Here is a 72,089-nt window from a genome sequence, read left to right as displayed (position 1 = left end):
TCTAGTAGAAGCTTGGGTGGGGTTAGCTGCTATGCCAGCAAATAAGGAAGAAAAAGAATTAAAGAAGGAAGAAGAGAAGGAAGGAGGGAGGGAGGGAGGGAGGGAGGGAGGAAGATAGGGAGGGAGGAGGGAGGGAGGGAGGGAGGGAGGAGGAGGAAGATAGGGAGGGAGGGAGGCATCAAATCAAGGTCTCTCCCTGGCCTATAGAACCTGCAGAACCAGGGCAGAGGTTTGTGCCTCCTGCCCAAGGATGGCAGTCCTCTCAGGAGAACAAAGGTGATCGGGTTGTCATTCCGCAATAACAGGGCCTCCCAGATCCCTTGATTATTAGCAAAGCAGATGGCAGCCGGGCCAGTGGCTCCTATTTCACGGGCACCTGACAAAGTGCCTTCCGTCGCCCCAGGGACAGAGCATTGCCTCCAGTTGCATCATCTCCCTTCCACTGGGGGAACGGCCACCTGATGACCTTGGGGGCAGAGGCTGAAGCCAAATACAGGCCCTGGCCCCGGCCCTGGCCCTCCCTCTCTGTTCCCTGTAGGCACTGAGCTGGAAGCAGACACATGTCGTGTCCGTGTGGCACAGACCTACGGGAGGGAGAGTGGGTCCCAGGGGCTGCAGCAGGCCTTCCCAGTGGGTACCTTCACGGCCAGGAAACTAACCAGAAGGAGGAGGTAAGCCTCATGGACCCTTCTCTGAGGTCCTTGTCCTCCTTGCCAAACCAAGCCCGTATTGATGCTACTGGTAACCTCCTAGCTTTCCTGACTCAGAGCCAGTGGTAGCATCAATACCCCTATCCCAGGTGCTAGTGACCCCATGACATCCCATGCTGTGTGCCTGACCCTACAAGGTCAGCCACAGGCCCTCTGCTGCTCTTCCCACAGCAGCCACCCACAGACAGACCCCCTCAGTCCCCTGCCCAGCCACCATGATGGTCCCTAAACTATCTGTCCTCAAAGCCTTCCTGGATCACACATCCTCCACATGAGATGTTGGAATTGTTTCTTGGATGCACCGGGGCTCCAAAGCCCTAACAACAACAGCAGCCGGTCTCCTCCCATGCCCCACTAAGGCTCTTCCACAACTCCGGTCCACCCTTACTCCTCACGGGTGGTCTCTGGAATCCGTGAGCATGGCTGGCACTGTGCGATCAATGGCTACACTAACACTAACACCGATGAACATTACACAACCACCCGGTACAATGGGAGCATGTGATGTTCCTAGGGACCAGAACCCACACCACACCCTGTCACAGGGAGACCCTGCCCGACTTATAACCCTGGGACCTTGATTGTGTTCCAGCACAGCGGCCTGTCGGCAGGCATCTTTTGGGGGTCCACAGTCCTCAGTGAGGATTATCTATCTCCCCTCTTGGCCACATCTCCCCACTTCCTCCCTCTCCCTCTACTCTGGCTCTGCCTTTCTCCTGTGCTTCCCAAGCTCGGCAGCATCCCATTCTGTCCAGAGTCCAGAGCCTCGAGGCAAACATTTGTCGTAGAATTTTCAGGAAGTCACTTGGGTCCTTCTGGCAGGGTGATGGCGCAAGCTCTCCAGCAACCCACCCCACCCCCATGCCTGTCCACACCAGGCAGGTGGCCATGCTGCAGGCAGTGGCATCTCTTGGTGACCAGGGAGCTGCTTCAGACATATCTCAGTGCCTCCTGGAAAGCTTCAGCCATGAGTCTCTGGCCTCCACAGCCCCCAGGCCAAACTCGCAGACAGCCTGGGTCCCCACTTGGGTTATTTCCTCTACCCATTGGCCACTGCTCCTCTGCAACAGTCCCTCGGGGTTGGGGGAAAGGAAGCTTCTTCTACATGTAGTCACGGAAAGGACGACCATTGCAAGCCCGGAACAACTGAGAACCCAGCCGTGACTGAGACACTCGCCGTTATCCAGCCTTCCTTCCACTTACTTCTTTCTCTGCAGTCTCACTAACCCTGTCAATCACGTACTCTCTCTGAGAAGCATGGGTTCATCCACGCACAGATACAAATCTGCGTCCTCTCATTTGAATACTCACATTAACCCATCCATCATCTGTTTATCCAGTCATCATCCCTTTCATTGGTGCATTGGCTCACATTACAGACCAGGCCCCACCCACCATCCACTGGAGACTCCTCCCTCACAGGCTTCTCGATGCCAGAAACCACAGACAGTACCAAACCCTATTGTGTGTTATGTTTTCTTATACACAATACCTATGATAAAGTTTAGTTCATAAATTAGACGTAGTAAGAGATTAACAATAATCATGAATCACAAGATAGTAATTATAAGTAACTTAATTAGAACAATTACAATATTCTCTAGTAAAAGCTATGACCACACACTCTAATAGAAGTAAGTTAAAATTGTGAATTTTTTTTTCATTTCTGTGGTTTCCCGTTTGATATTTTTGGAACAACGCTTTCCACGGGCAATTGGATCCGTAGGAAGAAAGACCATGGAGAAAGGGTGATCACACGAATAGGTTTGGTAACGCCTTCGTCATTGTCTGCTACTCAGTGACTTTCTTCACTCCCTCACCCACACAGGCATTCATGAGAAAATAGCCCACTCCCTGTTGTGTGTACATGTATGCTATGAGAGAGAGGGCGAAGCTGCTGGGGTGGGCCCCACCGCGGGGAAGAGCCTGCCAGCGGGAAGAAGGCGTGAAGTGTGAGGGGAGTCCGAGACTCTTTGATGCTCCCAGTACAGAAGGGCTTCCACCCAGAGAGCTCTCCTGGGGATGCAGGACTCTCCCAGGGGTGAAGAGGGTGAGAATGACAGCTTCCCACGTGACAGCAGGGGGGTGAGGTGACGCTGGGCTCATGACAGCTACAGAGTCTGGGCTCTGTTCTAGAGATGCTTTGAGGAAGTGTGGGACCCCGTAGGGCTTTCCATACCTGAGTGTACCCCACATGTGAGTGACTCATGATGTCCATCCCGGGGCTATACTGAGGCCTCCACACAGTACGTGAAGGCTCAAGAGTGGACAGGCCATTGTCCATGTCCCACAAGATGATAAGGTCCCATGAGGTTCTAGGCCAAGGATCGGGCCAGCCTTGTCCCTTACTGTCTGTCCAGAACCAGCTCAGATCTGACAGCCGTGGATGCAAGGAAAATATTGGTCAAGCGGATGAGTTGCAAGGGGACATAGAACTGACTTGGTCCACATGTAATGGTCACCATTTTAAAATGGCATGTGGGGTGTGTGCGTGCCTATGCACTACACTTGGAGGTCAAAGGACAACTTGAGGCAGTTAGCTCTCTCCTTGCAGTATGCGTGTCCTAGGGAGGGAACTCGGGTTATGAAGCCTGGTGGCAAGTGCCTGTACCCACTGAGCAATCTCCCTGGAGCTCCAATTGCCCCAGGGAGGATTAGACCCTGCCCTACTCAGTCCATGCTCCTGTCTTTAAGTCCGTCCATTGAGCTTGCCTTTCAAGATGTCACTTGAAAAGGAGGACAGCGTCAAGTTCGAAAGCATCGGCACAGGGGGAAACCATCCACAGAGAGAGGAGACAGACTGTGGGATGGGGAACAGACTTACAAAACGGTCACCTGGCAAGAAGCTGGCATCCGGAACATGTAATGTAAGGAGTCCTGAAATCTTAAAAGACGGGCAGTCGGGCTAGAGGTACCCTGGACAGTAAGCGTCTTGCCTTGCAAGCATGAGGACCCTTAAATACAGTGTACACTTCAAAAATCCAGACAACGCCCAATGGGCTTATCATAAAGAAATAGTCGGTTTTTCAGGACAGGGTTTCTCTGTGTAGTCCTGGCTGTAGATCAGACTGGCCTGGAGCTCAGCGAGATCCGCCTGCCTCTACCTCCCAAGTGCTGGGACTAAAGGTGTGCGCCGCCACTGCCCAGGCAAAGTGTGTGTTTTTAACCCAACTTAGACATCACACGGTGTATGCATGTCCTGAGATGTCATGTGTGACCCATAAACATAAACAACCTTTGTTCTATGGGTCAGTCCAATAAAAAATAAAAATGGGATCCCTTCCAAAACACTTTTTAGGAAATTCTAATTTTCTGATTTTAAAAGTAAGCAACTGGGGGTGGGAGCAGATATGGGAAGAGGTTCAGCAGATGTATAAACTGCACATTACAAAAGCACGAGGGACAGGGCTCCCTCCAGAGCCCCATGTAATCACAGCGCTCAAGAAGGTGGCAGACACAGGAGACCTTTGGGGCAAGCTGGCTAGATAGACTAGCAGGAATTGGCGAGCTCCGGGTTCGACGACAGACCTTGCCTTGGTGGACATAGTGGATAGCAAGGGAAGACAAGGCTCCAATTTTGATCTCCTGCATGCACACACACACACACACACACACACACACACACACACACACGTATTACACACATGCATGCCAAAAAGTAAAGAAACCCACATGAGAGGAGTAGAGAGGAAATCACCCTGCCCTCCAGGCTGTCCCTGCCTCGGGCCCCTCCTACAGGCAAGTTCACAGCTGCCTGGGGGATTTTGAGAGTCCAGGCAGAAGTGGAGAGAATGACTGTCTGGGCCAAGGTGTGTAGGGGAGGGGTGGGAGGGCTCCACAGGTATGCCACGTCCCCTCAGGTGGAGACTGCAGCTGGAAATCCCAAGGGGAGGAGAGCTAACTCCACAAGCCATGGTGCTGGATTTTGAAACTCTATACATTTTTTTTAAATCTGTAATTATGTGGTACACACCTCATTAAAACAGACTATAATTGTTGAAATATTTTATTGAAGTCATTTTTGTTTCCAAACGACAGGTTTAACAGATGATAAAACTTGTCTTGTGGTTGGCTTGGGCTGCCAAGTACCCCAGGCAGGGAACAGTGGGTGGGGCGGACGGACAGTCACCCTGTCTGCCAGCCAGCATTCTTTGCTGCTTCTGGAGGCTTCTCAGCCCTGGGCCAAGCACTCCCCTGCCTGCTCCTGACGGACACAAACAGCCTGGTGGGTGTTCTGTGCCCAGGATGGCTGAGCTTTATTCTAGCACTATGTAGAAACCCTTTGAAAGTGTGCTTCCTGGACCAGGGCCTCGACACACAGGAGTGCAGCACGCAGAAGCGCCTTGCACAAACACCACACTCAGATGACCACAGCCGTTGGTGGGGGGAGGGGGCTCACCGAGTATACCCACCACATTCATTAGTAGAGGGACGTTTTGTCCAGCAGTGCCCTGAGGGGACCTGCCCTTCCTAACTGGCCTCTGCTGACTGGCTGCTTCCTATGTCTCTCTTGAACGCTACCCAGCTTACAAGATGGGAAACTGAGTCACGGAGGAAGCAAAAAGTCCTAAGTTCTCACACGACAAACACAACCTGGGTCCAAACATCAACACGAGCACCCAGCAAAGCTCTCGTTTTCTGGTTTTTAAAACAGTGTCCTGACTCAGGGGTAGCACAAATGGGCATCATTACAGGAAACCCTGCCTCGGGCTGGAGCAGGGAAGGCAGGAATACCATGGAGGAGCCATCCATTTGATACCTTCCCTGCCCTGCCCGGCAGACAGCGGAAACCTCCCCAGCCTGAACTGAAGGAGGATCCAGGACAGATGGGCGGACCCCGCCGTGGGGCCAGTGGGGTACTCCAGACCATTCCATTCCCTTAGCTCAAAGTGTTGTCCAGGCCCTGAGTGAAGCAGTCGCGGCTATTCCCAGTAACGGAGGATGAAAGGGGCCATGGACTGCAACTTGTCCAGTAGAACAACTAAAAGAAATTAAGTTTTTCCATCTTGAGGGGGGTCGCCGTCATAGGGTATTTTCCCTGTTATTATTCACATTTTTTGTCTTTCGTGTTTGCTCCCCTCAACTTCTATCTCCATATTCCAAACTCTCTGTCTCCCTCTTCTCCCCCCCCTCTCTCTGTCTCTCTCTAACTCTGTGTGTGTGTGTGTGTGTGTGGTGTGTGTGTGTGTGTGTGTGTGCGTGCGTGCATGCGTGTGTGTATGTGTGTGTGTGTGTGTGTGTGTGTGTGTGTGTGTGTGTGTGTGTGTGCTCATGGGTTCATGGTACAAGGTGTACTCACACATGTGAAGACTGGACAACCTCAAATACCCACACACTCCCCCGGCACCTTCCATTTTTAGTTTGTGAGAGGGTCTCTCACTGTCCTGGAAGCTCACCAAGCAGACTACGCCGCTGACCACTGGGCTCCAGGACCACCTGTCTGTTTGGCCATTGCTGGTGTTGAAAGCACACATCACTATCCCTAGACATTTACACGGATTGTGGCAATTTCACTCAGGCTCTCATACTTGCAAGGCAAACATTTTGCCACCTGAGTCATCTACCAGAGATGCAGTCATTTTACTTGAAAACCTACTGTGTGCGAATGTGTGTCCCTTCACTCAGTCAAGGCCACCATGGACAGAGGGAACGAGAGACAGGCTGCAAACCTGGCCCAGCCCTAGGCTGGGGTGTTCTGTGTCGTATCTTCTGTCTTGGTTTGCTTCTGTCTCTACAGGAACCTCTACAAGCTGGTCTTAATGGTGGCTACAGGGAAGGAGGGCCCCCGTGTGCACCACCTGGCATGATGCCCAGCCCTCACCCTGCCTCCTCAGCAGGGGAGAGATCCAAGAGGCTTCTCCAGGACTCTCCCTGACAGCTGTCCAGGAAGGCAAGTTATTTGTACAAAGAAAGCTGACAAATTCCCCCTGAGGCATTGGTTCCAAATTAAAGTGTGGCAGGTCTGATCCCCACTACCCCACCCAGCAGGCAGGAGGCCCTGTGCTGTGGGCTGAGCATGGAGGTAAGTGCATTTGTCTGCCCCACCCCCAACCTCCTAATCCACCCAGCTCTCCTCTGACCCCCCCTGGATCTGTCCGCATGCATGCACGGGAAAACAGATAAGGGAGAGGTGCCAGGCCTCCAGCCTCAACCCAGGGCAGTGGCAAGCAGACAATCATACCAGGAACTAATTAATTAATTAACAGAATTCCCCCATGCCACTCATCTCCTGTCACTGACTTGAACCCTGGAGCAAGCCATCTCATACAGCAATTTATGATTTGAAGAAACTGTCGGATGAGCAGGTCACAGCCCAGGGTGACATGGGCCTGTATAGGGCCTCTCACCCTATGTATATATATAGCCAGAGCTTCTGAAGTCTACAGCAGTCTTCCCAGTCTGGGGATTCCTGTTCCTGGTGTCAGGAACAAGGGTGGATAGGAAAGACTGTCTGGGATCACTCAAGGGGAACAGAGAAATTGGAGGCTGGGAAGTCAGCTGGAGGCAATGGGGTCTTCAGTGGTGAAAGAGCACCTTGAAGGCCCGCCCTTTGGAGACTCAATCAGGGAAGGAAACCGAGCAGCCTGAAGTAGCTCTGAGACTCAACACTGTGACCCTTTAGAGGAGCAACATTGTAGTCACAGCCCTGATCTCTTGTTCATTGGATGATGGTACCAATTCCCCTCCCCCAACCATCAGTGCCAAGCAAAATGACTTTGACCACTGTGAACTGTCCCTAGATGTGAAGTCTCCTAGGTGTTAGTACTCTCAAGGGCATTAAGATCTGGCACTGTACAAGGAGAAGTCCCACTGGGCTCCGAATGATCATGGGATGAACTTGGTGGTATTGGCACCCATCACCTCGACTGTCTCTAGGAGCACAGAATCAAAAGAATCCAGGACATTGCCAGTGGGATACTGGACACACCTCCTTGCCTCAAAGAATGTATTCTCACTCTCTACTGGGCACGCTTGAGGTCATGACCATGGAACCACCCTGAACCAGTGTCCACAGGTCTCCTAGGGTCCACCATCCTGGGATCACACAGCAGAGAAAACCTGTGCCCTGGTCTATAGGTGTAACAGAACCCCTTGGCAGTGTTTAAGACCATGTGACCCTCTGTATCCACTTGAACCCTGTCCCCAATGGTAGGGACTATATGTGTATCTTCTAAAATTCCCCCAGATGTTTCTGAAGTAATGAGCCCTTGGCTTGGAATTGAGAAGTCACCATATGTTAGGTGTTAGGAATATTTTGAAATTCTTCAGGACTTTTCATACGGTATCTGAGTGGTGCAAAGTAACACTCTTGTCCATGGGTCTGGGGCAACATCTAACTGGAAAGAACTAGTATAGAGTGAATGTGCAGTCCAAGCAGGCATCTTTGATGAAGGCCACAAAGAAGTTGGGGCATGTGCCTAGAGATAACAGGAGAGGGAGGGACATGAAAGATTATCAAGTAGTGTTGTATACGTTGTTTCCCAGGAAGATGTGACTTTTTATAATATACACAAAAGCATCACAAAGCCAATGTCAAGCCTGTGGACCATTACTTACCCAGACTGCCCTGCAAGAATTTCCACATCCAGCAGTGTCAACTCAGCTGCCTCTTATCTGGAGAGCCTTTCCTAAGACCCCAATCATGGGGTTAGCTGCTCTCTCCTCTGTGCCACGCCTTGTTAGAGCCCACCTTACTCAGATTCTAAATTTTTTTTGGATTAATGTTTCTGCAATCAGGCCATGACCCATTTGAAGATGAACATTATGATGTTCTTAGCACCATACAGAAGTCACAGAACAGAATATGCGCTGAACAATGCCTATTGGATGGATGGGTGGCTAGGTGGGTGAGTGGATGGGTGGGTGGATGGAGGGAGGGAGGGAGGGAGGGAGGGAGGGAAGGAGTATTGGATGGATGGATGGATGGATGGATGGGTAGAGAGTAGATAGACAGATTAATAGCTTGGTAAGTGTGATGGTTTGAGTGAGAACAACCCCCCATAGACTCATAGATTTGAATACTTGGTCACCAGGGAGGGGTATTGTTTGAAAGGATTGGGAGATGTGGCCTTGTTGGAGGAAGTGTGTCACCAGGAGTGGGCTTTGAAGTTTCAAAAAGTCATCCCAAGCTGAGAGAATCTCTCTTCTTGTGGTCTGTGGATCCAGGTGTAGGACTCTCAGCTCTTTCTCCAGCACCATGTCTACCTGTGTGCCGCCATTCTCCCCACCATGATGATAGGGGACTAAACCTCCGAAACTGTAAACGCCAAATAAAGTCTTTATAAGAGGTGCCGTGCTTATGGTTTCTCTTCACAGCAATAGAACATTGACTAAGACAATGAGTAAATGGATGGATGGATACATAGATAGATAGTGGTGACTGGATGGACAGTCAGTATATGGAAATATAGATAAATGCATGGATAAGTGGGCAGGTGGATGGGGCCTGCATAGGCTCATGTATGTATGGGTAGATGTATCCTTAAGTAAATAAACAAATGAATCTTGACTATCTAAAGGGCTTTACTGAAGATAAGGAGAAAGGACACTACAAATCGATCAAGGGACTAGGTTCCAGATAGGGTGGCATATTGAAGAAGGGGACATGGGCCTTGAAAGGCTGTTGCTTTTGCATGCAGAGATGGGGTGAAGAAGGGAGGGAGAGGACATTCTCTAGCAGTTCTCACATGCAGAAATTAGATCAAAAGTCATTAATGAGGTGTTGGTGGTTGGTGGTTACCATGGCAATGTACACTTCATTTGGTAAAGGATTACAAAGTAAATATTTTCATAGAATCAACAGGACATTATGAAGATGCGAGCTGGGTGTCTGGGGAAGTCATTCCTCTGCACTCCACCAAGCGTGTCTTTGGTGAGCCGTTATTCTGCCTACAGATTCCCCAGGCAGAACACCCACGATTTCCAGTCTTCACACCCCAAAGGCTCTTGCCCATCTTTGAGTCAGGTATAATCCCAACTCAGGGCCTGACAGATATAAATGCTGACTCCAATCACGCTGTGTGACCCTGAACAAGTTGGAGTCACGTCTGAGCCTGTTTCTGAAACCCTATCAGGGAAGGCCACTCCAACTCTCCAGGCATAAACACAGTGCAGCTTTGGTGCATGGGGATATAAGCCACGCCATGTTCCTCTCCTTGCGGTTGCCTGTGGGCCTCCACCTGCTGGGCTCCACCTCAAATCTAGGTGCTGACAGTGATATTTACAAAAGGGATGCCCGTGAAGTATTACCAAAGGGATCTGCTTTCCCATTATCCCAAGTCCAACAATCTATAGCTGGGACTGGCAAGATGCTTCCCTGGGGGAAGGCACTTGCTACCAAGCCTGACAACCTGGGTTCAAAACCCAGGACCCACATAGTGGGAGGAGAAAGCCAACTCTTGCAAGTTTTCCTCTGGCTTCCACGTGCTGATTACAAATAAATGTTAAGAAATTACCTGCACCCAGTAGGTCCCCTTTAGCACAATGGTCAAACATGAGCTCCAGCAGCGATAGCTGTGTTCTCCAGCACTGGAAGGGCATTGAGAGGGCATGGTATGTGCAGAATGAATGGGGGTAAATCCAAGAGCTTTAAACATGTAAATCTATTTTAAATAATTCACAAAACCATAAAATTCTATGTACTTATGGGGTGCCATATTATACTCTGACAGATTACATAATGATTAAGTCAAACCAAACATGCCTGTCTCCTCACCTTAATTGTTTCTTTCTGGGGAAAATTGTCAAGACCCTTGGCTCTGGTTTTTGGAAAAATGATGTGTGATGGTAACTCTAGTCACCCTACTGTGTGACCACAGGCCAGCGTCTCACTCCCGTATGACCATGGTATCATTGACCTTTCTCTCCCTGGCCTCTGGTAGTCATCACTGCCTCCTAACTTCTGGGCAGCAAAATCTTTGAGTCCGCACATGAAACCAGGTGGTGTGCAGCACTTGTCCCTCTGTGCCTGCCTCAGGTCAGGTAACGTGATGACCTGTTTCCATTCACGTTGTGGCCAAAGGTTTCTTTGTTTGTTTGCTGACCTATTCGATTGCTTTTGAGCCAGGGTGTCACATAGCCCAAGCATGCTTCTGACTTTGTGTAGATCTGAGAATGACCTTGAATTTGTGACTCTCCTGCCTCCAAGAGAATCCTTCCACCATTCGGGAATTACTGGCTTGCACCATCACGCCTGGTATATACAGTGTTGAAGATCAAACAGGGCCCTCACAAATGCTGGGCAAATGCTCTACCAACCCCACTTCCCAAAGGAAGTGAGATATATATATATACATATATATATGTATATTGTAGCTGGAAAGCTACAAAATTCATAATCAAATCTAGCCTTTCGTTTAGATAACACCAAAACAAGATAGTTTGAACTTTCCTCCAGCTCTATTCAGCAACCTAGTATCACCTGACCAGGTCAAATGAGTATCCGAGGGTACAGACTCCTGAATCAACCTTCCCATGATGCCCTGCACTTCCCCTAATGTCAAGAGGCTGGTGGTGGTGGCTCACAGAGCACAGGAGAGTATCACCCCCGGAGTACATCCCAATAACCTCCACTTACCTTCAACATCTGTGACCAAAAGCAACTCCCACGATGTCAGGGACTGGAAGGAAGTAGGGAGGACACGTGCCACAGTCTAGAAGGGACAGCAGTGACAGAAAGGGATGATATGTCACAGCCACCTGTTCTCAGTTGGGCTTTCTCCTCGTCCCACACCTGGATGGCTTTAGTTCTAACAAGCTAGAGGTGCTATCCAGGATAGGAACACAGAGTCTGCCTCGGGAGTCCCTGAGAACACAGGCAACTCTGCTTGGAGCGGCTATGTGAGCTCTCAGTGGCTTAGTCTCCCCTTCTGGAAGAGACTGGCAACAGCACCCTCATTGGTGGGGTAGGGATCCATGGTCCACAAGTTCCCGGAACAGAGCACACACTCAGTGTGTGCTGCACAAAGGATTTCTGTCAAGAAAGATCAGACACAGCCGAGCTAAGGCAAGCTGCAAATCATACCCTCGCCCTGCCTGACACCACACCAGGTGTCCCCAAATAGTCCCCAAATAGTAAGGGCTGACACAGAGGTCTCTTACATATCACAGAGGTCCCAGAAGAGGGTGAGGATAGGATCATTGGGGTTGTTGGACTTTGACTACCTCAAGTTTGTTCAAACTGATCGAGGATACTGAAGCTCTCTGCTAATGCCTTTGCATCTGAGGCTCCTGGCCTTAGGATCGGTCTCATTTCCACCCACTCAGGGACAGCTTCCAAGCAGAAGGCATGCTTCATAAAGAGCCGTGGGAAAGCCATGTCACAGATTATACATGAACTTCCTGTACACACCCAGCTGGGTCCATCCCGTGGACAACCACAAGCAACTCGGAGGAAGAAGCTTAGATTGCCTCTGGAAAAGTCAAAGTTGGGAAGACCACAAGGGTAAGCAGGATCCTGGAAGTCAGAGGCAACTCAATCAAGGACCCCAGTGTCTCTGAGCCCCTCAAGTGACCGCATCTCCAACAAGATGCACAGCGTGTTTCTGCAACAAATGACAGGTGATGTGAAGGGAGGGAGAGGAGGTAGGGAGAGGAAAGACATGGAAAATAGCATCCAGACTCGCACCAAAGATCCCACAGTGACCAGTATGACACTGTCACCACTTCCCCATTGCCTGACCCACACAGCAGGTTCCTGACCCCAGTCAGCTTCCTGTGATCTCAGGGGAACATGGGCACCAGCCCTAAAGTTCCCAACTCATCTCTCAGAGGAGCCTGCTCCCACCAAGCACCTGCATTCTTTCCCCTAGCAACAGGACACAAAGCGAGGCCTTCTCTACTCCAGAAGGGAGAACTGAGGCCTGGGGTTTCAATTCTACTCTCATGACCTTCACAATATTTCCATTCCTTTCCAGTGCTATGTGGCCCATTTCTAACCATGGGGTACACTTGTGTTATATAGAGAAAGGGAAGGCTACTAGGGACGTTCCAGAGACCAGCTGCATCCAGTCTAAGGACAGAGAAAGCACGCATAAAGGAAGGAGGAGCTACCTGGGCCAGAGTGAGCTATAACTGGTCTTTACCAGCCTTCCAGAGTGCTGCGTGGTTCTGGGTAGGAAACTCACCTCTCTGGGCATCTTTATCCAAGAAAAGGCTCTCCGTACTCACCAACAGCATCTGTGTTTGCCGTTGCCATACTCCTATGAGTCAGGAGTCATTGTGGCCATAATTAATAAGGGAAGCTTCTTTCAGGCCCAGGCCCCTCTTGGGGCTCCAGCTGGTAAAAGAGCAAGCCCCATGCCCACATCATCTCCAGATTCAGTTACCAGAGACTCTGGCAGGCAAAAATACAAGCAAAGAAACTCAGCAAGGCTGAGCAGGCCAAGGCTCCAGTTCCATATAGCCCCTATCTAAAGCTGTAGGACACAGCTGCCCCAGGCTAAGCGCTGTCGCTTGTTGGCACAATGTCCTAGCCACCCAGCACCCAGGTTTTGTGGAACAGGAAGAGAATGCATCCCTAGCCCTCATCAGCCTTGGTTTCCCCAACAGTGAAATATAGATGATCATCTCCCCTCGTGTCACATGGAGATGGAGAAGAGACAGGGCAAGAAAGACAAGGTGGTCCAGGGCAAGGCCTGGGGAGACTGCATCCTTGGCCAGTCTCCTCAGAAGTCCAGGCCATGCCCATCCCCAGCCTCCACCCTAGGTTCTGACCTGTGACCTGCACTGCCACTCCAAACCCCAGGCCTGAGCAACGTGCGTTGCTCCGTTTCCTCCTCCCCAAACACGAAGTGGAAGCTCTGGTTTTGTAGGCTGGCTGTGCCAGCTTCAAGCTGGGTGCTGGCAGCTGGATTAGTGTTGGGGAGTGACCATGTGAGTAGGGCAGGATCCCCTGCCCTGCCACAGATAGATTTCAGCTTTTTATATATTCCAACACGCCCAGATGTCCGAGCGGGGTATGCAGAAAAGTCCACGGACAAGTGCAGCAAGTCTGTGCGCGTTCATGAGCCGAGCTCTGCAGACCAAGAGTGTACAGACAGCACTTAGGCCTTCTTCTCACTGTGAAGAGAGCTGCCCACTCCTGAGAACCCCCAGCTTTCTCCTCCAAGGGCCCCTTCTAGGGAATGCCCAGTGCCTTCTGATTCCCATACTGGAGGTGGAGGGCAAACAGAAAACTTCCTAGTTCTGGAGGAGAGCAGACACTGTGCACCATGGTCCCAGTGTCCAACCAGGTTTCTGAGAGTCCTGACTGCCTTCCTCCATGTGGAGCTTCCTCCACAAGCTCAACTGCGCTGGGGGTCCTGACCCTCTCCCAGCACCCCCATAGTTCAGGCTGAGTCAGAGTCTCCTAACCTGTCTCACTGCAGCAGCTAGAACCCCATCCTACAACCCAGACCCCATGCAGGGATGCAACACCCAGGTTCCCACTGCTAACCCTTTCAGTGGCCTGGGTTTGCTGCTCCCCAGTCTTTCCTCAAGCCCATCAGAGAAGAGGGCAGGAGCAGGCTCTGGGTTCATGCGCAGCTGGCTCCCATCAGAAATCGTACTAACACTGTACAAGGATCCAAAAAAAGACTGCATGGGCCTACCTCGGTGGCTGGCTACAGGAGGCATTTTCTATGTCCTTCATAATCTAAAGAGTATAATGAGACCCTGCCAGGGGGAACCATTTGTCTGATATTACACAGCCACAAAGTGGAGGACAAGGTCCTCTCAAGCCCCCTGCCTGTATCACCCTGATTTACATGCCCATCAGGGAGTCTCCCCGCCCCCCCAACAGCAATGTCTAACTCCCGAAGCTCCCTGTGCTCCAGGCAGCTTCCCTCCGCTCACACAGGGGTCTGTGCAGTCACCCCTACAGCCCAAGCCAGTGGAAAGAGACCCAAACGGAACCATGGACAGCCTAGAGGCAGAAAATGAGACATAAGATCATATCGGCCCTTCTGACAGTTGAAGTAAAATTTTATGTGAGCAATATACTCTCGCTCTGATTACCATGCAGTATAATTTTATTCTGGTTTTGCTGGGTCTGCTGCACCCCTGCTCTTTCAAGTGTTCAGATACTCTGCTTGCCAAGATAAATGATTATAATTGACAGGGCATTGTCAACCTATAGCCAAGCTGATTTCATTAGGCATGCCAAGGGCCAGCTCTGGGGGCAGGTAGCGGAGTGGAGAGGGCGTTTGATCTCACCCTCTCCCTGTGGTACCGTCCACACTGGCACCAAAGGCTGGAGGGCAAGAGAACAAAGCGTGTGCAATGTCTCTGAATTCAAATCTTTCTCTTTGAAATGAGACGTCCGAGATGGCCAATGGAGTTGAGGAAATGGATTTCTCCCTGCATTTGATGTTAAGCCTTCAGTGTCGAGCGCCGGGGCTGCTGGCTACAGATCTGCTTCCTGCCTTTCTTCCACTCGCTCCCCTGTACTTCGTGGGAAGGCCTGTTGGAAAAGTTGCCCCGGAGTAACTTGTTTCTCAGAGTTGGGATGAAGGTGTCATGCCCTCCTTTCTGATTTGACACAAAAAGGGAAAGTTGAGCTCGCGAGGAGGGAGCCCACTTTTGTGTCCGTCGTGGGGTGAGCCCCATCTCGTCCAGTCATTCTAAGCGCTGCATCCCATGCCTTTTACTTAAAAAAGACAAGGAAGGAAAGTCAAGGTGTGGAATCCTGACTTAGTCATGCATCCGCACATCCTAAACGAGAATCAGGATCATCAATGCCCACATGAGCACTGTGCCCGGAAGCCGAGCTGTGCGGTCTATCCCAGAGCGCTGTTCCCAGAAGCTGAGCTGTGTGGTCTATCCCAGAGCTCTGTTCCCAGAAGCCGAGCTGTGTGGTCTATCCCAGAGTGCTGTTCCTGGAAGCTGAGCTGTGTGGTCTATCCCAGAGCACTGTTCCCCAAAGCTGAGCTGTGTGGTCTATCCCAGAGTGCTGTTCCCAGAAGCCGACCTGTGTGGTCTATCCCAGAGTGCTGTTCCTGGAAGTTGAGCTGTGGAGTCGATCCCAGAGCACTGTTCCCAGAAGCCGAGCTGTGTGTTCTATCCCAGAGCGCTGTTCCCCAAAGCTGAGCTGTGTGGTCTATCCCAGAGTGCTGTTACTGGAAGCTGAGCTGTGTGGTCTATCCCAGAGCACTGTTCCCGGAAGCTGAGCTGTGGAGTCTATCCCAGAGCGCTGTTCCTGGAAGCTGAGCTGTGTCCCAAGTGGCCAAGGACAGAGGGATGCATGAAAAACAAGTAATACAGATACACAGAGAAATTACTTCAGCCACAAAGAAGGATGCAGTTATTTCGTCTGCAGGAAAATGGATGTGACTGGAGATAATCATATTAAGTGAATTAACTCAGGCTCAGAAAGATAAACAGATAATGTTTTCTCTCATGTGTGGTTCCTAGACTTTGTATAGACACATAAAGTCATGCATGTATGTATAGTGTGAAGCAAAGTTGCCAAAGGAGACAAAGGGGCCTCTCGGGAAAGAGGGCGGTTCAGGAGGAAATGTGTTCAGCATACATACGCCTGTGATAACACCCCTACGCAGCACAGTGCCATGCATAATGAACATACACAATGAAAAATCTGAAGAAAAAAAAATAAAAAGAAGTTAGGACTCCTGATGGAGCTACCTGAGCTTGAGAACGAAGACCTGTGGGCGGGGCCAAGCATCATGGCATCACCATCAGCCCCCTAGCCTTCTCACAGCAGGGAGACTTGCTGACAAGTATCTCACTTTTCAGGTGTGTGATTGCCAGGGGCGTCAGACGTTTGGGGAAGGTTTGTACTTAAGAGAGCAACCAAAATACACTGACAAAGGTGAATTTTGGAGGAAACAAACATAACCAGCTTGAATTCTGGGAGATAGGAGAAGATAATGTTTCATTTTACAATGCAAAGGGGACAATTAGGTGACTTGGAAAGCCCTTGAGAGTTCAGTGAAAAAGAAAAAAAAGTCAATAAAATATTTGGAAGATACTATTAGTGAGCTCTCCCAGAAAGAAGGGGCTCTGAGGCCATGAAATGGAAATGCGAGAAGCTGGGAAGATCCTATAGCCAGCTAGCTAATAGAGTCTGGGGACATTGGTCACTCCTTAAAGAGCTTACCACCCAAGCATGAGGATCAGAGTTCAGATTCCCAGAATCCACGTAAATGCCAGGAGGGCTTGGAGGCAAACCTACAGTTCCAAACCACAGAAGGCAGAGAAAAGACTCATGTAGGGCAAGATGAATAGCTAGACTAGCCATATCAGCAAGCTCTGGGTTTGATTGATTCTGCCTCAACGAATAAAGCATAGTACAATAAAATAAGATTCCTGATGTCAACCTTGGGCCTCCAAATTCATGTACAAATATACATCTGTAACAAAACACACAAGAACATGCCTGGTATCCAGGCATGCACACCACTCATACGTAGACATTGTATAAAAAAGATTTAAAATTTTCTACAAAGAAAACTGATGGTATAGAATAAAGAAAGAATATTGCCTCCCAGATTTTTTTCTTGATTGTTTATTTTGTTTTGTTTTGGTTTAACTTATTGCAGGGGGTGCTGGGAGATGTCTCTGCAGTTAAGAGCATTTGCTTTTCTTCCAAAAAGAACCCTCAGGTTTAGTTCCCAGTACCCATACCAGGTGACTCACCTGTAGCTCCAGCCATCTATAGCTCCAACTCTAAGGGATCCCACACCCTCTTCTGGCCTCTTAGGGTACCTTCATGTATGTGCACACAACTACACATGAACACACATAGACAAAAAAAACTTTTTAAAAATCCATAGCTAAGTATACGATAATAAAACTTTTGAGCACAAAGCTAAAAAGTAAAAGTTTTAGTCACTCATTAGCCATTGCCAAGAAAGGAAACAAAGGAAATAAATCCAACCTCATGCCTGTTGTTAGCACAAGTGGATCTAAGAACACTATGGTGACATCCCTCCACGTTCTAAAGGTGTCAACACAGACTTCTATACCTTGCTAAGCTATCCACAAAGGGTGGGAGCATAATGAAGTCTGAGGGAAAAGTAAATCATTACCAGAAATATCAGCATTTACATGGAAGTGTATGGTTGCAAAACACGGGAGCAAATACACACATTCCAGAATGCCAGCCCAGTAGAACCCAGAGTCATTGGTCTAGGGAAGAACAGAAAAGAGGATTAAGATGGAGGAAGTGTAGAATGAGTTCAAATTCTAGGCATTTGAATCTATTCTTGAAGCAGCCTGAAGCCTCTGCTAGCAGTCACTAAGTACTCACTTGGCTATGAACTGCAACACTTACAGAGTCAGAGTAAAATACCAAGACGATTTGTTTTCTGACCACGACTTCTAGACTCTATGGACCAGTCATGTTATATTCAAGGTTACAATGGAAGGAGTAAGTGCTATCACCCTCAGCAATAGGCAGTCAGCCGCATAGTTGCTAGAAATGGGGAGTAGAATTTAGAGGGGACAAGACAAGATGGGAGCTAGAAGGGTCGTTTCAGAACTGTGGGGTCCAACGCATCATAAAGAGATGAGGGGGTAAAAACTGTATTTTCAGACACTGTTAATAAAGGAGTGTGTGTGTGTGTGTGTGTGTGTGTGTGTGTGTGTGTGTGTGTGTGTGTGTGATGAGTTGTGGGCAGGGAAGGAAGAGATGAGGGTGTCCATACAAATAGATAAACTCAATGACATCGTTAACATGCCATGTAGATGCATGGACTAAAACAACTCATGGAATTAAAAGTAATTTCCACAGGAGAGAGAATGGGGCCAGAGTGCCAGGGCGCTGTGACAAGAGCCTACTGCTTTTCACTGTAAAGGTACCTAGAGTCTGGCAGGAAGGCTTAGCTAGTGAAATGCTTGCTGTCAAGGTTGACCACCTGAGTTCCCTCCCTGGGACCCACATCCCTGGGTCAAAGTAGTGAAGAACTCATGCAAGTTGTTCTCTGATCTCCACACATGCATGTACACACACACACACACACACACACACACACACATGCACATGCACGCACACACGCACGTGTGTGCATGCATGCTAAATAAAATCCAAAGGCTGTATCTACCACATAACACTGTAAACACATGTCAGTCTTTGATAGCAAATATTTCTGGGCATTGTTTGAGCTAAATTTGACTTAAAGTAATCAATACTGGGGCACACCAGGGCAGGAAAGGTGGCTCAGAAGTTACAAGGTCTGGTCATTCTTCCTGAAGACCCAGGTTTGGGTCTCAGCACCCCATGGCAGCTCACAACCATCTGTAACTCCAGTTCCAAGAGATCCAACATTCCCGTGTGATCTCCACAGGCAGCGCACGAATGTGGTGCACATACATACACACAGTCATACACATAACATTAAAATAAATTTTGAAAAAGTTTGGGACATGCCAATCACGGTTGGGCTCCCTAGAGTGACAAGCCTGTGCCTGCTGGTGACATAGCAGTTGCTTATCATCTAGAAGTTATTTTAAAATAAAATCTAGACTGTTCTATTCCATTCCCTTCACAGATCAAACCCAGGAGGCAAATTATTCAGAGAAAAGTGAGTCACCAGCCATGGAGAGTACCTTCTGGGCCATGACTCCCCACCCACAGGCAGCCCTTAAGGAATCATCCATTCTCCCAGCCATTGTTTATCACAGGCCTGCTAAGAGCAAGGACACTCTCAGTATCACACAGGCTTTCTGGACTCCACTTCCATCCTGGGGGCAACGTGTGGACTCTTCCCAGCATCCGGGGCTCTGTGCAAAGGTTGCATCCCCGCACATCCTCTCCCACACCAAGCCTTCCCTCCACTAGTACCGGAACCTCGGCCACCTTTCCTGCCAGCTCCTTCATTCTCTTTAGATGTGTCAACCTAGGCAAGCCGCCTCCCCTCTGCCCGTAGCCGAGCCTCACTTTTTCCAAATATGAAAAAGCGGGTTTTGACTGTTCGGGGTGACAAGTTCCAGCCCTGAATGCCTAGGGGTAACTGATCAACCCCAACAGCAGGTGAGAGGGAGGGGGCGCCTGGAGCTGGAGGCAGAAGAGATAAGTGAGTGACATTGGAGCGGACTGTTCAGGCAGGGTGCTGCTGGCAGCCCACACCTGAGAAGTTTGTGGCAGGCTGTGAGGTAATCCTGTGCAGCAGCGGAAAGATCTAGAGCCCTGGGGTCTGAGACCCAGGGTGTAGTTCTCCTTCTACCCAAGCTGCGTTGGGTGATTCCAAACAAGTTGCTGCAGCTCCCCGGCCCTCAGTGTCCTCACCTGGAAGATTAAAGGGTTCAACCAGACAATGCCCACAGTCCCTTCCAGCTCTGACTTGCTCTCATTCCATGATTGCGTGACCACCAAATTAAAGTAAAATCAGAGCTTTTACACCACCCTGGGCGCTGGCGAAGACACAGCACACACCCAAGTGTACATGAATAAACCTCCAATGGTGGGTCGCTTGGCTTTTTCTTGTTGTTATTGGGTGGTTTTTTTTCTCCTTCCCTGAGCTTATCAGCCCTCGATCAAGGGCTCCCTCTCCAATGCAGGTGCTTATCTCCCTGCTGAGGCCAAGGGCGCATCTTAGAAGCTCAACTCACAGCCTGTGAGGCAATGAAGGCGTTCCTGCTGTTCTTAAGCCACCACCTCTGGCTACAGCAAGGCGTTGTCTATAAACAGTCTTGCTCCACACAAGTCTCCCTGGGAAGCAGAAGTGGAAGGCCCACTCCTGCCTGCCCTGCGAGATCTGTACCTGGCCACCTGCGGGTAGGATCAGTGCATGGGGAGATGATGGGACCTGCCAACATGCTGCCAGGCTGGTTTATACTTGGATCCCAGATAACACTTCCATGGCTAGAATTCCTGAGGGCCTGGCCGGGGACCATGAAGGGTCCTGCTGGCTGGGTGGATTTGGGGTCCACTGAAAAAGCAATGCATCTGACATATTAGGGGGACATGGCCCACAGCTTTGTTGATTTCTAAAATCGAGGTGACTCGTTCTCTCAAGGAAATAGTCCTGAGAATGGCCATTCCCTGGGCAAGTGGGAATCAGATGACAGAATGAATGAACAACGTAGGACATGCAGGAAATTTCCATCCAAGAGGCCTTTGGCTTGTACTAGCAGAGAAAGGGTATACAGGACAGTAACTTGGAGTTATCTGATGAACATAAAACAATACTATCTCGCCAGGCAGATCTCTGAGTTCGAGGCCAGGCTGGACCGACAGCCTCCAAAACAATACAGAGAAACCCTGTCTCATAAAAAAAGCAAACAAACAAAAAAACCAATACTATCTCTCCAAGGCACTGATTTTTGAAAATCGAGTGTGTTGCTTCTTACTGATGTGACAAACTCAAGAAAAGCAACTAAAAGGAAGTTGACGGTTTGATACATCTCAGTCCATAGGCATAAGGAAGTGCCGCAGCAAAGCTGTTTACATCTTGGTGGCCAGGAAGCAAAGAGAATCAAGACCCCTGGCTGGAGGGCAAGACACACCCTTCAAAGGCAAACCAAGGGAGACACAACCTCCAACTTAGTCCCACTTCTTCATAGCTCATTCATGCAGGAATTCATCAAGGGACTAGCCCATTGATCAGCTAGTGTCCTCATGATCCAATCGCCTTTCAACAGCAGGTGAGAGACATAGAAGCCGTATCCATGACCTCAAAGCCTAAACCACCATCTCTCTCTCTCTCTCTCTCTCTCTCTCTCTCTCTCTCTCTCTCTCTCTCTCTCTCTCTCTCTCTCTCTCCAACATCTTGCAAGAGAAACGTCCATCACCCACAGATTGGACCAAATAGCTCAGGGAATTCCCATTTTTGAGTCATGCGCTGTCCATCAGCTCAATACATCCTAATGGACCAATGGGGTAGTGATCACAACTCTCCCCATTTCTCATGGGAGAGAACCAAGGTGACCTTCTCATCATGACTCCCTTTCATCGTGGCACCCTAGTCTTCCCACACCTAGAGAGTGTTTTCTGCCTCCCACCCACCTCCTCCTCCTCCCTCATGCTCCCACTCATGGAATGCCATCAACCACATCAGCCAGCGTGTGGTGTTTTGTTGGAGGTGCAAGCAAGTCCAGACGGCCGCAGCCTAACACAGAGCTGCTCACTGCCACACAGCCGGGCAGGTACCTTAGGATCCCAAAGTCACTGAAGTGCCTGAGCTGGTGGAGTCTCAACACACACTTGCCTGGTCTCCAAATCATGAGAAGCAGGCCTCCCACCAATGATAAATACTCCAGCCCATCACTGGCCTAGGTCGGCTTACCTCATAACCCATTGAACAAAGCGAGTCACGTGACCACTCTCAAGCACAAGCGGGGAGAATGGATCTCTGCAGCAGGAAGTGTGTCTGCTGTATGACTCTCTACCCAGGTCCCTGAAGGCAAAACCTTCACCCTCAGAGTTACAGAAAAGGTTGCCTTTTTTCTTCAAGAATTAGAGGAAACTGGCAGATTCTGGATCCCCACAGGTGTGGAGCTTTTTACCCCTCGTTTTATCTATAAAATAGATGTGATATTGTAGCAATTACTCAATCGCAGAGTTACAGGGAAAGAAAGTGTGTTATGTGTTGCAGGGAGCGCATGCTCAGCTGATAGTTCTGCATCTTTGCCTTCCCCCTCCCTCCTCCCTCCAGGTCTTCCAGTCTCCCCCCATCTCCACCAATCAGCTCCAACTGTCATCTCTATGGGTTCTACTACTCCACCTCTGCCTCAAGCTGTGCTCCTTCCAGTTTATCCTGTCCATCTTCCTGGAACACTAATCTTTTTTGGTCAATAGATACCCAAAAGCATCTATCTTCCCACCCTCCCCTCCTCCACATGGTGAAACAATTCCCCATTCCACGGTTCTACCATGACTGGCTATGTGGCCACACGCGTTTGACCTGTCCTTTTGCTTAGAACGACCCTTCTCCTACCTTACCTGAGGAACTCTTATCCATACTTTAAAACTTCGTGCATGCCGCAGGAGGACTTAGGAAGGCTTCCACAGGCTTCCACAACTATCCCCCCATACTTCGCTTTCTCTCCCCTGTTACTGTGTTCCTCTTGCTGCCCAGAGCTCTGCCGTCTGTTGAAACCAGTTCCACAGACAGCTGACCAGCCTCAGCTTTGACTCTGGGGTTATTCTCAAGCTCACTTTTTGATCTAACAGGAGTTCTCTTTCCATATTCAGCTACCCTGGGTGGTGGGGGACCCACCCTCTGGCAAGCTGCCAGGGAAATGGCCCTACTTCTTCACAGTCACTTCTTCTCAGGCCTTTCCTGTCCCTTTAGATAGAGCCTTATCCATCTGTCCCCAAGGTTGGTGGTGTACAAACGACCTCCTCTTTCTCCTCTCTTTGGAGTGATTCTCCGTGCACACCCTTCACATCTTGATAGGTTATGGCACACGCGGGCAAGTTGCACACATGAATAGAGAAGTTATCCTATGCCCAGTACATCCCAACAGGGGAACAGAGTTTTGATTCTTATACTGCAAGTGAGATGTGGGAACATGCAGGGCTCTGGGGGAACTCACGCTATCCCACACAGTTCTTCACAAGGTGTGACTAGTCAACCGGTAAGGAAACTGAGATGCAGAACGGAGATGACCCGGCCCCAGGTCCCACTGTAGTTTGAGGTCTTCTGATTTCCAGACTCCTTGTTGTGAAGTTTGTGGGAAAGAAAATGCCATGGTCTGGTGGTGATCTACAGGCGTGAGTGTATGAGAGAGATGGGTTAGGACCACGCTATCACCCAAACCTCAAAGGCACCAAAGGGGAGAAAGCAGGGTGCTGAATTCTGTTCCACACAGTGCCTGGTTCTTACTCATGCAAACATTCCAACAAAAACAATACGCATTCGATGTGCAGAAATGCATCTATAATTCAAGATTCCTATAAAGGAAGACATTAAATGCATATATATCACTACTGTAGCTATGAAGAAGAAGAGAATGGCGGCCTGGGGACACAGCTGGAGGCCATGGGCTTATCTCTAAATCCAGCAGGTTTAAACAATCTAGTACTTTCAGGGCAGTTCTGACTACTATTTAAACATCCAAGTAAGCATGGGAGTTGAGGTAAGAGGCCAATCTAAAGGGGCAGGATGTCTTTGTTTCCAAAATTCCACAAAACACTACTAAAATAAGTTTATATCCCATAGTAGCTGCCAGAATGGTGATGCTCTTGCCAACAACCCCCTTGCTTCTTATATTCGTCAGCTTCTTTCTAAGTGACCAGAGGATTTGGGGCAGATGATCACCCAGGTGGACTCACAGTTCTCAGCCCTGTGAGGTCTCACTCAGGAGAGCAGGTCCCTGTCTAACTAGGTAGCTTCCCTCTCCTTCGGGACAGAAGTAGGTAAGACAGTCGACATGGGGAAGGTATGTCTCTCTAAAGGGAAACAATGAGGGAAGCAGGGAGAGGGGGGAAGGAAGGAGAACAGGCAGGGAGGAAGAGGCTAGGAAGGAAGGGACAGGGAAGAAGGAAATGAGGGAAGAAGGGACAGAGAAAGTAAAGAGGGATGAAGGAAGGGAAAGGAGGGAGGAGAGAAAGAGGAAGAAAAGGGGAGTGACAGAGAAAGAAGGAGGGAAAGACAAGAGGACGGAGGAAAGATGGAAGAAAAGAAGGAAGGGAGGAGAGAGGGGGAGAGGAACCATCGACCTGGAGTCTATACTGAGAAGTAACCCCAGGGTCTTGCCAACCCAAACAATGTTTTCTCTGTGAAGCTCCTGGCCCTCATCTGTGCATACATGTACAGGTGCACATGAGGACACACACAAACATACACACACAGCACATACCGTAGTCCTACCGGTGACTTAACTCAAACTCCAAGCCTGTCTCTACTGAGCAGCCCTTGGGGAATTCTGTATTAGTATCTCAGTCAGGAAAGTCAGACCAGTCCAGCCCAAGGCAAGTACATTTCCTTAGGTGGGCACATCCCACATCTTCACCCTCCTTCCCAGGGAGCAAAGGCAGAGAGCGCAGCACTCTCCACACACCTCCAAGAGGGCCCAGGCTTGTTCTCCTGCAGACCCTCCATGCAGCTGGACTGAATGTCTCTGGTCAGACAGATCCAGAGATAACAGTAGACCTCAAGGGCCCCTAACCAGGCATCTGTCTCCACAGCAATGGATGCCAGCACCCCATACTACATTGCAGGGGCAGACTAAACACTCCGCCGGCCGGTTTTGTGGTCTCACAACAACCATACTTTGTGAGCTCAAAGTGATCTTCCCAAGCTTAAGTTCAAGGCCTGTTTTCCTTGAACCAAGTCACTTTGTGTCTGTAGCACAGCGAAATTGGAAGCTATATGAACACAGGGAACCCTAGGTTATATTATCATTTTCGACACAGTTTAATATTCTCAAGCAAGGCGATGTTGTCTGATCATTTAGATGTTTGCAGGAGGAAGGAGAGGGCCTTAGAGTCTCAGGACATGCTTGCGCATCTAGCCTCCTCTGTCTGTTAAAAGGCACATTGGATGCTCACAGCCCAGTGCTCCCAGGAGCACTAAAGGAGTGCTTAGTAAAGTCCTCCCCTAAAGCTGCTCCCGACCTGGCCTCCTGTGGCCTCTGAGATAGATCAACCAATGCATCCGTCCCATGGAGAAATGAACTCGGTCCTCACCTGCCTTGGGTTGAACAGTGAGTGAAGCCTGTCCGTCGCAGGATGTGGTTGGCCAGAATAGCGAGGCACCTAGAAAAGGGTTTCCCAGAGGCCTTTGCAGCAAAGCCACAGGCTGAGGAGACGATTAGTGGCCTCTGCTTTCTTTTCATTATGCAGATACTTAGAGTAACAAGAAATAAGGATGTTTGTTCTTCCACCCTAGACATTCCCCCGTCTCGTGAAAGGTTAAGCATGGAAATTATTAGACTGGTAAAGGATCCCCTGAGCCAACTCTGAGCTCTCAACCAGCCTGACCTCCTATAAGGTCACACAAGGCAGCCCTGTCACTATTAGCTGGGCCTAAGTCCTCTGGTCCAGGAAGAGGCTCCACGCAGTTGAGACAGTCAGTCCATCAATAGCACTTGAACGAGATGCATAGCAGTCTAAAACATACTGAATAAAGACCCTTAGGAACATGGAGGCCTGGAAATGAGCAGAGGAGGAGCTAAGAGAACACACACACACACACACACACACACACACACACTGGGGTCTTTGCCAAATACAAGCACTTGAAAGGCTGTTTAGCTATGCCCTGGCCTTCCTGCAGTTCAAAGTGGACTCTAGGTGTTACCAGGGTCAGCTGTCGGTGTACTAAGTGACCCACCCACCTACTCCCATGTCTCTAGAAAGGAAAGAGAGATATCAGCTTTCTTAGTGGGACCCCATTTCCAGCGTGGCTTTGGAAGGCCAGTCATTCATAAACAGCAGGGAAGACAGGCTTTATGCATTTGGACTTAACAACCTATGCACATTCTCCATCAGTAAATGACCACCTCCACTTCTGTCCAGCCTGCAAGACCAGGATTCACTCTGTAGTTGGATGGGGCAGGGTAAGGAGCCTGGAGGAGGCTTTTACAAATTAGCAGAGGTGGCAGATCCAGGGGGCAGAGTACCAGGCCTAAGATCACAGTGGCATCCTTGGACCTCGTATTTGAACATTAATCCAGAAGAGAGGTAGAGAGTACAAGAGCCCCAGACCTTACTGTGTGCAAATGCAGGTTCCCTGGGAAATAAACACTGAGCCTCTGAGAGTTCAGTGGAACTTTTGAGGAGTGTTTTTGCAAAAAACAAAACCACTACAGGAGAGGTGCAGAGGAAACAGTGAAAAGAGAGCTTTGACAAAGAGACAAGAGGAGAGATAAGCCAACTGTCAGGGGATCTTGTGGGAAGCCCTGCTGTGGACAACAACCTTCAGCGACGCCCCACATCAAGGCTAAAGGGCCGGGATATTCATACTCCAGTGTATGTTTACATTGATAAGTGACCTGAGAACCCAGGAAAGAAGTTCCATTCGATGATGGAGGGTTGTGGTGCAATCAGTGCCACAGGTGCCATTGTATGTGGTCCTAGAAGCACAGCAGCATCTACTAAAGTCCATGCCTTCTGCACCGAACCTAAATTCAGTTTCTTTTGGTGCAGACGATCCAAGTCTGCAGCTACAGGTGTCTTCTGCAGGGTTGCTTAGAGGGTGGTGGTGTGTGAGCAGCGTCGGAGAAGCTTCTGCTGCCCCCATGCTGTAGCCACATCAGATGCTACCCATCCACCCCATTCTGTGTGGAGACCAGCATCTGCCCTTGGGTGGTTACCAACAGGGTGACCCACCCACTTCACCACGGAAATCTCTAACTCAAAGGAGTCAGGAAGCGAGACTGTTCAAAGGAACTCACTGAGCTGTTATCCTACCGCTCCTCCACTTGAGAACTAGCCTTGGCTGCAGGGTCTGAGACTACAGCCCCTTCTAGACAATCTAATACTCCTTTAATTATGGCCTGACCCTCAACTCTTCTGCCAGGAGATGGGGTATGAGTCTTTCTATGCTACCCTCCGGCTCTCAAACACAGGCCTTAATTGATGAGTAATCACTCTTAGCCTTGCTCTGTGTCTGTCATGCATCAGTTGCCTCACGTGAGTTCCACAATATCTAATTGCAGCCTCCTCCCTCTTCACTTGAGAAAGTTTACCTGCAGTATATTCCTCTCTCCAGGCTCCCATCACACCTCAGTCAAAAGTTGAATCACGGCATTGCTGTTGTACACCAGGGCCTGCTCATCTAGTGTCTACTTCTAGTGATGGGGTCTTCCTTGCCACTGGGCCAGGAGCATCTCCAAATCCAGAATTCTTTCTAGAGTATGCATCCTTCAGTCTCTGCAGGACCATCAGGCACACGCTGCTGTCTTAGCTAGGGTTTCTATTGCTGTGAAGAGACACCATGGCCATGGCAATTCTTACAAAGGAAAACATTTAGTTGGGTGATTTACAGTTCAGAGGCTCAGTCCATTATCATCATGGTGGGACATGGTGTCGTGCAGGCAGACACAGTGCTGGAAAAGATGCTGAGAATTCTACATCTTGATCCCAAGGCAACAGGGACTGGTCTGTCATACAGGGAATAGCTTGAACATAGGAGACCTCAAAGCGAACCCCCACAGTGACACACTTCCTCTAACAAGACCACACCCACTCCAACAAGGCCACATCTCCTAACAGTGGCACTCCCTTTGGGGGCCATTTTCTTCCAAACCACTACAACTGGGCTCTTGAAAAACAGACTGAGGAATGTCATTTATTTGCAGAAGGCTTCCGGGAACAAAAAACTTCAAGGGGTTAAAGAAGAAGTGTTTATCGGGGAGAAGCTGAACTAAGATGAGGTCATAGTAAAACTTTCAGTCAATACCTCGGAAATTTTGGACCATATCCACCACTGTTCTAAATGGACACCAACTGACCCTAGATCACTACATGGTTCAGTCACTGGATACTCCTGTCTGATAACCCGTAGTAGACACTCATTTCAGCTGGCATGGTGGGTGGAGGTATGGGGCTCATGTCAGAGAACATTCATGCCATGCATCAAAAGCATGTCTCTGCTGTCCTATCTCCTGGACTACTCACACAAGCCCTACAGCTATCTCCCCTACTGGCTTAGTCAGTAAACACTGAACATCAACCAGAAGGGTGAGAGTATCCATGCCCCTATGCCACCATCACCCCCCTTTGTACAAGTGCTAACACACCCAGGATCCTCCCCTTTGTTACTGCCCCCCCAGTGTGCTTAGAGGGTGTTTGTTTGTTTGTTTGTGATACTTCCTCCCCATCTACTCTGAAGGGAACTCAATGCTGGACTTAAGAGGAGAAATCCAAGAAAGATGAGAGTCTACCTCCCAGTGTTATTCTGAAATCTTAGGATGCTGGCCCAGACCAAATTGGCATTGAACAACTAGCCCATCACCCAGTTGAATCCTACTGAATGTATTCTTCATGTCACTTCCTTTACTTGTTTCTGCAAAGCTTAATCCCTTATATATTACCCTTGCCCTTGGGTTATGTTAACCAATGTGTAGGACCTGGCAAGAACAGTAATGTTTAAGAGGCAGTTTGACAATGAGTCCAATAAACAAGACGAAAGTAGTAGGTTCACTAATTATGCCCATGGCCACTGAAGTCATGGGTCTTTGACTCCATTCTGTGTATCGGTTCATTGATTCAATCAGAAATCAGTTGGTTACCTCTTTAGGAGTCATGCCATTGCTGCACTAGTAAGCTCCTCTTATTTGGAAGGTTGATATTGTATCAGGAAAGATCTAAAGCTGGGAAAGGCCTCTGCTTACTTTTCTCCCCCAACTGTCTGTATAGCAATTTCAAACAGCATGAAGGTTAGTCATTATGGAAGCTCAGTACCAGTGTGGCTTCTCTGAATTCTGCAACCAAGGTGTGTGGTTTCTTCAGCAAGTCTTACCATTGATTCTGGTGGACTTCCCAGGGAAGGGCTCTGTGCCGTGGGTCATTGCTCCATTGAACTCCCCGATAGATTTGGGCTCCACTGTACAGAGTTCGTTCTGCGTGCTATCATGCCTGGATCTTCTGTGGGAATGAGAGACTTGTTTAGAGGTGGGGGGGGGAGCAGGAAGGGTAGCAGAGTAGGAAAATGAGGAAGGAAGAGGTATGGAAATAACAGTGGAGAAACCAAGGAATATGTCTCTCTTGAGTATTATCTGGTGAGCTTGGGACACAGAAGGCAGAAGCCACAGAGACATGAGACTGTGTGGTTCAAAACTGACTGTAAGTGTCCAACAGGCTCAATACCCTATGATGTACAAAGCCAGGGCAGACTGTTCCTGAAAGGTTCTAGAAGGTAGAGCCCAGAGACAGGGTCAGGGTACAGAGTCCTAATCTCATGGGCAGAGGGGACTGTGGAGAGAGATCTCACATACCCGCAGCAGCACTGTGGACAATCACAGAGTGAACCTAAGTTAGAGTTAAGCCTGCCGTGGACTGGAAACCAGCCGGGGCTGTCCTCTTGGTTGACCCCGTACAGAGAAGGTAAGGAGGGCGGGGCTGTGGTGACTGAATCTGGAGTGTGAGGAGAGGCAAAGAGGGGAAGAAGGAACATTTAAGGAAATAGAGCAGCAGGGGGGCGAGTGAATGGCAGGCGATCAACACAGAGCTCAGTGACAAGGAATTCAGCCTCACGATGTTTCAGAAGTCAACAAAAGACAGCACACATCATGAAGTTCCATAAGGCTACATGGCCTTACAATGTGTCGTCCCCCCTCCCAAGTGGGTGAGCACAGTCAGAACCTCACACACACAGCCGCCTCATCACATCTTTCTTAGAAGGGATCCCTGACGCGAGCCCTGCACAGCTGTGTTTATTAAGTGGCGGCAACGATGATGGGAAGGCTAGAGTGCAGGAAATCAAGGTGAGAGGGGCAAGAAGAAGAAAGCAGGAAGTAACAAACGGGACCTCGCGAACCTCAAAAGTTTCTTGCAGCAAAGGAAACTCTCAGTCCAGTGAGAAGGCAGCAGGGAGTGTTGCCAGCTCTACATCTGAGAGTCCATTCGTGTCTAGAGTACACAAAGAACTCAAGAAACTAAACATTAAGAAAACAAACTACCTCATTGAAAGTGGGCTGAGGAACTGAACAGAGAACCCTCAAAAGAAGAAATATAAAAGACTAATAAGCACTTTTAAGGCTGTCATTTGTCCTTAGCAATCAGGGAAATGCATATAAAAACCACTTCAGGATTCTCCTTGACCCAGAATGGGTCATCTTGACTCAGGACGGCCACTATGGAGGATGCAAATGGTGACACTGTTGATGAAAATATAGACTAGTCAAATCGCCATGGCAGTCAGTCTGGAGGATTCGGGGGGGAGGGGGACTAAAACTCAGACTGCCCTACGACCCAGCTACACCATTCCTGAGCATATACACAAAGGACTCTGTTTGACTGAAGAGATTCAACAGATGAATGAATAGTGAATGCACACAATGGAATTTAATTCTTCTGTAAAGGAAAATGAAATTTGCAGGTAAATTGATGAAACTAGAAAAATTATAATGAGGAAAGTATCCAACTCCCCAAAGTCAAATGCTGCATGGTCTCTCATATGGATCATAGCTTCAATATTTTAGATGTGTTTATCAAAATTGGATGTCTGTAAAAATGCTGGTACAAGAATGGTTTTATGGTAGGGGGGAAAACAGATGCCTTAATGGGGGTGGAAATGACAGAACATCTACTATGAAGATAAAAGGAGGTGATACCAGAAGTGGAGAGGTTTAAATAGACATAAGTGGGGAATGGAGACAGAAAGTGGGGTACAGGGAGAGGGTTAACTAAGACTAGGGCTGTATGAAGAAGTTATAGATAGAGAAGTCATTGTTTTTTTGTTTGCTTGTTTTTTTTGTTTTGTTTTTTTTTGTTTTGTTTTTTTTTAATTTTATTTTCCAGTTTAAATTTAGATAAGAAACAAGGTTGCTTCACAAGTCAGTTCCAGGTCCCTCTCCCATTCCCTCCCTTCCTCCTGTGCTCCCCCCCCCCCCCCTTGTTTTATAAGTTTATTAAAAAATATTTTTAAAAAAAGGCTTTGAACAGAGATGCCAAGTATGACTAGATAGTGATGAGTTAGAAACCATAGGTTAGTCATTAAATGACAATCTTAGTGTCAGGTACAGGGCACCTACCTAGGAGTTACTGACTGGAAAAGCCCCAGAGACATCCAAAATCTTCTGTGTTATAGACATTGCCATTGACTGTCCACCAAAATGAGATGATAAGATTCCATTGATGGACATATTACACCCCTTAGCTGTAAACTTCAGAGAAATCATACCAAAACTGAAGCAGAAGCTCCCCACTTCTGGCTAGCTTTCATGGTGTTGGAAGTTATTACATAAGGAGCTGGGGAGACATGTCAGAAATTGTCTTCCCTGGCTCTACACCTTGCTTGCTGCAATAATAATTTGCTAGATAAGAGGTGCCTAGTGCTACAACAGTGGCATGGCTATTATGGGGGTTACCAATTCTTCTCCGTGTGATTCTGAGGCCTGACATATAGGAGAGAGTTCCTGACCAGCACCGTGGACCTTGCTCAGGCCTAAAGATCTCATGATACTAGCAGTAAACCTACTACCTTGGTCTTGTTGATTGAACATGTCATCAAGCTGTTTGTTAAATACGTGTGTATAGCCGTAGAGTAGTGATGTCCTCATCCTGTATCAAATCAATTTCCCTTTGCAGCAAATAGCAGTCTAAACAGAGACTGGGTAGTTAATGTGCTAACAAGTGACTGCTGCGTGCTCAGCACTGAACACAGGGGAGGAACCAGACAGAACGTAAGAGCTGAATGATAGCCACGGCACTTGAAAACTCACAGCAGCTGTGGTGGCCTGCACAAGACGAAGCCATATGAAGTTATAGATGAAAGAGGGGCTCATAGGGCCCATGGTGGTTTAAATGAAAATGTCTCCATGGGCTCATATGTCTGAATACTTGGTCCCCAGTCGGTAGAACTGTTTGGGAAGGACTGGGAGGTGTGGCCTCAACAGGAGGTGTGCCAATTGAGATAGGCTTGAAGATTTTGCAAGACTAACATCATTCCCAGTGTCCTTTTCTGTTCTCTGCCTTGTGGTTGCTCTGTCATCATGGACTTCAAGCCCCTGAAACCATATTAAGCCAAATTAAAAGTTTTCTTTTAAAAGTTGCTCTGGTCATGGTATTTCACCCCAACAATAAAAAAGTAACTAAGAGTCTCATCTTGCCCAAGGGAGATAATGGCAATAAAGAGCCATTGAAGAAGAGAAAGTCATTGTCTTCAGTGTTGCAGTCCCTGATGACTTACCCATGCTGTGGTACATAGTGTCGTGCCTGTGTTCATGGGATTACCCCCTGGATAAACCCAATGGTTCACAAAGCAAAAATAACAAAACCAAAAGACTTCAAAATGAAATGACAACTCAGTGTGCAGAGGAATAAGGGCAGGGAGGTGGGACAGGGATAAGGAAGAGTAGAGGGATGATAGTGATGTAATATGCACATGCATAAAAACATTAAAGAATAAGTTAATTCTTAAAGACATAAATGCCTTAAGCTTCCCTATACCAGTAAAGTGTCCATTGTGGGCCCCTGTCACCTGCCAGCTGCCTTCCTCTCTTGACTTCCTTTAACCTTGCACAATGATGTTGGGAGTTGGATAGACCCACCCTTGTGTTCCAGATGGGAAACCCTAGCCCCAAGGCTGAAGTTCCCTGTTTGGAGAGTAGGACAGAATTCTATCCTAGGCCTCTGTGATTCCAAAGCTCCCAGTCCCTTGGAAGAAAGGGAGATACAGAGGAGGAACCAGAGTGCCCTCTCAGAGACACCTACCTTCCACAGCAGAGGCCTCACAAGGGCGCCTGTCTCCATCTTGCTTTTACTTCTCCACAGCTTTCTGGCTTCATCTTCGTCAGTGCAGGGCACCCAGTGCTTGAGTAAAAAAAAAAAACAGATGCTTTAGCTGAGCTGGCTGCAGGCCACGGGGCTCACCTACAGGCAGCTGAAAGCTGCCGGGCATAGGGCACAGAAGAAAAAGGGGGCCAAGAATGGTGTCTCTCCCAAATCAGCTGCACTGCGTCAAAATGGCAGCTCTTGACTGGGAAGAGCGTTTATCTGTTATGAACATTTTCCATTCTTAGTGATAATTGAGGTTTTTCATAGGCAGCTCTCACTGAAAGTGCCTCGTGAGCTCCCACCCCACCCCTCCAAACGCAATTAGAGAGGTTAATCAAACTCTGCTGCAAGAGGAGCACCAGCCAGGCTGGGTTTTTGCATTTCTCAATCTAGAATCGTTTGGGGACATTTTAATTGTCAGTCAGGTTTATTTATTGAACTTGGGCTTAAGAGAAAAATAAACAGCAAAGAGGCAAGAAGTGGCTAGAAACCAAGAAGCCAATGCGTGCGGTTTCATGGACTCTGTCCTTGGTAGCTCCCTCGGTTGCTAGACTCCAGTGAATTCACATTTTAACTGTGTCTCTAAACATCACATATTTACATCTTCCATCTATTATGGTATTTCAAATAAGATTGTTATGAAATTGCCCCAACTTTGGGCAACTGTAGATCATAAAGTAGGAAGATTATTGCATTACAGTAGAGAGGCCGTATCTCATTTAAAACACATAAGCACATAATTTCATAGATGTATATCTGTAGCTGGATATATATCTATGAACAATGAAATTGCCCCAAAATTAAAAGCCTCTGGCTATATATTTGTAAACACAATCAGATCACAATCCAATAAAGGGTCCTTTTGAATTAATGTGGACCGCACATTCTTCCCATCGTTACATTTATAACTTTTCTCCTAAACATCTCACTGCCTCTTCTTTGTCTCCACAGAAACAGTCTGTGTGTGGATTCTCTCAGCTTCCTTTGATGAGTGGTAAGCCATTCTCATTTATGAGACAAGGAAATATTGTCAAAAAATGTGAAAAGTTCCAACAAAAGACAGTCTTCCACACCTTCTGAAGGGAAAGTCCCATCTAATTTCTCATAACCTGAGGTAGAAAACATTTGAATTATAAAAACAATCACTTCACTTGTTTTTGTGCTTCCAACAATGTTAATAGAAACTAGCTTGTTAGGCATACAAAGGTGGCGATTTTATATGCACATCGCAGACAGTGAAGAGGTGACCCCGTGGTTAAGAGCACCGACTGTTCTTGCAGAAAGGCAGAGTTCAGTTCCCAGCATCCACATCAGGCGGCTCACAACCACCCAACTTCATCTCCAGAGAGTCTGATGTCCTGTCCCGGCTTCTGTGGGGACTGCCCGCACATGCACATACAGGCAAAAACAAGCACTAAAACCATAAAAACAGAAATTTAAAAGAACGGAGGATTGTTGGGGTTTCACAAATAACAAACCTCTTGCTTAAGAAAACACATACTCAAGTCTGCCCCTGGCACCCTCCACCCTACACATCCTAGATCTTGCTGGAAAATTCTGGCTCAGAATTGCACTCCTGTAAGTCGTTTGAATCTCCAGTCTCCATGAACTTGTGTTTGCTAGTTGGTACAATGGGCGCAGTGTTGCCCTCCTGGTGGACTGACATACAATGAGACTATATTTACTAAGTTCAGGTGAAGAACATTACATACTCCTAGATTTAGGTGGTATGTCGCTGTTACTGGAGACCATGAAGAGTAAAGTGTTCTTGGTGGTTATGGGATGGACACCAAACACACAGCATTTCATGAGCATCCATGTGTAGCACACAGGGATTCACTCCAGGCTCCTGCCTCTGTGTACAGTACTCCCAAGAAAAGACATTTCCCAAGAAATGACGCATGTGCCACACAGGCACACCTCACCGTGTTTCACAATGTGGCGCATGTTTGGTTGGTTGGTTGACTGTTTGGGTTTTGTTGTAGACTTAGATGTTGTCTGAGATGTTTGTTTTTGACGCGTCGTATATTCGTAGAAAAGGTGTTGAGAATAAACAAGGTCAGTTGCAGCCAATAGTAGAAGCTGAGTGCCTAGAAACCCTAGTACAGAAAGGGCTTCCTGAGACAGGGCAGGGTGAATCCCAAAAGCTTGGCCAGCTCGTCTGCCCTCATAGCCTGCTTTCACGCCTTTCAGGACACTGATCTTTGACCTTGTTTGCTTTGTAAATATGATGGGCATTCATTGTGAAGATTCTCCAACAATACAAAACACGCACACTAAAAAACGTTTCCACAATTTAGCTATGTGGTCATCAATATTTGCTAAGCATCACCTTGGGCCTTTATAATAATTTCTTTCCTGTTGCTGTGATAAAATGCCACTACCCAAAGCAGCTTATGAAAGGAAGAGATTATTCTGACTTACAGTGCCAGAGAGATAACAGTAGGGGAGACATAGCCCCAACCAAAAGATATCACTCCTCCATCGTTCATTCTTAGTCCATCACAATGTTCTCTAGATTTAAAAGACAATAATAAATGAAGAGGCAGAGTTTCCCCTGAAGATTTGTGAGTATCACAATGTACATATTTCCGCATGTTGGTCAATATTTCTAGAACAAAGTAAAATACAGTTTGTCTTAAAACTCTCAAAGCATCCTTTTTGCCCCTGACATTGGCAAGCATTTGTCCTCTGGCCTTGACTATAGCTTGAGAAGGTGAAAAGGTAATCTTGGCAATTTTGACTCTTTTATACCTTAAATTGTATGTCTCTCTCACATGCTTGTTGGCTTATAGGAAATTTATTTCTTACTCTTGGAATTCAGTTTCTTCAAAGAAGTATACATGAGTGACAATTTCTGATTCACCATTTCCTTTGAGTCAGCCTTTATTTCAGTCAATTTTTCTTCGGTTATATCGTATAATATTTTTCTGTATCACTTATTCCAATCTCCTTATAAATGACACCAGTAATCTTGCTTATTTCTGTTGTTTATCTGTAATAAATATGTCACCTTCATAATAATTTTGTATCAACACAGGTTGGAAGTGGGGGACTATTTCTAGTTGATATAACTTTCAAGATGTTAATTGATATCTTTGGGGTAGAATTAGGGATCCCAAATGCCTTCTAATATGTAAGAATCTGGCTTTTTACTAACTTCGTTGTTCTGAGGCCAGGAAGACCTTCTAGACTCAGCCTGGCCAGCAGGTCCTTCCCCACATTCTCTAGCACACTGATTCTAAGTCTTAAGTGGGAGTGGCTTACTTGGTTTAGTCTTTAGCCTTCACTGTCCCATCTCTGTGTCATATCAAACTGAGTCTCCACAGGAACACTGCCCATTCATGTCCTAGATGGCTTCATTGTAACCCATTCCTCATTGAAAATGCCTTTTCTCCAGAGTACTTACTACAGTAAAGACTTTCAGAAAAGAAGAGTTGGGCTTTAAGTGTGAGTGTCTGAAATTGACTTGTACAGTAGAAAGTAAGGTGGTCTCCTTACCCCTCTTAAGGGCCATGGCACACATGAGTAGACTGAATCCAAGCCTTACTTGACAAAGAAAGTCTTGGAAGTGAACCCCCAAGGTCTGGGAGAAGTGTTGGTTCCAGTCAAGTTTTTTTCTGGTCTGCCGTGTAGTATTTTTCTAGATTTCTTTTTGTTCTAATCTCCTTGTAAAGAACACTAGCACTCTTTCTTATTTCTCTTTTCTGTCTGCCCAGTGTGAAAAAGTACATCACTTTCATAATCATTTTATATCGGCATATGTTGGAAATGGGGTGTTGTGTCTTGGGTTGGGTTCCAGTACTGTATGTCCACCCCTTTTATCTTCGAATTCAAAGGAGAAGGGAAGACATATGGAAGCATAATTGACACACAGAGCGTGACCAGATGGTGATGAGTGTATGGGAGCCAATGAGGCTGCCTCCACAGATTCTTCTGGACCTCTCTCTCTGTGACTGTCTTCCTTCACAGGTGTAGGTGATGCCTCTGGAATGAGAGGATGAGAGGCTTCCACAGAGAAGCTTTCATAGCTGGCTTTGGCGAGAGCAGGGTGTTTGATTCTATGATCCACGTTAGAGAACACAAGATCTAGAGATAGCGGGCGAACTCTGGTGTGATTTTACCTTTATATGTGGAGGTGCACCATTTCCCTCTTTAAGACTCAAATCTTAAGAGAAAATGAAGTGACAACAGTATCCTTAACAGTCAGCCATTGAAGCAACTCTGTGAAAGAGAATCTACTCTTTAAAAATTAAAATGCTTATCCCAGCTAGGGAGACGGCTCAATGGGTAACATGCTTATGATGCAAACGTGAGGACTTGAGTTTAGATTCTTAGCACCCATGTAAAAGCAAGGCCTGGAGAAATGTGCTTGTGACCCCAAGGCTTGGGGAGACAGGTTCTTCCCAGGACATCACAGGCTAATAAGACTAGCTGCAATGGTCCTCCTCGGGTTCTGTGAGAGACCCTGTCTCAGAAAACAAGGTAGGGAGCAGTAGAAGAAGACACTTAGAAGTTTACGTCAGACCTGTAGTCACACACACAGATAACACACATACACACCCAGAAAGACACATACACAGACACACAGAGAGATGACACACTCACAGATCATACACACAGATACACACAGAAAGAAGACATACACAGAGAGACACACACACACACACAGAGGCATGCACATATCCTGACACACACACACACACACACACACACACACACAGAGTCATAGACAGTCACAGAGATCACACACACACACAGAGTCACAGACAGCCACAGAGATCACACACACACACAGAGTCACAGACAGCCACAGAGATCACACACACACACACACACACACACACACACACAGAGAGTCACAGACAGCCACAGAGATCACACACACACACAGAGTCACAGACAGCCACAGAGATCACACACACACACACACACACACACAGAGTCACAGATAGTCACAGATATCACACACACACACACACATACACACACACACAAAACACTGCTTACTCATCTTCTTGAGTGTCTATCAGGCTTTCTCCTATCTGTCCATCTATGTCCCTCAACACAGGAAGAATGTGAATAAAATGTACTCAGAGGTGGCTGGATAGCAAGGACATGGGTGATTCTAATTTTCTTTATGTGGTTTTAAATTACCCCACTTTTCTGAGAGAAAAAGAACATGTGTTATTTATATTACCCAGAGAAAGCGCAAGTCTTACAAAAAGCCGGATCTTGCCTGGTGATTACGGGATGGCAGAGCCGGGCAGGAGAATGAAGGACCCTTATGCCACAGGCTAACAGCCCACAGACCAGCCTCCCACCAGTGCAGTGGCCATGACCTCCGTCCCAGGCATCTACACACTTTGAGCCTTCATGCCTCACCTATGGAGGAGACAATGCTGATTTCAGGGGTGCCTGGGTGTTCAATGGGGTGATCTATTTAAATATCTGCTCCAGGAATATGCACACAGTAGTCTCCTCTAACATCAATCAGATCCTTGGCTTCAGTGGAAAATTCCAGCTGGGTCATCCACAAACTTTTGAGAGGTGCAGACCAAAACTGTAGCCAAGAACTTCTGGGCAGCACCATTCACTTGGAATGGGGAATTGGAATCGTTGGGCTCTGACCTCCAGAAGATATTTATAGGCCTCGTGCCCAGTCCCTGCTGCAACCGAGGCTCTCCCTACAAACGTACCAACTCCTCAGCTTGACCATAAAACTCTGAAGATATTTGAGAGGACCCAGCCTCCAGCCTTCATGCCACATGAAAGCGACTCCAATCCCTGGCCTAGTTAGCTGCAATCAGTCCCTTCAGGAAGCAGGCAGGAGAAGAAGGAGGCTAGAGAAGACAAAGTGAGTCCGTTACACAGACCTCAGTGCTGGCCTGAAGCGGTCTGTGGCTGTAGAAGGTTTGCCCTCTACAGGAACCCCCCAAGAACAGCACATAGTAGGTGCTCGGTAAATGTTGACTGACTGAGTCTCAGAATTTTACAGTAAAGTTGGGATGAGGTATTGTGCAGGGTGGTGGGGTCGCTCTGAGAGTTCAGTCTTATTATTTGAAAACTTTAGCCCTCTCCCCGTGCCCAAGGCTGTACAAAGTTGGCTTGGGTCCAGCTCAGCGGTGGAGGGAAGCAAGCCCCCACCTCTGTCCCAACCCCAGACACAAATCCATTCTACCTCCCAGCCAAGTGAAGACATTTCCGGAGGCTTGAGAAAGCCAGTTTGGAGGTGTACTTATAAGTACCTTAAGCCAAGTTTCCCAAGTCAGGGCACTGAGTAAGTAAAACCCGACCTGCTTTTTCTGAATCCTTTCCTTTTTTTTTTTTCTTTAACTTTCCTTCAAGTTCAATGTGTGTTTGAATTTGGGGGAAACACGAACCACATGTTTTTAATCCATCCACACTTAAATCATCAAAATGTTGGAGGCCGGTGGTTTGGAGGCCAGCGGGGAGGCAGGAGTCTTTTAAAGACTTTCTTCTTTTTCTCTAGCAATCAGGAAGTAGCCCTTTTTCCAGAAGAAAACTGGAATTCACCTCCAAAGAGGCTGCTGCGCTCTGTTCCCACCTCAGCACCCTCGGAGGCCACCAGGACTTGGCGAGAGCCAAGGTTAGGACAGCTGCTCAGAAGCCATCTGCTGTGCAAGAAGCCGCCAGCTTTTGTCACCCACGCTGTGCTGCTGCGAGGACCCCAGAGAAAGGGGAGCTGGCACAGGAGACTGTCAGCAAAAGTCTTAGCACCAAGAGCCACAGAGAGGCGTGGAAAGGAATGAGAACGCTGTCTTCACCCTCACGGCTGAGAGCCGCTCCTCATCTGACCAATGTCCCACAGGCCACTACATTTAGGGGTCTTGCTATCTAGATTCCAAGGTCATGGATGGGGCTAACCCTGGCAGCCACTCTGCAACTCAGACAAGCAAATGTAAATAAATAAAAGTCAAAGACTCCCTGTGAGGATCAAAGAGGGCTCCCTGGAGGATAAGTGGGAGGAAGGAGAAATATTCAGTAAGATGGACAGGCGATTAGAACTTGGGGTACTCCTGGGCAAACAGAATTCTAATGCATTTTGTTCAGATCTTGCCTACGACAGTTACCATCCCTATATTCCAGGGTCATGGGCAGGGGTAACACTGGCAGTCACTCTGCAACTCAGACAACAAAATGCAAACAAATAGAAGTCATGTACTCCCCGTGGAAACTGAGAGACACCAAGCATCATGCTGAGCGTGTCCTAGGCTTGACTATTTGACAGGCTCTGACTCGGATGTCAACCACCATAGCCTCTTTGCTAAGAATTAGCAAGCAGAGAAAGAAGCAGGAACAGCTGATGGCGGGATGTCCCCAACCACTGTCACTTATCTGTGAGCCTCTCACTGTGCGCCTCAAAGCAGGGTGGGAATGGAAACACATCCGCCCCTATCACCCTTAATCTGAGAGTAGGGGATCCTAACTCTAAGCCAAGGAGGAGTGAGAGGGGAGAGTGTCGTTCGGAGAAAGCCTAGTGGAGAGCATGGCCTGGCTTACACAATGCCCTAGGTTCAGTCCCCAGTACAGAAAAAAAGCAGACCCTATTGGTGCTGGCATTGAGGTCTATGGGATGGGCACTTCTGTGCCCACCCGTCCCCTCCATCCTCTTCTCTCCCCAGCAGTGGCTGTCTAGGGGGCGTAGAGTTGCATTCTCATAAACAGCCGGGAGTCAGAGTGGGTCGGTCTCATTTCTGGTTCCATTGTGTGCAGCTGGTGGGGTTCCTCAGCATCCCTGTTCCCTGCCATCCTCCGCTGTGAAATCAGGACACCAGGAGCTCACACAGGCCGCTGTGTCCAGTCGGTGGAGCCTCCCCCCTGCGATGACTATTCACACAGCCCTTTACGTAGACCCAAAGAGTGACAGCAACTTCAAGCACACACAAAAACAACCATGCGACCCATGAGCATTATTGGCTGTGTCTTCCCCTCCTTCCCACCATGGTCTACATCCAAAAGGAACAAAGACGATCAAGGAGCGACCAGATCTGCCCCATCTGTGAGCCTCGGGGAAAGGCAGTTGAAGCCCGAGTTCAGGTGGCTCATGACAAGCAGGAGATTTACAGTGTACAGAGGGACACAGAGCCCTGCCCCAGGCTGAACACCACCTTCAGACGGATGCTCCCCGAGCCGCTGCTACCGGAACCAAGGAGAGTGATGACCTGGGTGCCAAGTTCCCACCCCCAGGGTGGGAGGCATGAAGAGTCTGATCATATCAGACCTAGAACAGTGCAGGGACAGAGAGGTGTTGAGACTGATCCACTGGTCACTTCCTCCTCCACGACTCTGAGGGTTTTCCCAGGGTCTACACTGCCAGTGAGTCAGTGGAGAGATGGAGAGAAACAGAGATGCAGAGGATAGCGTAAGAGAGGGAGAAGACGGGAGGGAGGAGGGAAAAGCAGAGGGGAGAGGATGAGAATCAGGAGAGGGCGGTCATTTTGGGAAGGACTGAACCCACTCTTTCCCAGCCAATCCACTCTTTACCCTGCAAATATCAGCTACCTTGCTCACAGGATTCCTGACCACGAAACCCTTCTCCACATGTCACTCGGCCCTCTGGAGCCCAAACAGAGCTCCTGCCGTGTGGCAGGTGACACACAGCCTTGGGACTAGAAAAGGGGGTGCTAACAGAGCCAGGGAAGCATGGGTGACAGTCTTGGCCATACTGCTCTAATTAGAGTGTCCTGAGCATCAAGTTGGACAGTAGTGACAAGATGTATTTTTCCATGTGCCGCCATCTATCTGTCAGAAAAGGAGGGATGAGAAAAACCCAGATTCCGAGAGGACCTAAAATACCAACAGCGTGAGCTCACAGATGTAAATGAATAGGGTAAAACGACTAAGTGTGTCGCTCACAGTCTGAAGGGACATCCTTCTGGGCCATCCCCCTGCCACCTGGAAAACAGTAGAGGATCGTAATTGCTACTATTTGGTATACTGTCAGAGCCAACTCAATGCGACTCTCACCTCACTCTTTGCAGAGAGACACTGGCAATTCCAGGCCAGCAAGACCAAATTTGCCACTCCATCCAGACTTTGTCTTTTAGAGTCGAATTTCCCCAGAGATCTATTAAGTGTGGCCCCCAGAAGAGTGACACTGAAGGCCGGGAGAGCCTATGAAAAGGCTGCTTGGAGAGGACTGGAAACCGTCAGAAGTATCCTCCTTCACAAGCTTGTCCAGGATGCCCCAGCCTCTGACGGGGCACTCTGGGGTCAGGGGAGAACTAAAGATCTTAGACTGTTGTGAGTGAGAAGATGAGAAGTTGTTCATCAAACATGACTGGATGACCTATCAGCCAGTCCGGTCGACAAAAGGCCGGCATTGATGACAAAAGCTTTCCTCCCCACCCAGCCTGGAAGATCACCCTTGTTTTATTAACTTGGCCTGTCTTCGCTGTGAAGGAACTAGAAACAAGTTCAGTCCTGACCAGTGTGACATGATACTTACCGACTGAGCTTCTGGAACGGTCCCCTTATTCCTTCCGAGTAAGCTGGGTATTAAAAACACATATGGTACAACTTCAAAGTCAGGAAGTGCTGAGTGCAAATCCATCCACCACTACTCCAGGGCGGAGGCTCAGTTCTCCTTCTACACTTCTAGAGAAGCAGGCTCTGACTTCCCTGTGGGGGAGCCACAGGGTAGGAGCGGGGAAGGTGAAGGCAGGCTAGTTACAGCCCCCACCCCATTCCCCCATGCACAGCTTGGAAGCAAGAGCTAAATTAGGGGTACAGGGCCTCCCAGAAAAAGTTGATGCTCTTGTCCAGGGGGTTGGCAGCCAGATTAGACGTTTCCAGGAAAAAAGGGGGGGCAGCTCCAGGCCATGGAAAGCTCCTGCCCCAGCATTGAGTCAGCTCTGAGTCATGAGCAGAAAGCCTGCCTTTGCCGCAATTAATACAGGATTGATGACAGCTGATTTTTGCCCAGTGGAGGAGGCTATCTCAGGTAATTAGGCATAACCTCATGTATTGGTAATGTGCCCTTTGCGCGGCATCTCTGGCTGCCTCCAAAAACAACACCAACACTAACCAACAAGATTTGCTTGATTTCAAAGGATCTCCCTTCCCCTGCAAGCATTTACAGTGTGAAAAGCTAAACACACAAAGGCCTGTAATTGGTTTGCTCTGATCCTCGGACACGCTCCTCTCTGGGAAGGCTATACACTCAAGGGCCAGTAAGCACCTGGGTTTGAGGATGACTGCGCCCCATGGTTCTACTTCATGCAGTCTGCGTTCCGTGGGTTGCAAGGAGTCATCTGATAAGGTATGTGTTTATTCATCCCTTTCATTGCAGCTACTGGGCGTGTCCCACCGGACTCCGGGCTTGGAAGTTAAGCTGAGAAGGATGGTGGTTAGCCCCTCCGATCATTCCCTTCACCAGACCCAGTCAACTAGCCCAAGTTTACACAGACAGCCCAGGAAGAAACAGAAGGAGAGTGAGTGTTTCTGCATCTCCCGGCCTGCTCTCCCGGGCCCCACAATTTCTTGCTGGGCCTGGTGCCCCTTCACAGGCAAAGCAACACTTCCTGCTTCCCTGAGGCACACGGGAGAGTCCTGTCTCCACAGAGGCCAGGGACACTCCTGCTAAAGCTCTGCTTGCACAACAGGAGTTTCCCTTGCCAGGCCCCTGACTAACTGTGGCCCCACCATCTAGGCCCCGCCCCATTTGCTGGACGCTCCCGAGAGATGTTCCAGGGTTCCCACGACTCGGGCTGCTCCCCCAGGACAGCGCTCTGCTCATTGCCACGCCGGATGTTGCAATGCCCAGGCAGATGAAGCAAGAGGGACAATGGGTAGCAGGCCAGCATTTCCAAAGACGCTTCAGGGAAACCGCCAAAAGACAAAATTCCTGGGGGGCTCCCCCAGTTCCCTGCCCATCTCTTTCTTCAGCATCAAGAGTCCCTGTTTTTAAACTCTAACCACTTCTATGGAGACCAGGAAGACTATTCACGCTGGCTAAAGAGCTACCAGGGCCAGTTGGGACGCCAAAGCTTTTGTTATAGCATCTGAGGGTATGGGTCAGTGACTGACAGCCCAGGTTCAAAGCCAAAGCTCCCTGGACCAGCAGTCATAATGACACAGGCTAACTGGCTTGTGATGCACAGATCTGCACACTCGAGGGACACAGCACAGGTCATCTTCAATACTAACTTATGAAGCAGGTGCATCGTTTATCCTTGCTCTGTATCCAGGCAGACTGAGTTGCAGAGAAGAGAACGGTCCTGCCCCAAACCATGCAAGGGCCTATTGCCTGAGGGTAAGGAGAGGACACCTTGGTGTCCTATCCCCTCCAGCTTTGCTGTCAGTCCGGCCCTTTGCCTCTATCAACTTCTGTGACATGGGACCACCTCATTTTGGTAAATGAGGACACAAGGGCCTCCCAGGGACTGAGAAATTCTCCTGTCTCCTCACCTATTCACAGGTGCGCTCAGACAGGCCTGTCACTCCTGCACAGCAGGTACAGCAAAGGGTGGTGGTTGGAAGAACGTAAGTCTATAAGTTTCTACAAGTCTACTTCCAGAAGCAAGGCTAGACTTAGTCCTCCCCTTGGCAGCCCTTCAAGAAGACCCTTCAGCTGTGACACTGCCCTCCATACCCAGGGCACACTGTGTAAGAATAAGTCACTCTCAGCTTTACTCCATTCTGTTTCCAAAGCCCAGAAGTCACTCTTCAGTTACTCAGTCCCTAATTTAATAGACTGGAAATGTCATCCTCATAATCTGCCACCTCCAAAATGACGACAGTCAGATATAACCGTCCAACCGCTCCAGAGGCTAAGGCGGGAGGGTAACAAGTTCAAAGCCAGCAGGGGCAGCACTGTCTCAAAATAAGAAGTCAGCATCGGGCTGTGGATACAGCTCAGTGACGGAGTGCTTGCCTAGCATACATAAGGTCCTGGGGTCAGTCTCCAGGAGTGAAAAAGAAAGAAACAAACAACAGAAACGCATGTGAAACATCCCCAAACGCTACTACTTAAATGAACTCATGCATTCGTTCCATGGATTCACCAGTGCCCTCACAGACAAGCAAATGCGTGTGTGAACGAGCAAACCTCCTATGACCAAGAGGTTGTGAGTCAACAGGCGCAGACAGAGTCCTTCCACCCTGTGGACATAGCTGTGGAGATCTTCTGGCTGCAGAGTGGATATCCGGAACCACAGAGACCCTGGCCAATGACTGCCAGAGCCTCCTGGTTCCACAAGAGAGAGGTCACACTCTTGGACTCTCCCTGCTTAGCAAAGGGAACCAGGTGGGACATGGAACAGCCGCCGCACTCAGGAAGACCAGCTGCTGCACTCAGGAAGACTGGCCCTGCAGACAAAATGGCATTTTCTCAGACCAGAGAGAACCTGGAAGCTAGGGAGCTGCCTTAGTCTAGCTCCTGCTGCTGTGACAAACACTATGGCCAAAAGCAAACTGATTTCTTTCCTCTCACAGCTCATAGCCTGTCACAAAGGGAAGTTGAGGCAAGAACTCAATCAGGACAGGAGCCTGGAGGTCGGAACCTAAACAGCGACCAAGGAGGAAGGCTGCTTACTGGCTTGCTCCCCACAGCTTGCTCAACCTGCTTTTTTATAACACCCAGGACCACCTGCTTAGGGGTGGTACCGCCCGCAGAGGGCTGGACCCTCCCACATCAATCATTAATGAACGAAATGCCACATAGACTTGCCTACAGGCAATCTGACGGGTAGATTTTCTCAACTGGCATTCCTCTTCCCAGATGACCCTAGACAGCGTCAGGTTGACAAAATAAATAAACAAACAAACAAATAACCTGGACAGAAATAAAAAGAAGGGACACACACACACACACACACACAAGTGGCAGGAGCAGGAACCAAGTAGGGTAGGGTGTGGAGAGACAGGGAGGAGGCAAGGGGCGGGGATGGGGCCTGGGCACAGGGCTGCAGAAGAGGATGGGGTGGGAAGGCGGAGGCCAAGCTCAGGCTGGGGCACGTTTCCTTTGAGCTGAGGGTGGGACATGCAGGTGTCACTCCTTGCCAAGAGTGGAAACCAAACGTGGGACAATAGCCCCAGATAGACATCAGAGCCGAAGACCAAGAATGTGGTTCCACCCTGGGCCAGAGCGGGGATGGGTGTCATCACATCCCTTGGGGCAGAAGTCAGGACACATGATCAGAGAGTGACAGTAAGATGGCCTTGGGGGAGCCGCTGGGTCACCTCATTGCTGCATGGGGCTGTGCTGCAAACTAGAGGAAATAGTCACCACTCCCCCATCCCAGATGTGCGTAGTACCCCACGCCCACTGCCACGGCCTAAAGTGCGTCCAGATATAACTGCACATACCCAGGGAGCGAAGCAACCATGTCCCAGAGGGACCACTGTCCTATAACAGAAGACCCCAACTTGCTTCCTAACACAGGCATCACAAGCATAAGTGTGCCGTGTGTCAAGAGTCAACCCTCGCTCCCGTCATTCCCTTGCTTCCTAGCCAGGAAGCACCAAGTCCCTTCCAGGCTTCAGCTGTAGAGTAGGAGACACTCAGAACACCACCAATGAAAAGGAGCTGCCACCCACATGGTGGGTGGAGGAGAGGCCAGGCCCGTCCTCAGCAGGGTCTGAGCCATGCAACACTGCTGTTAACAGGCTGGAGTCCTGGCCTGGGTGACTCAGCTGGTCGGGATGCTGGGGCTTGCACAAAAGGGTGGAGAAGGGGCAAAACAGGAGCGGGACTCCATCCCGGCAGAAGGCTGTGAGCTGATGGGAGCTCTGACTAACAAGAGTTTTCCCTTCCTAGAAATCTTCATCTCCAGGGACAAACGCACCGTGGGAGTTAAGGGGCAACCCCAGCCTCCATAAGCCTTGTCCTTTTTCTGGGGTGGCAGCCGATAGCTGGGAAGTGTCCACCGTAGTCAGGTGGGCAGCAGCCATAGCCATCAAAACCACCCTTGGGAAATTTCTGGGCCAATCCCGTACCATCCCAGGGCAGCTGCGTCTCAGGAAATAACAGCTGATGTGGGCAGGAAGTGCTGACCAGTGACAGACTCAGGCTAAATTGCACAGTCTGTTCCAGGTGTTGCTTAAGCCTCAGGAGATAAAGGCCAGGGAGGTCAAGCCAGTTTGCCGAGAGTCCTACATGTCATGGCATGCCTCCAGGGCAGGAATCACATTCTCAGGGCAGCTTTCTCCGCCCTACATTACAGAGAGCACTGAGGGAAAGCCGCTCTGTCCCAGCTAAAGGCCATCACAGTGCCATCGAGGCAGCCCCACATGACATCTGGACCTACTTCCTTGCCAGGCAGAGCATGTGAGAAAGAGGTCATCGGGGAGACAGTTGTATTATGGTCATTAAAAGCCATTAGGGTGGCTGGGCTCTGAGGTCAGATAAGCAGGATAAACAAACCCTAGGGAACTAGTTCTACCTTCTACAACCGCTTCCGACTTGTCTAAGCCAAACACCCAGACAGCCAGACTCCCAAAAGCCCGCCACTAGCCTGGAGGGCTCCGCCGTGACCCAAGAGCCATGCCCAACAGCCAGCTCCTTTCTTAGCAACCGTTGGAGAGCAGGCTTTGGGGGAGAGAAACAGACAATGGTCATGATGAAAATAAAAGGCCCACCCAAAGAAAGGTCCTGCAGTCACTCAGCTCTGAGAAAGAACTTGAGGCCTCTTAAGCCAACAGGCAGATGGGCTTCGGTGTGACATGATGTCTCTCTGGGCCTTACGTGCTTCTTCCTGCTACCATCTGGAGACATTGGCCACCAAGGCCCAGAAACCTGGTCTTAGCAATAGTGGCATTTCTCCATGCTCCACAAGCCAAACATCTTACCTCGCCATCTTCAGTCCTCACAAACGACCCTGTGAAGGAAATACGATCATCCTGGCTATCTAAAGAAGAACCGAGCCTGGAGAGTTGAAATGACTTTGCCTGGGTGCCTGGGGTCAAGGGAGGAGTAAATCGCAGTGGGCCAGCGTCTGCCATCCACACAGCTCCAAGCTACCTTCCTCCCCCTGTTTCTGCCAGTGTCTCTTTGAGCAGCCTCAGACCTCACAGGGCGCCTCTGCCTGCTTCTCCACGGAACATGTGAACAAGTGAGCTTGCGAAGAAGAAAATGAGCCCCAAAACTTAAATTGCGGACTTGAGTTTTCAAAGATGAATCCATGGCAAGGCAGGAGTAGGGGTAGGGGAGACAGGAAACCATCCCTCTGTCTTTGTAACTCAGGGAAAATGATCTTTAAATCGTTGTTTGACTTTTGACCCAGTCTTAGTATGACAAAAATATTTTAATTGAAAGTTTATCCCGCCGGGCACTCACGAACTACTACCGTATGCAAGGTGGTATCAGCAAGCTGACCTTCCAGAATGGGACAAATGGGCACAATGAGTTAGTACTGTAGGAAAAGACTGAGGCTCAGAGTAGTTATGTCACTTGCCTGAAGATGCACAGCATGATTACAAGAGGAGCATCAAGAGCCAGGACTATAATTCTGCACTGTCCCCAAGCACCCCTTGGCCCACCTCCACGCTTTCTCCCTTGAATGTGATAACCTGCAAGTAGGGTCACCCTCCACAATCTAGAGAGACTCTTCTCCAATGTGACAGGGATGGAGCGGCATTCAGAATCAATTAACAGAAAGAAAGAAACCCAAATCTCCGGCCACAAGTGTCTGTGATCACTTCAAAAAACTAAACTAAAATTATCTCCCCCGGTTTTGAAATTAGCTTCATCTTGGGCTTCAGGTAGAAACAGGGGTGAGATCTTTCAATATTAAAAACCAAAGATCCAACTTAGTGTCTCACCCAAGTCAACCTCCAGCCCAGACAGTTGGCTTCGGATGGGGGGGGTATGGGGAGGGGGCTATAAGGCCAGGCTGCCTCCTGTGACAGGGAGGGTGGGGGTCCATGTCATCCTTTCCCTCCCCACTCTCCCCAAGACCTGCAAAGGCAAGCAGCAGAGCCTGGGAGTCCCAGCCCTGAGGCCAGCCTGCAGCCTTCAGGGGAGTCCTTGGCCAGCAGCCATCCATCCCCACGCCAGGGCTACCCCGCCAGCTCCCTCCCTCATGTGCAGTCGGCCTTGCCTCGCCAATTCTCGGCCCTGATTCTGAGCAGACAATCCTCTTGTGTTTTCCCACCTTCCCACTCTGGCTGCCAGAGGCCAGCCCAGTCTTGGAGATGTTGAATAGGCTATTTGTTGGGAGATCAAAGGGCCACCTGCGGGAAGCGCCCCACTGCCTGGAGCAGGCCCAGGCCGCATCCTCCCTGCCTGCCGGTCTGGGGCTTTTCCAAACAGCCCACCTTGGCTGGGGAGTCTCTCTACCCCACCTACTTCTCACCCTCCCTTCCTAACACCAGCTACCCATCGGCCCCCAGGTACTACTGCTCTCTTCTGCTGAGTTTGCTGCTCCCTCTACAGCTCAACTGTCTAAACTCAGAGGAGACTTGACCACCCTGCCACACTGTCCAGCAGCCTCACTGGGCATCTGGGGGCTGGTTCAAGTCTGCCTTTACTCCAGAATGGTCCTGGACAATGGACTCCAGTTTCTGACAGGTTGAAGGGGAAGCAGAGAGCTCTCCCGTTGTCTCATGAAGGAGTGGAGAATTCTCTGCCCCAAAGGACATCGGAGCTGAAGGAGGCTCATGGCCCTCAGGTTTACAAAGCCCTGCTGGGACTTACTCAGCGCCTGTCCTGTACCCCAGACTCACTTCCTGTTTCCTCAGTGGGCTGACCACTTTTATGCCGCCGGCGCCTCCAATCAGTAAAATCCCATCCAATCCTGTCTCTCCCTCCGGCTGAACAAGCAAGGGAGATACAGGGTCCCTACCATGACTCAGGCACCTTGAATCCTGAGACCCGACTCCTGTCTCTGACTTCTCAAGCCTCTCTGTCACCTCCCCTCCTCTCTTCATACCTGTGCCCACCCGTGGTGTCCTAAGCCATCTGCACGGTCATGCCGTGTGCCTGGCCTGGGCTGTTCACAGCCGTCAAGGGTGAAGTGTGAACCTGTGATAGGTAACATCCTCTGCTGTCCCTCTGTCCCACCTGGTGTCACTCTGCCCTCCCGTGCTCTGTCGTCACAGGCCTCTCACATACACAACTCCTTCCTCTTGGGGGCACATGATCATCCTTGGCTCTGCATGCCTCGTTGACTTTCGCCACTGGTTCCCTGGGAAGCAAGGATAGTTTCTCACACTGCTCCAGACCAGAAGACAAGGCTCAGCTCACAGAGGTGTCTCTGCGTGTGAATCCTGAGAAGCAGAACACATGACATCTGCCAAGCCAGAAGAGTCACACACACACACACACACACACACACACACACACACACACACACACACCCTGACACTGTGCTCTAGTCCCCTGCTCTGCAACTCCAGGGCAAGGCAGAGTGTCATTCCCCTTTGGAAAGTGCTGGCTTTTTGTCCTACGTTCTGGTAATAAACACCTTACTAAATTGTGAGATCCATGCTCCTGGCCTGAGGGTACCCAGAGCTAGCAGAGCAGCCTGGAGATGAGCCTTCTCCTCTGGCTGTGCTTCACCCCAGCAGAAAAAAGAACAAGCCACCATCTTACCTTCCAAATCCCACCCACAAAGGCCACAGCCCCAATGTCCCGAGCCCCCAGGGGCAAAGCTCTCACTACTCTGGACTCCTTTGCATGCATTGCTGGTTCCTGCCTTGGCCACTGGGGATGCTGAGCTTCTAAGAGCTCATGGTCCATCTACACTGTTCCCTTGGCAGAAATTGGATCTCCTTTTCTTTACACCACTGCAACCTCCTAGACACTGGGGACACAAAGGTGCCCGGTCCACCAGTCCGGGTTGGATGATCACCTCTGGCTACCAAGTTGTAGATGGGCTTCTATATCTACATGCAGGCGGTCACACGGTGTAACACCAACAAACACTTGTCCAAAGCTTGCCTTGGCCAGGCAAATGGCCCTCTCTTCAGGTCTGATGCACACTTGGGGTCACAGTAGGTGCCCTGTGCCCAGCACTGCGCTCAGCCGCAAGTGGGATTCCCTTGGCATTCATATCCACCACAGGGCTGGCAAGGTAAAGAACCCAGTTGTCAGTGCTGAAGAGGTGCCTGGCCCAGTTGGTGAAGTACTTGCTTTGCAAGCATCAGGACCTGAGTTCATGTCTCAGAACCCACACTAAAAATAAAAAGTCAAGTGTAGGGCATCTGCTAGCAACCCCAGCACCCAGGATTCAGAGACCGGAACTGTCACAAGGAAAAACTGAATGGTGCCTGAGGAATGACACTGACGGTTCACCTGTGACTTCTACATGTATGTGCATACACGTGCACCTGCATACATGTGAGCACATACGACAATCCTATGCACACCACCTAAAAGAAAAGAGAGAGAAATGCAGGAAGAAAAATAAAGAAGGAAGGAATGAAAGAAGGAAGGAAGGAAGGAAGCAAGGAAGTAAGGAGTCCAGAGGGAAGGAGGGAGGAAGGAAAAGAAGGAGGAAGGGGTGAAAGGAGAAAGGGAAGGAGGAGGGAGGAAGAAAGGGACTGTCAGAGGTTACCCTCCCCAGGACACAGACTGGGGTGTGAAACAGATATGGCTGACTGTATGACAATAAACTTCCATGTAGGTCCTTGAGTCCCCATGTCATGGGCAGTTGGCTTAAGGCCCTACATTTCCCAGTGGAGTGCTGAGAATCCAGAGAAAGGGTAGGCATGAAGAATGGGCTTCCTTGGCACTGTGGCCCATGAGAAGAGACAGGCCCACACTCATTTCATCTTTCCTGAGCCTTTCGAAACGAATCTCTGGGACCTGGGGCCAAGAGACTCCCCCACCGCCAGCCCCAGCCTAACTCCCTCTGCAAGGGCCTGCCGAGGCCAACCATGCTCCTCCCAGCTCTGTCTGTTGAGGTTCTGGCCACCAGGAAGGGCCTGGCACCAAGGCATCCACTAGCTGTGGGGCCTGCCCCACCCTGCAGGACCCAACCTCCCAGTGAGCTGTCTGCAAGAGAAGGAGAGAGCGAAGATCAAAGAAGCCTGCCCCTCCTCCTCTCAGGCTCCATGTGTCCAGATGCAGATGTAGTCCTCACATCCAACCACAAGAGGCTGGGCAGTCCAGCAGCCTCCTTGCCTTAGTTTCCCAAACCACCTTCCCCATAGACAGGGAATGGAGGGAGGCGAAAGTCTCAGCCATCCTCATTAGATACCCCTGGGCTCTGTGAGCATTTACAGTGTCAACTCGACAGACCCTAGAATCACCTGGGAGACGAGACCCTTCGAGTGTCTGTAAGGGACTTTCTAGGTTGGGTTAGCTGAGGAGACATGACACACTAAATGTGAGTGGCACCATCCCACTGGCTGGGTTCAAACTGAATGAGGGGCAAACAAGCTGGCCCCCAGCATCCATCCCTCTCTGCTCCCCGACTGTGGACGCCGTGTGACCAGCTGCCGCAAGCGCCTGACACCAACTTCCCTTCCCTCCATGATGGACTGTGCCCTAAAAGCATGAGTGAAAATACACTCTCCCTAAAATTGCTTTTGTCCAGCGCTTTTGATGCAGCAGCCAGACAGCTGCCTAAAACACGGTTCGCTGCATCTGAGTGTGGAGCCAGGAAGCAGCATTCTAAACTGACAGGTGTGGGGGTGGGGGTGGGGGTGGGGTGTTCCTGATGGGAAGCCAGGCTGGGGGCGCCACGGAGACCACCAATCTGAAAGACTTAGAGAGTGGTGTGGTGCGCTGTGACTCCACGGCAGGTGTGTAGCCTCGGGAGTGGCGTGGGAGCTGGGCTGTGTGGTGGGAAGACCAGCATCCAGCCACACGGCATCTGTCTTGGTTATGGTTTTTTTTTGTTTTGTTTTTTTGGTTTTTTTGGTTTTTACGAGACAGGGTTTCTCTGTATTGTTTTGGAGGCTATCGGGCCAGCCTGGCCTCGAACTCACAGAGATCCGCCTGCCTCTGCCTCCCGAGTGCTGGGATTAAAGGCGTGCGCCACCACTGCCCGGCCCTTGGTTATGGTTTTTATCACTGTGAAGAGACTCCATGACCACGGCAACTCTTACAAAGAAGACGTTTCACTGGGGCAGGCACACTTACAGTTTCAGAGGTTCAGTCCATTATCACCATGGCGGGGACACAGCAGCGGGCGGTCAGATGTGGTACTAGCTTACCCTGACCAGAAGGCAGTGGGAAGTCAACTGAGGGTCACCCCACTGTAAGCTTGAGCAAAAGAGACCTCAAGGCCTGCCCCACAGTGACACACCTCCTCCAACAAGACCACACCTCCTGATAGTGCTACTCCCTTTGGGAGCCCTTTTCTTCCAAAGTACCACAGCATTTAAACTCATGAAGCAGTGTTCCTGTTGCTGCACAAATACTCTCTCTCTCTCTCTCTCTCTCTCTCTCTCTCTCTCTCTCTCTCTCTCTCTCTCTCTCTCTCTCTCTCTCTCTCTCTCTCTCTCTCTCTCTCTCTCTCTCTCTTACATGGTTCACTATCAAGACCAGGGAATGGTGTTACCCACAGTGGGAGGTTCTCCATCTCAGCAAACTCAAGATAACCTCCTTAGCCATCACCAAGGGTTCATCTACCAAATGATTTCAGATTCTGTTAAGTTGACAACAACACTAGCAGGCCCCCCTCCAGCCTTTCCTCAAGCCACACCACCTACCAAGGTGTTCTTCCTAGCATCCAGATCTACCCATATCCCACTCCAGAGCACGACCTGTCCTCTCTGGCCCTGGGTCTGATGTCTCCATCTCCTCTAGGCCCCAGGATCCCTAAGGCCATAACTTCAGCAAGGAATATGAGTCACTAGTGACTCGTTGCTTGGCTGAGTACAAGAGCCCTGACCTACTGCTTATCTTCTTTCTGCCTTCCAGAAGGCTCTTCTTGGGCCCAAAGAACAGTTCTGTACACCCCTAGGTCCTGGAGCTTCCCTTGAAGCTGGCCAGGAAGAGGCCAGAAGGAAGGAAAGCTGGGTGGTCAAGGCACCCCTTCCCAGAACCATCCAGGTGCCATCAAACTGCTGTGTTCTCCCTTTTCCAGCCCACTGTACTTCCAGTCCTTGCTATATCTCTGTAGGCCCCAGGGACCTGACTGAGGAGATCCAAGCCCTCCTCTCCCTCCCCTTCCTCCCTCTCTGCAGGTGGCCCTATCTCCTCCATTGACTTCTAACAGCAGCATCTGAAAATGCCCTTTTTCCTAGTAGGGCCTGAGTAGGATTTTTCCCACACTAAACAATGCCTGGGAGCATAGACTGGGCTAAAAAGTCCATGGCTAGTGAGGTCATAGGCCCTAGAGGAGAATCTAGTACTATTATTCTACTAAATGGACTTAGCAATACACTGACCCCGAGGCTTTGAACTTTATACCCATGGATTGGTTCCTCTCTCAACCCTCATGAGGGAAGATCTTTTTGGAATAGATGGTGATTAATACAGAGACCCATGACTGATTGACATGCAGGAGAGGAGGCTGCGGAGTGCTGAGGTCTGAATGAGACATTTGTGTCCGACCCCTCCCCCAAGGCTCAGGGGTCATCACAGAAGAGGATGACGGGAAACTGGAAGAGTCAAAAGTAGTAGATACTTTATGCAAAAGAGTATCTGCTGGACATGACAGGGCTGTTGCACCCGTGAAGTAACAGCAGCTGTGACTGCCTTCACAAGGCCAATTGACCCAAACCCCCTGCCCTGGTGAGAGAGGTCTCATGAAGTTCTGCCTCTATTGAGTAGCTGTTAGAAACTGATGACTGCTGGAGAGAGAGAGAGAGAGAGAGAGAGAGAGAGAGAGAGAGAGAGAGAGAGAGAGAGAGAGAGTCAGTTTTCTTCAGCAATACAATCCTTGAAATTCTGCCGCAGATCTTGCGGCTGGACATACACCCTTTCATGTACATGAGGTTGATTCAGTGAGTTTTCAAAATCCAAGCACATGAGGTTGGGCAGGAGAAGGGGAAAGGAGGAGATGGAGGGAAGGAAAAGAAGAGTGGGGTAGATGGAAAAGAATTATAGGTATGCATGAAATTCTCACTTGGGGGGAAATCAGCCAGCCAGAAGCCCTTGACCCTTGTACCCTGACAAGTGCCTTGTTGTACTCAGCTGAGTGAATCTGTTTCTCTGTCCAGGCCTCAGGATACCACACTATTCTTGAAAGAAAAAATCATCTCTAAGCATTTGGGAAGTCTCAGATGACTCAACTTCCAAAAGCATGAAGTCAGGACTGGCTGGACATCACATGGAGTGTGAATGAGAGCCAAGCTGGCCCACCCACAGAGGGCAGAGCAATGCAACTCTTCCCTACTGAGAAAAACCACCACACCTCTTCTGGCCTCTCAAGTAAGAGAAGATGAAGACAGCCCAGGAGGTCAAACCATCCTTGCCATCTTCTGATGAATGGAGACTCTGTAGGAACAGATCACCTGAGGGCTAGGACTGGCCCAGACATACCCAGTCATACTCAGAGCAATGCAAAGCCAGGATGTTCTCAGCTAAGTCCCATAGGGAGGAATAAATGACCTGGAATTCCTACCTGCCTGAGTGTAGGTTCTCGGATCCAATGCTAATCAGTTCTGAGAGGATTCCCAGTGCCAGCCTTACTTTTGTCTCTGGAAAAGCCCAGAAGGTGTTGGACAGGAGCCTGCCTGAGTCACCCAAACCACGCCCCTCTGTTTCCCCCAACACATGGCACCCTGAGGAAGTTTGCCTCAGGCTCAGACTTCATAAAGATCAAAAAGATCTCTGTATTCAGGCTCCAAAGAAGCCTGGCCCTATTGCAACATCCATGCCTGTTTCAGGTAGAAATCGTATTTTAACTTCATGAATCAATGAGTACATGTTTGAATTAATACCAATATTTATTGGGGTTTAACAAGAGCCCACACCGATGCCTATCTCTGAGCTTTATCTGCATGTCCCTTATAGAGTTATTAAAACCCCAAAATATAATTTTAATAATCAGTGGGATTTTAATTAACACACAATAATGATCCCCATTCAATGGAACGCCTCTGATTCAGAAAGTAATTATTCATTCACGACACTTAATTTGAAGCATTACCACAGATTCGTATCTCCTGAAGCCACAAGAAGTTAGAGCATAATAGATCTTGTTAGAACTTATAGAGCAAGTTCACTTCAGAGCTAGGATGGAAAGCAGGTTCCAAGGGAGGAAGGGAGAGACAGGGAGAGCCTGAAGCAGGCTGGGTGGCCCTTGAGGAAAGAGCAGAGTGTGGTGAGGGGGTGGGGGGGTCAGGGAGCATCACCTAGCTGTCACTCAGGACATGGCCCAGCACTCTCTCCTGCACCAGTCTCTGGTCCTGCATTTTAGAACCATCTTGAACAGAGAATCCATTGCCACGAAAAAAGGATGCCCAGGGTCACTTGAAAAGTCAGGAAACTAACATGTTCTCATCCACCAATCTAGACATCCAGGATTGCCCATGAAAATATCTCGAACCCACTTCTCTGAGAACATTGGGGACAGAATTATCAACAAGAAGTGGAGTTTAAGCCCAACTCTGGTCCCCCTGTTTGAGCAGAGGTAAGACCAGCTCCAGAGACCCAGGCTGCCTCCCAGCATTTCCAGGCACCTGAGGAAGAATCATCTCCTCTTAACCTTCCCTCACCCATCACGCTGGACCCCACCTTGCCTCAATTCACCATGTCAGAGCCAGGGGCCTAAGGTTTAGGGAACTCAGAGTAGCACTAGCTGAGGGCTGAGATATGCTGAACCATACTGAAGAGAGGGGGGTGGAAGAGAGGAGACAGGGAAAGAAGAAGAGAGGAGACGGGGAGGGGGAGGGAGGGAGGGAGGGAGGGAGGGAGGGAGGGAGGGAGGGAGGGAGACCACTTGCTAACTCTGAATGTGCCGCTTGGGAACTTGCAGTCAATGGGCTATCACCCCAGGACCGACATTAACAAACACTCAAGAGAACCTACACACCCACTACTCACCCAACCACCAGCAAAAAGCCCATTCAGTTCCACACACTATATCCACTAATCTATTCCATTTGTGGACTCGGCAACCATGTCCGCATACTTCTGTGGCAGAGTGTTTTGCCCACTGGCCACATAATAACCCATTCTTAAGCTCCTGGGACCTGAATTAATCTTTCCTTCCAAGGGTGGTTCTATATGGCTTCATCCTAAACTGGCAGCTCCCTACTGAGATGGAGAGCAGTATCCTACTTGTTTCAGAGCTGTGACTTTCACCTGGGACAGTTTTTAACTCTAGAGCACGCTGGACAATTTCATAAAAGAAACACTACTACACCTAAAATCACATATTGCCCTTCACATAGTGGTGATGATGAGTGACTTCAATACCCAACTCCTGCCAACTGACAGGTAAGACACACACACAAATAAATTAAGAAACATTTGAGTTAAATAATATTATAAATTAAATGGACCCACTAAAAAAACATTCCTCCAAATTGACCACATATTACTATACAAAGGAAGTCTAACCAGATTTAGGAGAATTGAAATTACATCCTGAATCCACACTTATCTACCATGTAGCAAAGCTGGATAACAGCAACAATAGAAATGTCAGAAAGTACACTAACTCATGGAAGGTGAACAACTCACTACTGAGTGAAAACTGGGTCAGGACATAAATTAAGATGGAAATTAAAACCTTTTGAAACTGAATGAAAATGAAAACACAACATACCCCAACCTACAGGACACCATGGTGGCAGTTCCGAGAAGCAAGCTCATCATGGTTACTGCAAACATGAAAAGTAAATAATTAAATAAAATTTTTAAACTAAAGAGATCTCATACTAGTACTTTAAGATCACACTTGAAACCTCCAAAAAGTCCAAGAAGAAATAACACCCCAAAAGAGTTGACAGCAAGAAATACTCAAACTTGGGGATGAATCAATGAAATAGAATTAAACAACAAACATGAAGAATCAATGACACAAAAAGTTGGTCTTTTGAGAAAATCAGAAATATTGGCAAGCCTTTAGCCAAATTAGCCAAAATAAAGAAAGAGAAGATCCAAATAAACAAATTAAAAGTTGAAAGGGAGGCATTACAACAGACACCAAGGACACATTCAGAGAATCATAAGGACATACTTCAAAAACCTGTATTCCACGAAATTGGAAAAAGTAAAAGAAATGGATTAATTTATTAATATATATAGCCTACCAAAGTTAAGTCAAAATAAAGTGCAATTTAATTAGACCCAACTCAATTTGTGAAATAGAAGCAATAATTTAAACTCTGCCAACCAATAAAAGCCCAGGGTCAGGTGGGTTCAGCACAAAATTCTACCAGATGTTCAAAAAACTGACACCAATCCTCCTCAAATTATTCCACAAAACAGAAACTGGAGAAACAGTTCCAAATTCCTTCTAATGAAGCCACAATTACCTTGACCTGAAAACCATACAAATATTCAAAAGAGAAAATTATGGAACAGCGTTCCTTATGAACATAGATACAAAAATATCTAATAAAGGACTGCAGACTGAATTCAAGGACACATCAGAAAGGTTACCTACCCACCATGATGGAGAGAGGTTCCTCGCAGAGATGCAAAGATGGCTCAACATACAAAATCACTAAATGTACTTCACCACATCAACAGAATGAAAGACAAGAGCACTCACAACCACCTGTAATCCCAGTTCCAGGAGAGCTGAAGTCCTCTTCTGACTTCCATGGGCTTCAAGCACACACGTGGTGGACATAACATACATGCAGGCATAAAGTGCAATAAATAAATCTTTCTAAAAATTAAAAAAAGAATATCAAGACCAAATGGGATTTCTCCTTGGGACTTATGATTGGATTAATTTTTGATGAACAGCATAATTCATCATATTCACAAAAGAAAACTGGCCAAATCCAACATCCCTTTTCTAAACTCTGATAAAATAAAATAGAGTGAAGTCTGCAACAGCCAGGAGTGGGGAGGATGCAGCAGGAGGATGAGGAGTCCCAGGCCTGTATGAAGTACATAATGAAACTGTTTCAAAAAACAAGAACAAGTCCAACCAAACAGATACGCACCCACTCACGCACCCACGCACACGTGATGACATCTTGCTTATACTCTAACAAATAAAGCTTGTCTGAAGATCATAGGGATGAGCTAGCCACTAACTAACCGTAACATAAAGGTCTGTACAGACAGACAGAAAGTGAGATGACTGGGCAGAGAGAGGCATATAGGCGGGACAGACAGCAAGATTTCGCTCTGTTTTTTCAGTCTGAGGATTTCCTACAGGTAAGAGTTCTAGTGTTCGTTTCCCATACGGGCCAGATGAGAAAGTTTTATCCCATCCAACAATGAGAGATGCACTCTCACCCTGAACTCTTGGGGAAGGGTCTAGGCCCTGCCCTGTATGAAATGACAGACTATGGACACCCCCATGGAGGGCCACACCCTCCCTGGGGAAATGAGGGGATAACGGGGGGGGGGTTGGGGGGAGGGCACGGGAGGAGGGGAGGGAAAGGGAGCGGGACCTGGAACTGACTTGTGAAGCAACCTTGTTTCTTATCTAAATTTAAACTGAAAAATAAATTTAAAAAAAAGAGTTCTAGTGACTGGATGCTCTGCTTCTCTGATCTTTCAGCTTTCACCCCCTAATGCCTGACTCTGAACTTTTACTATTAAGACATACTAGAACTCGTGTTTTACATACACATGCGCGCACACAAAGGTAAATGTAAAAAAGAAATCAAAGTAGATGTCTCCTGAGAAATGACACACAAGGTTGATCTCTCGCTTCCAGAGGCATGCTCACACACATGCACACACACCTGAACACACAGAGACACACAAGAGTGTAATATGTAACTATGTGCCGCTAATGCCAATAGCAATCCAGTGTGCCTTGATTGCACCAAGAGTCTGTGTAAGTAAACCGTGGTTTGGGTAAGTGCCCTCTGTGGTGCTGGCACAGAGACAAGGTCACTTGACAACTTGTTCTCCAGAGCACACCTGTCCTTAAGGGAGGCTTGTCTGACTGTACTGATTTATAATTAGATGCCAGTGTGTTTATGTATATATTGCTATATAGGCAGAAATGAATTGTCATCAGGGCTCCAAGGGGATGTTTCCTGTTCTCAGCGAAATCTATCCTTCCAGAAACCACGAAATAAAGTATCCAGTTGTGTGCAATGGGGTCAGTCAAGATGCCAATACTCTTGACAGAGATGTTCCCCGGTGCCTTCAAATTCCTATATCCTCTGAGCAGGCTAATACCTTGGCATTCAGGTACCGTAAATGACTGGCCCATAATCAGACTGGTTTATAACCAGATGGCAAAACAATTTAGAGGTGTACCCAAATCTGATCCCAGAGCTGTGCTTATTTGGGTCAGGAGTTGTCAATACCCAAAGGCACCATCAGGTTCAGAAGTAGAATAACTGCCCAATCCTAGAGGGCCATAGCTGTGTTGACATATTGTTTATGGTCTAATAAAGGCACTGGAGATCCGTTTGCAAAGCCAGTCACACTAGTTAGCTACAGATACAATGCAGTGGTGGCACACACCTTTAAACCCAGGACTCAGGATTAAGAGGTAGACTACGGATCTCTGTTAGTTCAAGGCCACTCAGGCCTACAGGAGATTGAATCCGTCTAAATGAGTAACAGAGCTCACGCCTTTAACCCCAGCACTAGAGGGGTATAAAAGATAGGAGCAGGGTCTTCAGTAGTCAGTGTCAGGCATTCATTCTCCAGCTACACTGAGGATAAGAAGACATTGAAGTCTCAGGATTCTCCAGACACACTGAGGAGAGGCAGCTGTCCGAGGTTTGGTGGAGCCAGGATCGCCTTTCATTCTGAGGTAGAGTAAGAGCTGATGACCAGCTGCTTTCCTTTACCGATCTTCAGTTTGAAGTTTGAACCCCAATATCAGTCTCTGGGTCTTTTATTTGTCATGCTACACATAGACTAGGCTGGGAGGCAGGCAGGCTACACTGAACCCTTAGCACTTGTGGCAAGTGCTTCCAAGGTGAAGCCTACAGCACTTCTGAGGTAAAGTCAACGTCATGAGAGAGGAAAACCCGAGGAAAGGGAAAACCAGGGACCTGAAGATGATCTCTTGCTCTAACTTGGGACTTCACTATCTTGGGGAAGGAGCTTGCTTTTCTGCATCCAGCATCCCTTAATGGGGTTAAAATTTCTGACTTAGCCCAAACTAAGATGCCAGCTTCTCTCCCTGTCTGTAAAGAGGCTAACAGCCAATTTGTGTTTGTGGGAAATCTGTCACGAGAGAATCCAGTTTGCTGCCACTGTGTGCGTGTTTAATGTTTTCTGTGTGGAGTCATCTGTAATCGCTGCTATGTCATTTCAAGCTCCCACCCCAACCCCCTCGCTCTATGAACACGGCACTGTCAATTAATATTCTGGCAGTTTTTAGCATTGTTCCCAGCCCATGTGGAGCCCCTGCTCCCACTTATCATATGTGTGTTAATCTCCACAGAGTTTCCAGCCTTATGTGGGAATATTCCTTCTAACAGGGCCCAGGGCCAGGCCTGGAGCTACCACTTAGTGAATGGGTAAGAACTCAACCTCCATTCCCTAAGAACTTGTCACTTCCTCAGACTGAGGTTCTTCCCACAAGACTCAGGAAAGAAATACACCAAACGCTACACTTGAGGACTCCACACCCTTCAGCCTGGCATAGATCACTACGTCACACAGCTCTGTGCCCCCAGCCCTGACCCTGGGACTCTGTGGACAAAAACTAACTTACCTATTGTAAACTAGTCAAACTCGAGCAGGAAGGGAAGAGTAAGAGGGAAGAGTAACTGGGCAAATAGAACACCTTCCAGAACTCAAGACAGGGTTTTGCTAAATTGCCCAAGCTGACCTCAAACTTGATATCCGCAGTTTTCCTGAGTGCTGGAGTTACACAGGTATGTGCTCTCACACCCAACTCCTGGGTAGCCTTTACCACTGTGTGCCTTGTAGAGCTGTGACAGCAGATAAAGACTGCAATGGCTCCCAGGGGCCTGGTGACCTTACCAGACAGGTACACCAGAATCCTGCACAAGAAAGAGTGACGTCTCCAGTTCCCTTACAGGGCTGTTTATAACTTCATCTCTAGGACCCGTACAGGGTAACGGGGCTACAGGAAGCTGAGGGCAGGGACTAACCTGCAAGTAGAGGCTGCTATCATCAGACCACAATGGTGATGGCTAACGACGTACATGGCCAAGATGCTGATTATGATAATGAAAGTGGAGTCGTCTCTGATTGAGCACGGGTACCCTCAAGCAGCTTGGAGCTTGCGGCCGGCTGTTCCCTGGCTACCGTCCTTTGAGATATGAACTGAAACACGGAATCTCACCATTGATGGACAAATGACTGTCACACAGCTAAGTAGCAGCCACAGAGCCCGACAGCTAAGTGGTGACAGTGCCTAGGCTCTAATTCATCTCTGGAGCTCCCTGGCTGTATCCATGAGACAGGGTGTGGCAAAGGATGCAGCCTCAGCACTCCACTGACCAGGGCAGCCACAGATGCAGATCCCCAGGCCAGCCAATCAGCAGGTGGCAGGAAGCCCTTTCAGCAGCAAATCTGCCCTTATCTCTGTAACTCTGCAAGGTCATGGCTACCACAATTTATCAGATCATCTACAGGTTCTAGGGACACAGCCAGCAAGCTCAGAAGAAACACTTTCTTTAGAGTTCCCTACCAGAAGCCCTCTTGGAGGCACCACAAAATAAAACGAGGAGACTTGGTCTGAAGCTCAGTAGATGTCTTCCCATTGGGGCAAAGCATGGAAACAGAGGCCAGCCATGGGGAGCTATGGTTCTCCTCTAGCTGGTGAGCTCTTGTGGGCTCTACAGAGCCCCAACTCACATGTCCTTCTGCCTTGAAATTTTCCCAATGTCTCTGCCACTTGTGACAATGCTGACAATGCTGTGTCCACTTATCATGCTTGATATTAAATTATTCGAATTCATGTCTATCTCCCAGTAAGTCACAAGCCTCTCCTGGTGCAGTCAAGTGAGCTAGAATGGTTGTGGACCTTGCTGATGGGTGATCACCAGCTCTGGCCTTGGACAGCCTGAATCAGTTTTCTCATTTGCGGAGGTGGGGGGTCAGGGGTGGGGTGCTGGTGGTGCTGGTGGTGGTGATGAGAATTTGGTCCCCATCAATTAGACATATTAATAGGTAATTTTAAATGCTCTAAGCAGCGCAGTCACTCAACACATTTTAGCACTACCCCGTGCCCCTCCCACCTTTCCCTGTCCCACACTGTGCCTAGCCTGCTAGGGTCATCACCAACAACTGTTCAAAGTCATCCTGAATAGATGGAATTTAACAGAACATTGACTTAACACACAGTTCCTGCAAAATCTCCCACCTGCCTGCCAATGACACATGTCCAAGGGGGCCTATTAATGGGTGACTTGTCCCTGTTTTCTCTCTTCTTGAACCCCACAGGAAGACTACATTTCCCAGCAGCCAGAGCAGTTGTGTTAGTGTTTGTCCTGGTTTATTTATTTATTTGCTTGTTTATTTTCTGTGTGTGTGTCCGTCTGTCTGTCCATCTGTCTGTGGGTCTGTCTTTCTGTCTGTGTGTATATCAACTTGACACAACCCAAGTCAATTAGGAAGAGGGAACCTCAGTTGAAGAAGTGGCCCCCCATCATATTGGCAGGTAGACTTGACTAGCAATTGATGTGGGAAGGCCCAGATCACCATGGGTAGAGCTACCCCTAGACAGGTAGTCCTGGGTTGTGTAAGAAAGGGAGCTGAGCAAGTCATGAAGAGCAAGCTGATAAGCGGCGTTCCATGGTCCCTGCTTTTGAGGGCCTGGAGAGATGTCTCAGTGGTTAAGAGTACTGGCTGATCTTGCAGAGGACCTGAATTCAGTTCCCAGTACTCATATTGGGTGGCTCACAACTCCAGCTCCAGGCCATTTGATGCCCTCTTCTGGCTTCTGTGGGCATCTGCATGCACGTAGCACACACACACACACACACACACACACACACACACACACACACACACACCTCTTTACATGATGACTGCATTAAAAGGTGGAGTCCAGTTCTTCATTTCTTTCTCTCTGAGACCTCAGGAGAATGACATTTTGCTTCATATTTCTTCCAGCATTCTGCCACCAGCCATTGAGATCTTCTCAAAGACGCTTCCAATTTTCTTCACAGCTCATATAACCTGTCACCAGATGGCCCTTCCAGTGCCATAAACAGTGATGTAGTCTGTTTCCAGGATACCTTCAAAGCAGCCCCTGCCCTACCCATCTCCAGTTCCTAAACAAGTTTTATGTTCTCAGATATTTGTTATAAAAAAAATAGCTGCAAATTTTAGAACCAATTGTCTCAGACGGTCTCATTCTATAACACAACACCACAAGCTGAGAAATTTATAATGAACAGAAATATATTGTCTCCTGACTCTGGGGTAGGGAAGCGAGAGGCTTGGGCAGAGCGACGGAGCAGCGCCCATGCGCAACAAAACCCGTCCACCTGAGATTCGGGAAACAGCACGGAAAAGGGGACAAAAGAAGTCAAAGAGACAGAGGCAGGACAGCTGCTGCAAGATGTGTCTTCTAGCTATGACAGGAAAGCTGAACCCCCAAAGCTCCAACAATGTGCATGCATACCTGAACCAGGTCTGCACAGTGACATCATCAGCTGGCACGCCATGGAGACAGGTGAAATCACACAGGCCCCACTCCTAGAAATAGAGCTGCAGGGATGGTGTAAATAGAGTACTCATATATTAAATTATCTAGAAATTAACTTTTTAAGCAAGTTACAGGAAGAGTTGGGGAGGAATCTCAGGCAGTAAAACACTTCCTTCAGATCTCTGTGATCTGTGCAAAGGCCATGTGCAGCTGGGCACACCTGTACTCTCAGCACTGCCTCAGGGCACACCTGTACTCTCAGCACTGGCTCAGGGCACACCTGTACTCTCAGCACTGGCTCAGGGCACACCTGTACTCTCTGCACTGGCTCAGGGCACACCTGTAACCTCTGCACTGGCTCAGGACACACCTGTACTCTCAGCACTGGCTCAGGGCACACCTGTAACCTCTGCACTGGCTCAGGACACACCTGTACTCTCAGCACTGGCTCAGGGCACACCTGTAACCTCTGCACTGGCTCAGGGCACACCTGTACTCTCAGCACTGGCTCAGGACACACCTGTACTCTCAGCACTGGCTCAGGACACACCTGTAACCTCTGCACTGGCTCAGGGCACACCTGTACTCTCAGCACTGGCTCAGGGCACACCTGTACTCTCAGCACTGGCTCAGGACATACCTGTAACCTCAGCACTGGCTCAGGGCACATCTGTACTCTCAGCACTGGCTCAGGGCACACCTGTACTCTCAGCACTGGCTCAGGGCACACCTGTACTCTCAGCACTGGCTCAGGACATACCTGTAACCTCAGCACTGGCTCAGGGCACATCTGTACTCTCAGCACTGGCTCAGGGCACACCTGTAACCTCAGCACTGGCTCAGGGCACACCTGTAACCTCAGCTGGGCTTCCTGAGTTGATTCTTCAGAGGAACTTCCTAGACGCTGTTAAGTCAGGGAAATGTCAGGCTGTTTGTTACAGCATCTCCTGTTACTCATGCTGACTGGTATGGAAAAGGGACTTCAGACTGATTAAAATTCCAGTGGAGAGAAACCAGTTCCTCAGCCAAATGGCAAGACGTGGACAAACAGGTGTAGTCAAGGCTGCCTAGACATGTAGGTCCTGCAGAGGCCAGCCTTCCTAAGACTGCTGGGGGGCCGAATTGGGGACTTCTTCCCATCCATTCACTTCCTCCAAGACATACTTACTGCAAGTAGTTAGCCTCTGCCCCGCCCCCACATTTTGGGGATATGGAGACATACCTTGTCTTTCAGGGGGTCACCAGGTCATGTGGAATCACATATAAACTTGCGGCTCTAGGGAAGTACTGGGAAGAAGCAGTCATCACAGTCTCTGTTTTTCCCCTACAGCTGGGGTCATGGGAAGACATAGTATAAAAGCAATAAAGCGATAAGCAGAGAGAAGAGCTGGCCAGTTTGCAAGCAGAATAGAAGAGGGTAGAAAAATCCAGAAATCAAGGGGGCTTCTAATGTGAAAGGTCTACTCTTTCTGGTACCAAGTGGTTAGAAAATGAAAGTTCAAACGGTTCGATAAGCAGTTATGAGTTTCTGCATTTTTATTTAAAAATTATTTTTCATTTTTACACACTGACCCCAGCTTCCCCTCCCTCCCCTTCTCCCACCCTTCCACCTCTCCCCCTTCCCAGCCTCCTATCCACCCTCAGAGGGGGAAAGGCCTTCCTTGGGGAGTCAACAAAGTCTGGCATACCAAGCTGAGACAGGACCAAGCCCTCTCCCCTGTATCAAGGCTGAACAAGGTATCCCACCATAGGGAATGGACTCCAAAAAGCCAGTTCATGTACCCGGGCCACTACAGCTGCCCCCTCTCCCCCTGTCAACAGACAGTTGTTGTATTAACTGCTGCCTAAGAAAAGAAAAAACTTTCTCAGGAGAGGGAAATATTCACCCGTGGTATAATCACTGGTATACTCAGTGGGTCACAAAAAAAGCCATTAAAGTAGGAATGGGACTTGGTGGAAACAGGAAATGTTTCCTGTGGGAGGAGGGAGAAGGGGATACAGTATTAGGCAAGAAAATAGCCAAAATTCATTGATCATTTACGAGTTGCCAAAGAATAAAAAAAATGTTTTAAGGTTTGGTGAAGTGGTCCACTATGCTTTATGCTTTCCTGTTGCTGGGATAAACACCATGACTAAAAGAATGAGGAGGAAACTGTTTATTTCCCCCTGCAGCTTGCAGTCCATCATCAGTGGAAGTCAGAACAGGAACTCAAGCAGAAACCCGGAGACAGGAACTGAAGCAGGGGCCATGGAGGATGCTGCTTGGTGGCTTGCTCCCCGTGGCTCGCTCAGTCTGCTTTCCTATTGTAGCCCAGGACCACCAGCCCAGGGATGGTACCGCCCACGGTGGACAGGGCCCTCCTACATCAACTAGCAATTAAGAAAATGCCCCCTCCCCACAGGCACAACTAATAGAGTCAATTTCTCAACTGAAAGTCTCTCTTCCGAGGTGAGCTAAGTTAAAAACAAAAAACAAACAAAAAAAACCCAAAAAACTCTGACCAGGACATTAAGCAAGGCCCAGGCCCAAGATCACATCCTTTAGCTCCAGGCAAATACCAGTACTGACAGGGTACCACCCAGAAGATCATGACAGAGAAAGCTAAGGCCAGAAACCTATTGAGAACAATGCCAGGGAGGGCCTTGAGACACAGCTGCTGAACCAGAATGAGCACAGCCAACTGACCAGGAGATCACAAGATAATCTTAGGGCTGAACTTGGGAAAGAATGCATTTCTCGGATGGGGGATGTTCTTCTGTATATGTGTTTCTTATTGGTTGATGAGTAAAACACTGATCGGCCACTAGTCAGACAAGAAGTATAGGTGAGGCTATGAGACTAAGGGAATTCTGGGGAGAAGAAGCAGAGAGAGAGGTTGAAAGGGAGAGAAGTCATGTAGAGACCGGGAAGATAGGTTACTCCGGCATTTGCTGGTAAGATAAGACCATGTAGAAAACATAAATTAGTAGTTATAGGTTAATAATTACGAGAGAGCTAGCCAGTAAGAAGCCTTAGCCATCGGCCAGCAGTTTATAAATTAATTTAACTCTTTGTGTGATTATTTGGGACCAATTGGCTGCAGGACCAGGCTGGAAACAAATTCTAGCTGCACTGCTCAAGACTTTCTAACACATTTTGTTCTAGAAGAAAATATAGGAGGAAACCTGCATAGCCTTGGCTTAAAGAAACACAAAGAAAAAGTGGGGACGGATGGGGTGACTACATTGGTAGAATGTTCCCTGGCACCATAGAAAACTGCCCTGGTGGCTCATGCTTGTAACCCCAGAATTTGGGGAATGGAGGCAGGGAGATCAGGAATCCAAGGTCATCCTCTACTGCTTAGCAAGTGTGAAGCTCTTGTCTCAAGGCTAAGAGGTGAGGGGGCCATCCTGGAGGTGAGGCTAGACAGGCAGAAGAGATTCCCCTGAGTCCAAAGGTACACTCTGAAGTACAGCTCAGCCTCTACCCCCCTACCAGCTCTTGACACACCTGCTCTGTCCTGATAGTAAGACCCTGTTCCAAAGCAGAATCGGCAGGGTCAATTCTGTTTACTCAAATATTTGTCCCCCAAAACTGAGCTGTGAAATCCACCAACCTCCCCGGCCCTAGAGACACACATTTGCCTGCAGCGCACGAAGCGAGTCTTTTGCCTTTGTGACAGGGACCAATTGGAGCACAAGATGATCCACGGGGTGCAGGCGCCCATGGTACCCAGCCATCTGGGGGCCCTGCTTCCCTCGGCCTGCTGCGGAGGCAGGGGAGGGTTTTTTTTCCAGAGCTTGGTGGAGCTCCATATGGTTGAGATCAAAGGTGTTGCTGGGTGCATGGTTCTGCTTTATTTCCAAGCACTGCTGTTAATTAGAAAACAAGATCAGAGGCAGTATTAAAATCCAATTAAATTGATATGAACAGATTGCCAAGTGATGTTCACTAATGTATAATTGAGCACCATGCAAATTTCGGTGGCTGGCTTTTGTTTTTTTGTTGTTTTTTTTTCTCTCCCCCAACACTCTGGAATGAGTGATGAGGCTATGAAGTTCCCCTTCATTGTGAAAAACAAACAAGTCAGAGCATCGATCTAGGGGGTATAGCCGTGGTGATGGACGAAAAGGAGAAGGAGCCGCCAAGTGTGGCTTTGGGGAGGGCTGGGCTGGATCCCTTCCTTACCCCGGCCTTCTCTCTCTTGCGGATCCACATCCGTTTCTTGGGCCCAGTGGCAGGCCTCATTTTTCTCCTGACATTCCATCAGTCATGATCCAGAGGAAGCTACTCTGGATTCAAGGATACCTGGGAAAGAAGCTTCGGAAGTTGTAAGGACTAACCTCACTGATGAGAGCAGAGGGATCGCGACAGGTTTTACTTTCCTGTGAATCTGTTTCTTTGTGTAAAAAGGAATTTTGGGGCTGGGTAGATGGCTCAGATGGTAATATGCATGAGGCCTGAGTTCAATTCCCAGGACCCATGATTTAAGAAAAAAAAGCTGTGCATGATGTCATCTGTTTAAGCCTAGTACTAGAGTGATAAAGAAAGATATAAATCCCTAGGGTTTGCTAGCCCGCCCTCGCCTATTTGACAAGTTCCAGGCCAAGGAGAGACTCTGCTTCAAAAAGACGGAGACCCTGCTTCAAAAAAGGTGCATGGTGCCTGAGAAGGGACACCTGAGTTTGTCCTCTGGCCTCAGTAAGCACATCCATGTGTTGCACACCGCACAGACACACACAGGAACAACCCCACCACTATCCCCGTGATAGTGAATCTGGGAGTCTACATCAGCCAGCTGAGATGAGCCAGCTGAGTTTACTGCATCCACAAGCATCAGGATTTGTCTGCTACTGCTGCAGCATCGAATTGTTTGCTCACTGTAGATACAGCAGGTTGAAGAACATGCTGTCAGGCGGCGAGGTTAAAAAAAAAGTGTCACCGAGGAATAAAAAAAAAAAGAAAAAGCAGCTGCGGGTGGCAGGATGGCAGGGTGGCAGCCCCTCCGTGTGCACAATGTGCCTGTAGTATTGGGGGTTTTGTTTTGATTCCCTTCAGGAAAAGGCAATGCAATTACTTCCCTTCCAGAACGACAGTCAGGTGTACTGGGCAGTGGGAAAGACTCAGCATCCAGAGCCTGGCCGTGACATTACAGCATCCAGGAAGGGGTCAGGAGGTACAGGTAAATAGACAGCTTGGGTGGCAGCAGGGAGAATGGAGAGAGAGAACCATGGTGCCTACTCCCATGCGTTTTCCTTCCTGCTGGGAGCTTGGTTTGGTCACAGAGGCACCCATCACCAGTAAACACCAGTCTAAGGGAGATGCCGACTGCTCCAAGCCGGCTGGGGCAGCTCAACCAATGCCAAATTCAGGTAAGGACAGGTGACTCGATTCTGACCAATGACATGCGAAGAGAGGGGTCTCCCTGGAGTAAGCAGGAGAATTAGCACCATGCCCACCCCACGCTTCCTCAGTCCCAGAAGCCCATACACTTCACAAATCAGTTTCACGCAAGAGGTCATCAATTGTCTCTGTCCGCTGACCTTCAATACGCATGCCACAGCGTATAGACATGCCCACACATACATACAGACACATAAGAATAAATAATAAATAAACAAGCATCCTAAAACACAGTTCTCAGCATTACTTTCAAATGCTACTTGTAGATATGAAATTACATCTAGCCACAAGAAGCAGCAGTCATATTACTTGAGAATCTTTTAAAGTGGTTGGTTAGACATTGTTGTATTTCCACATTTTAGGTGTGAGTTTTGTACATTTTTTTTCAGATAAATTCTGATTGCTTTGTTTTAGAGACAGGTCTGACATAGCCCAGGCTAGCCTCTGATTCACTATGTAGTCAAAGGAGTTCTTTATCTACTTTCTGTGTGATTGATTGTAGACAGACCACCATGCCCAATTGTATTGGGTCTTGGGAGGGAACCCTGAGCTTCACGCATGCTGGGCAAGGCCTCTAACTGCCGAGCTAGTCTCCAGCCCTACTTGTCATTTTATTTCCTACATCATGACCGAGTTGTCATTACTGTTTTCCCAACTCCTAACCACTAAGACACGAAGTAAAGCTCCTGGTGAGAACAAATTCTCGATTATTCACTTTTAAAGGAAAAGCAAATCTTACTAGAAACTTCAAATGAAACCTTTGTAGGAATCCCCACAAGCTTGAGTGTTTCATGGCAGCTTATTTATTATAGATGATTATTATATTTTCCCTGGCCATAAAATTACGTATCAAGTGGACGCCATGTCTCAAACCTCAAACACGATCAAATAGAGGTGACATTGTTAGTGAGCCTGTCACATAGGTATCTAGATGACACCATTAAGTCAAGATAATGTCTAAGTAGTGAATGAGCCAAGTACGTGCCACGAGAGGGAGGGAGAAATGCATGAAATTTTTCTTGGACTTTTCCCAAATTCTGTTAAAACAGAAATCTGCCTGTAATAAACACAGGTAGACAGAGCTGCCCACACTCGTGGGAACTTTGCCCACTAGGAACAATGCTGGTGACTGTCCTTGTCATAGACAGCATGCAGACATGGTGATCTCCCCCAGAAGAGTAGGGTGGCTCTCATTCAGTATCTCGTCTTGGTCTTTCCCGAATAACAGCTCACTACAGTGATGATGTGATACAGGGCTTGTCTGACACTCCTCCCTCCAGTCTCTCAGGTAGGCTTTATTGTTCCCATTGTACAGATGGGGAAACCAAGGCCTAGAAATTCCTGGAATATTCTCTGTTGGGTCCTCCTAACACTGCAGATTTCCTTTATAGCACTTGTCACTTGGGCACATGAACACTGGGCACGTGAACACTGCGGTAGTTGTTGACTGACCCCCAACTCTAGAGGCTTGAATCTGAACTGGGGGGAATGGGTACCGCTCAGCCTTGCAATGGGGTTCCATGCAGCCTTGCACTGGGGTTCCGTGCATGCAGGCCCTCTGTCATTGTTCCACAAATGTGGCCAGCTTCACCTGGTACACAAGGAAGGGATTCTACCTCACCCAATCAATCCGCTTCCAGAAGCTTCAGAGTCTGAGCCTGCATGCCTGCTTCCCCAGCCCAGCTAGCATGGGGTATGAGACCCCACAGGAGGCTGGCCTCTGATCATTCAAATACCAAGCCCCCACATAACTCTAGAGTGTGGAAAAGGTAATTGAGGTGAGCATTCCGGTCACAGGGTTCCAGTTCCTCTGCTGTTGAGCTGTGTGGCCCCAGGCAGGACAGTGCACTTCTTTAGGCCTGAGTCCACTACAATTAGATGAACCCAAGGATGGCTCGGCTTCCGGGGGGGCGGGGGACTCATTCCCTTTCCCCAGTCCCAGCTTCCCACAACTGTAGCAAAGCAAGTGCAATTCCAGTTCCAAACACAGTGTTGAGTGAGATTTCACAGGCCTTATCCTGCTCGAGCATGGTTTAAAGTCTCCAGACCCCGACAAGAGGCCTGGTCAGGGTGGC

The 72,089-nt window shown here is 48.7% G+C and overlaps 1 long non-coding RNA gene across 1 annotated transcript; it reads right to left on the bottom strand.

Moving 5' to 3' along the window:
- Positions 1-14,701: 14,701 nt before the first annotated feature.
- Positions 14,702-42,861, bottom strand: LOC121139248. Its single transcript, XR_005876148.1, has 4 exons — positions 42,509-42,861; positions 32,974-33,072; positions 29,060-29,184; positions 14,702-15,897 (listed from the first exon to the last, which is right to left on the bottom strand). It is a non-coding gene; the product is annotated as an uncharacterized LOC121139248 (long non-coding RNA).
- Positions 42,862-72,089: the final 29,228 nt, after the last annotated feature.

The sequence above is a fragment of the Mesocricetus auratus genome, unplaced genomic scaffold (assembly GCF_017639785.1).
Source record: "Mesocricetus auratus isolate SY011 unplaced genomic scaffold, BCM_Maur_2.0 Super-Scaffold_15014, whole genome shotgun sequence".
In the NCBI taxonomy this organism is placed as follows: Eukaryota; Metazoa; Chordata; class Mammalia; order Rodentia; family Cricetidae; genus Mesocricetus; species Mesocricetus auratus.
This window is presented reverse-complemented; position numbering and strand designations above follow the sequence as displayed.